At 42.6% G+C, this 71,398-nt stretch overlaps 1 long non-coding RNA gene across 1 annotated transcript; it reads left to right on the top strand.

The window, feature by feature from the left end:
* Positions 1-50,631: 50,631 nt before the first annotated feature.
* LOC134993163 (uncharacterized) lies at positions 50,632-51,302 on the top strand. The gene is made up of 3 exons (XR_010197050.1): positions 50,632-50,720; positions 50,880-51,054; positions 51,153-51,302. It is a non-coding gene; the product is annotated as an uncharacterized LOC134993163 (long non-coding RNA).
* Positions 51,303-71,398: the final 20,096 nt, after the last annotated feature.

The raw sequence follows: 71,398 nt of genomic DNA, 5'->3' as shown, positions 1-71,398 counted from the left end.
CTTTCTAGTGTCCTTCGTTTGGGAGAAAAATGCAATGGTACAAGACAGCTTTTCCTTGCCAATATCTCTCTTTTGCAAAGAGCTGCGCATTGGAAAATTCAGGGCTATGTCGTGTAGATGATGGCCTAACAGAAGGCTTTAAAATTTTCTTTCTAGTGACCTTCGTTTGGGAGAAAAATGCAAAGGTACAAGACAGCTTTTCCTTGCCAATATCTCTCTTTTGCAAAGAGCTGCGCATTGGAAAATTCAGGGCTATGTCGTGTAGATGATGGCCTAACAAGGAGGCTTTAAAATTTTCTTTCTAGTGTCCTTCGTTTGGGAGAAAAATGCAAAGGTACAAGACAGCTTTTCCTTGCCAATATCTCTCTTTTGCAAAGAGCTACGCATTGGAAAATTCAGGGCTATGTCGTGTAGATGATGGCCTAACAGGAGGCTTTAAAATTTTCTTTCTAGTGACCTTCGTTTGGGAGAAAAATGCAAAGGTACAAGACCGCTTTTCCTTGCCAATATCTCTCTTTTGCATAGAGCTGCGCATTGGAAAATTCAGGGCTATGTCGTGTAGATGATGGCCTAACAGGAGGCTTTAAAATTTTAATTCTAGTGTCCTTCGTTTGGGAGAAAAATGCAAAGGTGCAAGACAGCTTTTCCTTGCCAATATCTCTCTTTTGCAAAGAGCTACGCATTGGAAAATTCAGGGCTATGTCGTGTAGATAAAGCACTAACAGGAGGCTTTAAAATTTTCATTCTAGTGTCCTTCGTTTGGGAGAAAAATGCAAAGGTACAAGACAGCTTTTCCTTGCCAATATCTCTTTTTTGCAAAGAGCTGCGCATTGGAAAATTCAGGGCTATGTCGTGTAGATGATGGCCTAACAGGAGGCTTTAAAATTTTCTTTCTAGTGTCCTTCGTTTGGGAGAAAAATGCAAAGGTACAAGACAGCTTTTCCTTGCCAATATCGCTCTTTTGCAAGAGCTACGCATTGGAAAATTCAGGGCTATGTCGTGTAGATGATGGCCTAACAGGAGGCTTTAAAATTTTCTTTCTAGTGTCCTTCGTTTGGGAGAAAAATGCAAAGGTACAAGATAGCTTTTCCTTGCCAATATCTCTCTTTTGCAAAGAGCTGCGCATTGGAAAATTCATGGCTATGCCGTGTAGATGAAGGTCTAACAGGAGGCTTTAAAATTTTCTTTCTAGTGTCCTTCGTTTGGGAGAAAAATGCAATGGTACAAGACAGCTTTTCCTTGCCAATATCTCTCTTTTGCAAAGAGCTGCGCATTGGAAAATTCAGGGCTATGTCGTGTAGATGATGGCCTAACAGGAGGCTTTAAAATTTTAATTCTAGTGTCCTTCGTTTGGGAGAAAAATGCAAAGGTACAAGATAGCTTTTCCTTGCCAATATCTCTCTTTTGCAAAGAGCTGCGCATTGGAAAATTCATGGCTATGCCGTGTAGATGAAGGTCTAACAGGAGGCTTTAAAATTTTCTTTCTAGTGTCCTTCGTTTGGGAGAAAAATGCAATGGTACAAGACAGCTTTTCCTTGCCAATATCTCTCTTTTGCAAAGAGCTGCGCATTGGAAAATTCAGGGCTATGTCGTGTAGATGATGGTCTAACAGGAGGCTTTAAAATTTTCTTTGTAGTGTCCTTCGTTTGGGAGAAAAATGCAATGGTACAATACAGCTTTTCCTTGCCAATATCTCTCTTTTGCAAAGAGCTGCGCATTGGAAAATTCAGGGCTATGTCGTGTAGATGATGGCCTAACAGAAGGCTTTAAAATTTTCTTTCTAGTGACCTTCGTTTGGGAGAAAAATGCAAAGGTACAAGACAGCTTTTCCTTGCCAATATCTCTCTTTTGCAAAGAGCTGCGCATTGGAAAATTCAGGGCTATGTCGTGTAGATGATGGCCTAACAAGGAGGCTTTAAAATTTTCTTTCTAGTGTCCTTCGTTTGGGAGAAAAATGCAAAGGTACAAGACAGCTTTTCCTTGCCAATATCTCTCTTTTGCAAAGAGCTACGCATTGGAAAATTCAGGGCTATGTCGTGTAGATGATGGCCTAACAGGAGGCTTTAAAATTTTCTTTCTAGTGACCTTCGTTTGGGAGAAAAATGCAAAGGTACAAGACCGCTTTTCCTTGCCAATATCTCTCTTTTGCATAGAGCTGCGCATTGGAAAATTCAGGGCTATGTCGTGTAGATGATGGCCTAACAGGAGGCTTTAAAATTTTCTTTCTAGTGTCCTTCGTTTGGGAGAAAAATGCAAAGGTACAAGACAGCTTTTCCTTGCCAATATCGCTCTTTTGCAAAGAGCTACGCATTGGAAAATTCAGGGCTATGTCGTGTAGATGATGGCCTAACAGGAGGCTTTAAAATTTTCTTTCTAGTGTCCTTCGTTTGGGAGAAAAATGCAAAGGTACAAGATAGCTTTTCCTTGCCAATATCTCTCTTTTGCAAAGAGCTGCGCATTGGAAAATTCATGGCTATGCCGTGTAGATGAAGGTCTAACAGGAGGCTTTAAAATTTTCTTTCTAGTGTCCTTCGTTTGGGAGAAAAATGCAATGGTACAAGACAGCTTTTCCTTGCCAATATCTCTCTTTTGCAAAGAGCTGCGCATTGGAAAATTCAGGGCTATGTCGTGTAGATGATGGTCTAACAGGAGGCTTTAAAATTTTCTTTGTAGTGTCCTTCGTTTGGGAGAAAAATGCAATGGTACAATACAGCTTTTCCTTGCCAATATCTCTCTTTTGCAAAGAGCTGCGCATTGGAAAATTCAGGGCTATGTCGTGTAGATGATGGCCTAACAGAAGGCTTTAAAATTTTCTTTCTAGTGACCTTCGTTTGGGAGAAAAATGCAAAGGTACAAGACAGCTTTTCCTTGCCAATATCTCTCTTTTGCAAAGAGCTGCGCATTGGAAAATTCAGGGCTATGTCGTGTAGATGATGGCCTAACAAGGAGGCTTTAAAATTTTCTTTCTAGTGTCCTTCGTTTGGGAGAAAAATGCAAAGGTACAAGACAGCTTTTCCTTGCCAATATCTCTCTTTTGCAAAGAGCTACGCATTGGAAAATTCAGGGCTATGTCGTGTAGATGATGGCCTAACAGGAGGCTTTAAAATTTTCTTTCTAGTGACCTTCGTTTGGGAGAAAAATGCAAAGGTACAAGACCGCTTTTCCTTGCCAATATCTCTCTTTTGCATAGAGCTGCGCATTGCAAAATTCAGGGCTATGTCGTGTAGATGATGGCCTAACAGGAGGCTTTAAAATTTTCTTTCTAGTGTCCTTCGTTTGGGAGAAAAATGCAATGGTACAATACAGCTTTTCCTTGCCAATATCTCTCTTTTGCAAAGAGCTGCGCATGGAAAATTCAGGGCTATGTCGTGTAGATGATGGCCTAACAGAAGGCTTTAAAATTTTCTTTCTAGTGACCTTCGTTTGGGAGAAAAATGCAAAGGTACAAGACAGCTTTTCCTTGCCAATATCTCTCTTTTGCAAAGAGCTGCGCATTGGAAAATTCAGGGCTATGTCGTGTAGATGATGGCCTAACAAGGAGGCTTTAAAATTTTCTTTCTAGTGTCCTTCGTTTGGGAGAAAAATGCAAAGGTACAAGACAGCTTTTCCTTGCCAATATCTCTCTTTTGCAAAGAGCTACGCATTGGAAAATTCAGGGCTATGTCGTGTAGATGATGGCCTAACAGGAGGCTTTAAAATTTTCTTTCTAGTGACCTTCGTTTGGGAGAAAAATGCAAAGGTACAAGACCGCTTTTCCTTGCCAATATCTCTCTTTTGCAAAGAGCTACGCATTGGAAAATTCAGGGCTATGTCGTGTAGATGATGGCCTAACAGGAGGCTTTAAAATTTTCTTTCTAGTGACCTTCGTTTGGGAGAAAAATGCAAAGGTACAAGACCGCTTTTCCTTGCCAATATATCTCTTTTGCAAAGAGCTGCGCATTGGAAAATTCAGGGCTATATCGTGTAGATGATGGCCTAACAGGAGGCTTTAAAATTTTAATTCTAGTGTCCTTCGTTTGGGAGAAAAATGCAAAGGTACAAGACAGCTTTTCCTTGCCAATATCTCTCTTTTGCAAAGAGCTGCGCATTGGAAAATTCATGGCTATGCCGAGTAGATGATGGTCTAACAGGAGGCTTTAAAATTTTAATTCTAGTGTCCTTCGTTTGGGAGAAAAATGCAAAGGTGCAAGACAGCTTTTCCTTGCCAATATCTCTCTTTTGCAAAGAGCTGCGCATTGGAAAATTCATGGCTATGCCGAGTAGATGATGGTCCAACAGGGGGCTTTAAAATTTTCTTTCTAGTGTCCTTCGTTTGGGAGAAAAATGCAATGGTACAAGACAGCTTCTCCTTGCCAATATCTCTCTTTTGCAAAGAGCTGCGCATTGGAAAATTCAGGGCTATGTCGTGTAGATGATGGCCTAACAGGAGGCTTTAAAATTTTCTTTCTAGTGACCTTCGTTTGGGAGAAAAATGCAAAGGTACAAGACAGCTTTTCCTTGCCAATATCTCTCTTTTGCAAAGAGCTACGCATTGGAAAATTCAGGGCTATGTCGTGTAGATGATGGCCTAACAGGAGGCTTTAAAATTTTAATTCTAGTGTCCTTCGTTTGGGAGAAAAATGCAAAGGTGCAAGACAGCTTTTCCTTGCCAATATCTCTCTTTTGCAAAGAGCTACGCATTGGAAAATTCAGGGCTATGTCGTGTAGATAAAGCACTAACAGGAGGCTTTAAAATTTTCTTTCTAGTGTCCTTCGTTTGGGAGAAAAATGCAAAGGTACAAGACAGCTTTTCCTTGCCAATATCTCTCTTTTGCAAAGAGCTGCGCATTGGAAAATTCAGGGCTATATCGTGTAGATGATGGCCTAACAGGAGGCTTTAAAATTTTAATTCTAGTGTCCTTCGTTTGGGAGAAAAATGCAAAGGTACAAGACAGCTTTTCCTTGCCAATATCTCTCTTTTGCAAAGAGCTGCGCATTGGAAAATTCAGGGCTATGTCGTGTAGATGATGGCCTAACAGGAGGCTTTAAAATTTTCTTTCTAGTGTCCTTCGTTTGGGAGAAAAATGCAAAGGTACAAGACAGCTTTTCCTTGCCAATATCTCTCTTTTGCAAAGAGCTACGCATTGGAAAATTCAGGGCTATGTCGTGTAGATGATGGCCTAACAGGAGGCTTTAAAATTTTCTTTCTAGTGTCCTTCGTTTGGGAGAAAAATGCAAAGGTACAAGACAGCTTTTCCTTGCCAATATCTCTCTTTTGCAAAGAGCTGCGCATTGGAAAATTCAGAACTATATCGTGTAGATGATGGCCTAACAGGAGGCTTTAAAATTTTAATTCTAGTGTCCTTCGTTTGGGAGAAAAATGCAAAGGTACAAGACAGCTTTTCCTTGCCAATATCTCTCTTTTGCAAAGAGCTGCGCATTGGAAAATTCATGGCTATGCCGAGTAGATGATGGTCTAACAGGAGGCTTTAAATTTTTCTTTCTAGTGTCCTTCGTTTGGGAGAAAAATGCAATGGTACAAGACAGCTTTTCCTTGCCAATATCTCTCTTTTGCAAAGAGCTGCGCAATGGAAAATTCAGGGCTATGTCGTGTAGATGATGGCCTAACAGGAGGCTTTAAAATTTTAATTCTAGTGTCCTTCGTTTGGGAGAAAAATGCAAAGGTGCAAGACAGCTTTTCCTTGCCAATATCTCTCTTTTGCAAAGAGCTACGCATTGGAAAATTCAGGGCTATGTCGTGTAGATAAAGCACTAACAGGAGGCTTTAAAATTTTCATTCTAGTGTCCTTCGTTTGGGAGAAAAATGCAAAGGTACAAGACAGCTTTTCCTTGCCAATATCTCTCTTTTGCAAAGAGCTGCGCATTGGAAAATTCAGGGCTATATCGTGTAGATGATGGCCTAACATGAGGCTTTAAAATTTTAATTCTAGTGTCCTTCGTTTGGGAGAAAAATGCAAAGGTACAAGACAGCTTTTCCTTGCCAATATCTCTCTTTTGCAAAGAGCTGCGCATTGGAAAATTCATGGCTATGCCGAGTAGATGATGGTCTAACAGGAGGCTTTAAATTTTTCTTTCTAGTGTCCTTCGTTTGGGAGAAAAATGCAATGGTACAAGACAGCTTTTCCTTGCCAATATCTCTCTTTTGCAAAGAGCTGCGCATTGGAAAATTCAGGGCTATGTCGTGTAGATGATGGCCTAACAGGAGGCTTTAAAATTTTCTTTCTAGTGTCCTTCGTTTGGGAGAAAAATGCAAAGGTACAAGACAGCTTTTCCTTGCCAATATCTCTCTTTTGCAAAGAGCTACGCATTGGAAATTTCAGGGCTATGTCGTGTAGATGATGGCCTAACAGGAGGCTTTAAAATTTTCTTTCTAGTGACCTTCGTTTGGGAGAAAAATGCAAAGGTACAAGACAGCTTTTCCTTGCCAATATCTCTCTTTTGCATAGAGCTGCGCATTGGAAAATTCAGGGCTATGTCGTGTAGATGATTGCCTAACAGGAGGCTTTAAAATTTTAATTCTAGTGTCCTTCGTTTGGGAGAAAAATGCAAAGGTGCAAGACAGCTTTTCCTTGCCAATATCTCTCTTTTGCAAAGAGCTACGCATTGGAAAATTCAGGGCTATGTCGTGTAGATAAAGCACTAACATGAGGCTTTAAAATTTTCATTCTAGTGTCCTTCGTTTGGGAGAAAAATGCAAAGGTACAAGACAGCTTTTCCTTGCCAATATCTCTCTTTTGCAAAGAGCTGCGCATTGGAAAATTCAGGGCTATATCGTGTAGATGATGGCCTAACAGGAGGCTTTAAAATTTTAATTCTAGTGTCCTTCGTTTGGGAGAAAAATGCAAAGGTACAAGACAGCTTTTCCTTGCCAATATCTCTCTTTTGCAAAGAGCTGCGCATTGGAAAATTCAGGGCTATGTCGTGTAGATGATGGCCTAACAGGAGGCTTTAAAATTTTCTTTCTAGTGTCCTTCGTTTGGGAGAAAAATGCAAAGGTACAAGACAGCTTTTCCTTGCCAATATCTCTCTTTTGCAAAGAGCTACGCATTGGAAAATTCAGGGCTATGTCGTGTAGATGATGGCCTAACAGGAGGCTTTAAAATTTTCTTTCTAGTGTCCTTCGTTTGGGAGAAAAATGCAAAGGTACAAGACAGCTTTTCCTTGCCAATATCTCTCTTTTGCAAAGAGCTGCGCATTGGAAAATTCAGAACTATATCGTGTAGATGATGGCCTAACAGGAGGCTTTAAAATTTTAATTCTAGTGTCCTTCGTTTGGGAGAAAAATGCAAAGGTACAAGACAGCTTTTCCTTGCCAATATCTCTCTTTTGCAAAGAGCTGCGCATTGGAAAATTCATGGCTATGCCGAGTAGATGATGGTCTAACAGGAGGCTTTAAATTTTTCTTTCTAGTGTCCTTCGTTTGGGAGAAAAATGCAATGGTACAAGACAGCTTTTCCTTGCCAATATCTCTCTTTTGCAAAGAGCTGCGCATTGGAAAATTCAGGGCTATGTCGTGTAGATGATGGCCTAACAGGAGGCTTTAAAATTTTAATTCTAGTGTCCTTCGTTTGGGAGAAAAATGCAAAGGTGCAAGACAGCTTTTCCTTGCCAATATCTCTCTTTTGCAAAGAGCTACGCATTGGAAAATTCAGGGCTATGTCGTGTAGATAAAGCACTAACAGGAGGCTTTAAAATTTTCATTCTAGTGTCCTTCGTTTGGGAGAAAAATGCAAAGGTACAAGACAGCTTTTCCTTGCCAATATCTCTCTTTTGCAAAGAGCTGCGCATTGGAAAATTCAGGGCTATATCGTGTAGATGATGGCCTAACAGGAGGCTTTAAAATTTTAATTCTAGTGTCCTTCGTTTGGGAGAAAAATGCAAAGGTACAAGACAGCTTTTCCTTGCCAATATCTCTCTTTTGCAAAGAGCTGCGCATTGGAAAATTCATGGCTATGCCGAGTAGATGATGGTCTAACAGGAGGCTTTAAATTTTTCTTTCTAGTGTCCTTCGTTTGGGAGAAAAATGCAATGGTACAAGACAGCTTTTCCTTGCCAATATCTCTCTTTTGCAAAGAGCTGCGCATTGGAAAATTCAGGGCTATGTCGTGTAGATGATGGCCTAACAGGAGGCTTTAAAATTTTCTTTCTAGTGTCCTTCGTTTGGGAGAAAAATGCAAAGGTACAAGACAGCTTTTCCTTGCCAATATCTCTCTTTTGCAAAGAGCTACGCATTGGAAATTTCAGGGCTATGTCGTGTAGATGATGGCCTAACAGGAGGCTTTAAAATTTTCTTTCTAGTGACCTTCGTTTGGGAGAAAAATGCAAAGGTACAAGACCGCTTTTCCTTGCCAATATCTCTCTTTTGCATAGAGCTGCGCATTGGAAAATTCAGGGCTATGTCGTGTAGATGATTGCCTAACAGGAGGCTTTAAAATTTTAATTCTAGTGTCCTTCGTTTGGGAGAAAAATGCAAAGGTGCAAGACAGCTTTTCCTTGCCAATATCTCTCTTTTGCAAAGAGCTACGCATTGGAAAATTCAGGGCTATGTCGTGTAGATAAAGCACTAACAGGAGGCTTTAAAATTTTCATTCTAGTGTCCTTCGTTTGGGAGAAAAATGCAAAGGTACAAGACAGCTTTTCCTTGCCAATATCTCTCTTTTGCAAAGAGCTGCGCATTGGAAAATTCAGGGCTATGTCGTGTAGATGATGGCCTAACAGGAGGCTTTAAAATTTTCTTTCTAGTGTCCTTCGTTTGGGAGAAAAATGCAAAGGTACAAGACAGCTTTTCCTTGCCAATATCTCTCTTTTGCAAAGAGCTACGCATTGGAAAATTCAGGGCTATGTCGTGTAGATGATGGCCTAACAGGAGGCTTTAAAATTTTCTTTCTAGTGACCTTCGTTTGGGAGAAAAATGCAAAGGTACAAGACAGCTTTTCCTTGCTAATATCTCTCTTTTGCAAAGAGCTGTGCATTGGAAAATTCAGGGCTATATCGTGTAGATGATGGCCTAACAGGAGGCTTTAAAATTTTAATTCTAGTGTCCTTCGTTTGGGAGAAAAATGCAAAGGTACAAGATAGCTTTTCCTTGCCAATATCTCTCTTTTGCAAAGAGCTGCGCATTGGAAAATTCATGGCTATGCCGTGTAGATGAAGGTCTAACAGGAGGCTTTAAAATTTTCTTTCTAGTGTCCTTCGTTTGGGAGAAAAATGCAATGGTACAAGACAGCTTTTCCTTGCCAATATCTCTCTTTTGCAAAGAGCTGCGCATTGGAAAATTCAGGGCTATGTCGTGTAGATGATGGCCTAACAGAAGGCTTTAAAATTTTCTTTCTAGTGACCTTCGTTTGGGAGAAAAATGCAAAGGTACAAGACAGCTTTTCCTTGCCAATATCTCTCTTTTGCAAAGAGCTTCGCATTGGAAAATTCAGGGCTATGTCGTGTAGATGATGGCCTAACAGGAGGCTTTAAAATTTTCTTTCTAGTGTCCTTCGTTTGGGAGAAGAATGCAAAGGTACAAGACAGCTTTTCCTTGCCAATATCTCTCTTTTGCAAAGAGCTACGCATTGGAAAATTCAGGGCTATGTCGTGTAGATGATGGCCTAACAGGAGGCTTTAAAATTTTCTTTCTAGTGTCCTTCGTTTGGGAGAAAAATGCAAAGGTACAAGACAGCTTTTCCTTGCCAATATCTCTCTTTTGCAAAGAGCTACGCATTGGAAAATTCAGGGCTATGTCGTGTAGATGATGGCCTAACAGGAGGCTTTAAAATTTTCTTTCTAGTGTCCTCGTTTGGGAGAAAAATGCAAAGGTACAAGACAGCTTTTCCTTGCCAATATCTCACTTTTGCAAAGAGCTACGCATTGGAAAATTCAGGGCTATGTCGTGTAGATGATGGCCTAACAGGAGGCTTTAAAATTTTCTTTCTAGTGTCCTTCGTTTGGGAGAAAAATGCAAAGGTACAAGACAGCTTTTCCTTGCCAATATCTCTCTTTTGCAAAGAGCTGCGCATTGGAAAATTCAGGGCTATATCGTGTAGATGATGGCCTAACAGGAGGCTTTAAAATTTTAATTCTAGTGTCCTTCGTTTGGGAGAAAAATGCAAAGGTACAAGACAGCTTTTCCTTGCCAATATCTCTCTTTTGCAAAGAGCTGCGCATTGGAAAATTCATGGCTATGCCGAGTAGATGATGGTCTAACAGGAGGCTTTAAATTTTTCTTTCTAGTGTCCTTCGTTTGGGAGAAAAATGCAATGGTACAAGACAGCTTTTCCTTGCCAATATCTCTCTTTTGCAAAGAGCTGCGCATTGGAAAATTCAGGGCTATGTCGTGTAGATGATGGCCTAACAGGAGGCTTTAAAATTTTCTTTCTAGTGTCCTTCGTTTGGGAGAAAAATGCAAAGGTACAAGACAGCTTTTCCTTGCCAATATCTCTCTTTTGCAAAGAGCTACGCATTGGAAAATTCAGGGCTATGTCGTGTAGATGATGGCCTAACAGGAGGCTTTAAAATTTTCTTTCTAGTGACCTTCGTTTGGGAGAAAAATGCAAAGGTATAAGACCGCTTTTCCTTGCCAATATCTCTCTTTTGCATAGAGCTGCGCATTGGAAAATTCAGGGCTATGTCGTGTAGATGATGGCCTAACAGGAGGCTTTAAAATTTTAATTCTAGTGTCCTTCGTTTGGGAGAAAAATGCAAAGGTGCAAGACAGCTTTTCCTTGCCAATATCTCTCTTTTGCAAAGAGCTACGCTTTGGAAAATTCAGGGCTATGTCGTGTAGATAAAGCACTAACAGGAGGCTTTAAAATTTTCTTTCTAGTGTCCTTCGTTTGGGAGAAAAATGCAAAGGTACAAGACAGCTTTTCCTTGCCAATATCTCACTTTTGCAAAGAGCTTCGCATTGGAAAATTCAGGGCTATGTCGTGTAGATGATGGCCTAACAGGAGGCTTTAAAATTTTCTTTCTAGTGTCCTTCGTTTGGGAGAAAAATGCAAAGGTACAAGACAGCTTTTCCTTGCCAATATCTCTCTTTTGCAAAGAGCTGCGCATTGGAAAATTCAGGGCTATATCGTGTAGATGATGGCCTAACAGGAGGCTTTAAAATTTTAATTCTAGTGTCCTTCGTTTGGGAGAAAAATGCAAAGGTACAAGACAGCTTTTCCTTGCCAATATCTCTCTTTTGCAAAGAGCTGCGCATTGGAAAATTCATGGCTATGCCGAGTAGATGATGGTCTAACAGGAGGCTTTAAATTTTTCTTTCTAGTGTCCTTCGTTTGGGAGAAAAATGCAATGGTACAAGACAGCTTTTCCTTGCCAATATCTCTCTTTTGCAAAGAGCTGCGCATTGGAAAATTCAGGGCTATGTCGTGTAGATGATGGCCTAACAGGAGGCTTTAAAATTTTCTTTCTAGTGTCCTTCGTTTGGGAGAAAAATGCAAAGGTACAAGACAGCTTTTCCTTGCCAATATCTCTCTTTTGCAAAGAGCTACGCATTGGAAAATTCAGGGCTATGTCGTGTAGATGATGGCCTAACAGGAGGCTTTAAAATTTTCTTTCTAGTGACCTTCGTTTGGGAGAAAAATGCAAAGGTACAAGACCGCTTTTCCTTGCCAATATCTCTCTTTTGCATAGAGCTGCGCATTGGAAAATTCAGGGCTATGTCGTGTAGATGATGGCCTAACAGGAGGCTTTAAAATTTTAATTCTAGTGTCCTTCGTTTGGGAGAAAAATGCAAAGGTGCAAGACAGCTTTTCCTTGCCAATATCTCTCTTTTGCAAAGAGCTGCGCATTGGAAAATTCTGGGCTATGTCGTGTAGATGATGGCCTAACAGGAGGCTTTAAAATTTTCTTTCTAGTGTCCTTCGTTTGGGAGAAAAATGCAAAGGTACAAGACAGCTTTTCCTTGCCAATATCTCTCTTTTGCAAAGAGCTGCGCATTGGAAAATTCATGGCTATGCCGTGTAGATGATGGTCTAACAGGAGGCTTTAAAATTTTCTTTCTAGTGTCGTTCGTTTGGGAGAAAAATGCAATGGTACAAGACAGCTTTTCCTTGCCAATATCTCTCTTTTGCAAAGAGCTGCGCATTGGAAAATTCAGGGCTATGTCGTGTAGATGATGGCCTAACAGGAGGCTTTAAAATTTTCTTTCTAGTGTCCTTCGTTTGGGAGAAAAATGCAAAGGTACAAGACAGCTTTTCCTTGCCAATATCTCTCTTTTGCAAAGAGCTGCGCATTGGAAAATTCAGGGCTATATCGTGTAGATGATGGCCTAATAGGAGGCTTTAAAATTTTAATTCTAGTGTCCTTCGTTTGGGAGAAAAATGCAAAGGTACAAGACAGCTTTTCCTTGCCAATATCTCTCTTTTGCAAAGAGCTGCGCATTGGAAAATTCATGGCTATGCCGAGTAGATGATGGTCTAACAGGAGGCTTTAAATTTTTCTTTCTAGTGTCCTTCGTTTGGGAGAAAAATGCAATGGTACAAGACAGCTTTTCCTTGCCAATATCTCTCTTTTGCAAAGAGCTGCGCATTGGAAAATTCAGGGCTATGTCGTGTAGATGATGGCCTAACAGGAGGCTTTAAAATTTTCTTTCTAGTGTCCTTCGTTTGGGAGAAAAATGCAAAGGTACAAGACAGCTTTTCCTTGCCAATATCTCTCTTTTGCAAAGAGCTACGCATTGGAAAATTCAGGGCTATGTCGTGTAGATGATGGCCTAACAGGAGGCTTTAAAATTTTCTTTCTAGTGACCTTCGTTTGGGAGAAAAATGCAAAGGTATAAGACCGCTTTTCCTTGCCAATATCTCTCTTTTGCATAGAGCTGCGCATTGGAAAATTCAGGGCTATGTCGTGTAGATGATGGCCTAACAGGAGGCTTTAAAATTTTAATTCTAGTGTCCTTCGTTTGGGAGAAAAATGCAAAGGTGCAAGACAGCTTTTCCTTGCCAATATCTCTCTTTTGCAAAGAGCTACGCTTTGGAAAATTCAGGGCTATGTCGTGTAGATAAAGCACTAACAGGAGGCTTTAAAATTTTCATTCTAGTGTCCTTCGTTTGGGAGAAAAATGCAAAGGTACAAGACAGCTTTTCCTTGCCAATATCTCTCTTTTGCAAAGAGCTGCGCATTGGAAAATTCATGGCTATGCCGAGTAGATGATGGTCTAACAGGAGGCTTTAAATTTTTCTTTCTAGTGTCCTTCGTTTGGGAGAAAAATGCAATGGTACAAGACAGCTTTTCCTTGCCAATATCTCTCTTTTGCAAAGAGCTGCGCATTGGAAAATTCAGGGCTATGTCGTGTAGATGATGGCCTAACAGGAGGCTTTAAAATTTTCTTTCTAGTGTCCTTCGTTTGGGAGAAAAATGCAAAGGTACAAGACAGCTTTTCCTTGCCAATATCTCTCTTTTGCAAAGAGCTACGCATTGGAAAATTCAGGGCTATGTCGTGTAGATGATGGCCTAACAGGAGGCTTTAAAATTTTCTTTCTAGTGACCTTCGTTTGGGAGAAAAATGCAAAGGTATAAGACCGCTTTTCCTTGCCAATATCTCTCTTTTGCATAGAGCTGCGCATTGGAAAATTCAGGGCTATGTCGTGTAGATGATGGCCTAACAGGAGGCTTTAAAATTTTCTTTCTAGTGTCCTTCGTTTGGGAGAAAAATGCAAAGGTACAAGACAGCTTTTCCTTGCCAATATCTCTCTTTTGCAAAGAGCTGCGCATTGGAAAATTCAGGGCTATATCGTGTAGATGATGGCCTAACAGGAGGCTTTAAAATTTTAATTCTAGTGTCCTTCGTTTGGGAGAAAAATGCAAAGGTACAAGACAGCTTTTCCTTGCCAATATCTCTCTTTTGCAAAGAGCTGCGCATTGGAAAATTCATGGCTATGCCGAGTAGATGATGGTCTAACAGGAGGCTTTAAATTTTTCTTTCTAGTGTCCTTCGTTTGGGAGAAAAATGCAATGGTACAAGACAGCTTTTCCTTGCCAATATCTCTCTTTTGCAAAGAGCTGCGCATTGGAAAATTCAGGGCTATGTCGTGTAGATGATGGCCTAACAGGAGGCTTTAAAATTTTAATTCTAGTGTCCTTCGTTTGGGAGAAAAATGCAAAGGTGCAAGACAGCTTTTCCTTGCCAATATCTCTCTTTTGCAAAGAGCTACGCTTTGGAAAATTCAGGGCTATGTCGTGTAGATAAAGCACTAACAGGAGGCTTTAAAATTTTCATTCTAGTGTCCTTCGTTTGGGAGAAAAATGCAAAGGTACAAGACAGCTTTTCCTTGCCAATATCTCTCTTTTGCAAAGAGCTGCGCATTGGAAAATTCATGGCTATGCCGAGTAGATGATGGTCTAACAGGAGGCTTTAAATTATTCTTTCTAGTGTCCTTCGTTTGGGAGAAAAATGCAATGGTACAAGACAGCTTTTCCTTGCCAATATCTCTCTTTTGCAAAGAGCTGCGCATTGGAAAATTCAGGGCTATGTCGTGTAGATGATGGCCTAACAGGAGGCTTTAAATTTTTCTTTCTAGTGTCCTTCGTTTGGGAGAAAAATGCAAAGGTACAAGACAGCTTTTCCTTGCCAATATCTCTCTTTTGCAAAGAGCTACGCATTGGAAAATTCAGGGCTATGTCGTGTAGATGATGGCCTAACAGGAGGCTTTAAAATTTTCTTTCTAGTGACCTTCGTTTGGGAGAAAAATGCAAAGGTACAAGACCGCTTTTCCTTGCCAATATCTCTCTTTTGCATAGAGCTGCGCATTGGAAAATTCAGGGCTATGTCGTGTAGATGATGGCCTAACAGGAGGCTTTAAAATTTTAATTCTAGTGTCCTTCGTTTGGGAGAAAAATGCAAAGGTGCAAGACAGCTTTTCCTTGCCAATATCTCTCTTTTGCAAAGAGCTACGCATTGGAAAATTCAGGGCTATGTCGTGTAGATAAAGCACTAACAGGAGGCTTTAAAATTTTCATTCTAGTGTCCTTCGTTTGGGAGAAAAATGCAAAGGTACAAGACAGCTTTTCCTTGCCAATATCTCTCTTTTGCAAAGAGCTGCGCATTGGAAAATTCATGGCTATGCCGTGTAGATGATGGTCTAACAGGAGGCTTTAAAATTTTCTTTCTAGTGTCCTTCGTTTGGGAGAAAAATGCAATGGTACAAGACAGCTTTTCCTTGCCAATATCTCTCTTTTGCAAAGAGCTGCGCATTGGAAAATTCAGGGCTATGTCGTGTAGATGATGGCCTAACAGGAGGCTTTAAAAATTTCTTTCTAGTGTCCTTCGTTTGGGAGAAAAATGCAAAGGTACAAGACAGCTTTTCCTTGCCAATATCTCTCTTTTGCAAAGAGCTGCGCATTGGAAAATTCAGGGCTATATCGTGTAGATGATGGCCTAACAGGAGGCTTTAAAATTTTAATTCTAGTGTCCTTCGTTTGGGAGAAAAATGCAAAGGTACAAGACAGCTTTTCCTTGCCAATATCTCTCTTTTGCAAAGAGCTACGCTTTGGAAAATTCAGGGCTATGTCGTGTAGATGATGGCCTAACAGGAGGCTTTAAAATTTTCTTTCTAGTGTCCTTCGTTTGGGAGAAAAATGCAAAGGTACAAGACAGCTTTTCCTTGCCAATATCTCTCTTTTGCAAAGAGCTACGCATTGGAAAATTCAGGGCTATGTCGTGTAGATGATGGCCTAACAGGAGGCTTTAAAATTTTCTTTCTAGTGACCTTCGTTTGGGAGAAAAATGCAAAGGTACAAGACCGCTTTTCCTTGCCAATATCTCTCTTTTGCATAGAGCTGCGCATTGGAAAATTCAGGGCTATGTCGTGTAGATGATGGCCTAACAGGAGGCTTTAAAATTTTAATTCTAGTGTCCTTCGTTTGGGAGAAAAATGCAAAGGTGCAAGACAGCTTTTCCTTGCCAATATCTCTCTTTTGCAAAGAGCTACGCATTGGAAAATTCAGGGCTATGTCGTGTAGATAAAGCACTAACAGGAGGCTTTAAAATTTTCATTCTAGTGTCCTTCGTTTGGGAGAAAAATGCAAAGGTACAAGACAGCTTTTCCTTGCCAATATCTCTCTTTTGCAAAGAGCTGCGCATTGGAAAATTCATGGCTATGCCGAGTAGATGATGGTCTAACAGGAGGCTTTAAATTTTTCTTTCTAGTGTCCTTCGTTTGGGAGAAAAATGCAATGGTACAAGACAGCTTTTCCTTGCCAATATCTCTCTTTTGCAAAGAGCTGCGCATTGGAAAATTCAGGGCTATGTCGTGTAGATGATGGCCTAACAGGAGGCTTTAAAATTTTCTTTCTAGTGTCCTTCGTTTGGGAGAAAAATGCAAAGGTACAAGACAGCTTTTCCTTGCCAATATCTCTCTTTTGCAAAGAGCTACGCATTGGAAAATTCAGGGCTATGTCGTGTAGATGATGGCCTAACAGGAGGCTTTAAAATTTTAATTCTAGTGTCCTTCGTTTGGGAGAAAAATGCAAAGGTGCAAGACAGCTTTTCCTTGCCAATATCTCTCTTTTGCAAAGAGCTACGCATTGGAAAATTCAGGGCTATGTCGTGTAGATAAAGCACTAACAGGAGGCTTTAAAATTTTCATTCTAGTGTCCTTCGTTTGGGAGAAAAATGCAAAGGTACAAGACAGCTTTTCCTTGCCAATATCTCTCTTTTGCAAAGAGCTGCGCATTGGAAAATTCAGGGCTATATCGTGTAGATGATGGCCTAACAGGAGGCTTTAAAATTTTAATTCTAGTGTCCTTCGTTTGGGAGAAAAATGCAAAGGTACAAGACAGCTTTTCCTTGCCAATATCTCTCTTTTGCAAAGAGCTGCGCATTGGAAAATTCATGGCTATGCCGAGTAGATGATGGTCTAACAGGAGGCTTTAAATTTTTCTTTCTAGTGTCCTTCGTTTGGGAGAAAAATGCAATGGTACAAGACAGCTTTTCCTTGCCAATATCTCTCTTTTGCAAAGAGCTGCACATTGGAAAATTCAGGGCTATGTCGTGTAGATGATGGCCTAACAGGAGGCTTTAAAATTTTCTTTCTAGTGTCCTTCGTTTGGGAGAAAAATGCAAAGGTACAAGACAGCTTTTCCTTGCCAATATCTCTCTTTTGCAAAGAGCTACGCATTGGAAAATTCAGGGCTATGTCGTGTAGATGATGGCCTAACAGGAGGCTTTAAAATTTTCTTTCTAGTGACCTTCGTTTGGGAGAAAAATGCAAAGGTACAAGACCGCTTTTCCTTGCCAATATCTCTCTTTTGCATAGAGCTGCGCATTGGAAAATTCAGGGCTATGTCTTGTAGATGATGGCCTAACAGGAGGCTTTAAAATTTTAATTCTAGTGTCCTTCGTTTGGGAGAAAAATGCAAAGGTGCAAGACAGCTTTTCCTTGCCAATATCTCTCTTTTGCAAAGAGCTACGCATTGGAAAATTCAGGGCTATGTCGTGTAGATAAAGCACTAACAGGAGGCTTTAAAATTTTCATTCTAGTGTCCTTCGTTTGGGAGAAAAATGCAAAGGTACAAGACAGCTTTTCCTTGCCAATATCTCTCTTTTGCAAAGAGCTGCGCATTGGAAAATTCAGGGCTATGTCGTGTAGATGATGGCCTAACAGGAGGCTTTAAAATTTTCTTTCTAGTGTCCTTCGTTTGGGAGAAAAATGCAAAGGTACAAGACAGCTTTTCCTTGCCAATATCTCTCTTTTGCAAAGAGCTACGCATTGGAAAATTCAGGGCTATGTCGTGTAGATGATGGCCTAACAGGAGGCTTTAAAATTTTCTTTCTAGTGACCTTCGTTTGGGAGAAAAATGCAAAGGTACAAGACAGCTTTTCCTTGCCAATATCTCTCTTTTGCAAAGAGCTGCGCATTGGAAAATTCAGGGCTATGTCGTGTAGATGATGGCCTAACAGGAGGCTTTAAAATTTTAATTCTAGTGTCCTTCGTTTGGGAGAAAAATGCAAAGGTACAAGATAGCTTTTCCTTGCCAATATCTCTCTTTTGCAAAGAGCTGCGCATTGGAAAATTCATGGCTATGCCGAGTAGATGATGGTCTAACAGGAGGCTTTAAATTTTTCTTTCTAGTGTCCTTCGTTTGGGAGAAAAATGCAATGGTACAAGACAGCTTTTCCTTGCCAATATCTCTCTTTTGCAAAGAGCTGCACATTGGAAAATTCAGGGCTATGTCGTGTAGATGATGGCCTAACAGGAGGCTTTAAAATTTTCTTTCTAGTGTCCTTCGTTTGGGAGAAAAATGCAAAGGTACAAGACAGCTTTTCCTTGCCAATATCTCTCTTTTGCAAAGAGCTACGCATTGGAAAATTCAGGGCTATGTCGTGTAGATGATGGCCTAACAGGAGGCTTTAAAATTTTCTTTCTAGTGACCTTCGTTTGGGAGAAAAATGCAAAGGTACAAGACCGCTTTTCCTTGCCAATATCTCTCTTTTGCATAGAGCTGCGCATTGGAAAATTCAGGGCTATGTCTTGTAGATGATGGCCTAACAGGAGGCTTTAAAATTTTAATTCTAGTGTCCTTCGTTTGGGAGAAAAATGCAAAGGTGCAAGACAGCTTTTCCTTGCCAATATCTCTCTTTTGCAAAGAGCTACGCATTGGAAAATTCAGGGCTATGTCGTGTAGATAAAGCACTAACAGGAGGCTTTAAAATTTTCATTCTAGTGTCCTTCGTTTGGGAGAAAAATGCAAAGGTACAAGACAGCTTTTCCTTGCCAATATCTCTCTTTTGCAAAGAGCTGCGCATTGGAAAATTCAGGGCTATGTCGTGTAGATGATGGCCTAACAGGAGGCTTTAAAATTTTCTTTCTAGTGTCCTTCGTTTGGGAGAAAAATGCAAAGGTACAAGACAGCTTTTCCTTGCCAATATCTCTCTTTTGCAAAGAGCTACGCATTGGAAAATTCAGGGCTATGTCGTGTAGATGATGGCCTAACAGGAGGCTTTAAAATTTTCTTTCTAGTGACCTTCGTTTGGGAGAAAAATGCAAAGGTACAAGACAGCTTTTCCTTGCCAATATCTCTCTTTTGCAAAGAGCTGCGCATTGGAAAATTCAGGGCTATGTCGTGTAGATGATGGCCTAACAGGAGGCTTTAAAATTTTAATTCTAGTGTCCTTCGTTTGGGAGAAAAATGCAAAGGTACAAGATAGCTTTTCCTTGCCAATATCTCTCTTTTGCAAAGAGCTGCGCATTGGAAAATTCATGGCTATGCCGAGTAGATGATGGTCTAACAGGAGGCTTTAAATTTTTCTTTCTAGTGTCCTTCGTTTGGGAGAAAAATGCAATGGTACAAGACAGCTTTTCCTTGCCAATATCTCTCTTTTGCAAAGAGCTGCACATTGGAAAATTCAGGGCTATGTTGTGTAGATGATGGCCTAACAGGAGGCTTTAAAATTTTCTTTCTAGTGTCCTTCGTTTGGGAGAAAAATGCAAAGGTACAAGACAGCTTTTCCTTGCCAATATCTCTCTTTTGCAAAGAGCTACGCATTGGAAAATTCAGGGCTATGTCGTGTAGATGATGGCCTAACAGGAGGCTTTAAAATTTTCTTTCTAGTGACCTTCGTTTGGGAGAAAAATGCAAAGGTACAAGACCGCTTTTCCTTGCCAATATCTCTCTTTTGCATAGAGCTGCGCATTGGAAAATTCAGGGCTATGTCTTGTAGATGATGGCCTAACAGGAGGCTTTAAAATTTTAATTCTAGTGTCCTTCGTTTGGGAGAAAAATGCAAAGGTGCAAGACAGCTTTTCCTTGCCAATATCTCTCTTTTGCAAAGAGCTACGCATTGGAAAATTCAGGGCTATGTCGTGTAGATAAAGCACTAACAGGAGGCTTTAAAATTTTCATTCTAGTGTCCTTCGTTTGGGAGAAAAATGCAAAGGTACAAGACAGCTTTTCCTTGCCAATATCTCTCTTTTGCAAAGAGCTGCGCATTGGAAAATTCAGGGCTATGTCGTGTAGATGATGGCCTAACAGGAGGCTTTAAAATTTTCTTTCTAGTGTCCTTCGTTTGGGAGAAAAATGCAAAGGTACAAGACAGCTTTTCCTTGCCAATATCTCTCTTTTGCAAAGAGCTACGCATTGGAAAATTCAGGGCTATGTCGTGTAGATGATGGCCTAACAGGAGGCTTTAAAATTTTCTTTCTAGTGACCTTCGTTTGGGAGAAAAATGCAAAGGTACAAGACAGCTTTTCCTTGCCAATATCTCTCTTTTGCAAAGAGCTGCGCATTGGAAAATTCAGGGCTATGTCGTGTAGATGATGGCCTAACAGGAGGCTTTAAAATTTTAATTCTAGTGTCCTTCGTTTGGGAGAAAAATGCAAAGGTACAAGATAGCTTTTCCTTGCCAATATCTCTCTTTTGCAAAGAGCTGCGCATTGGAAAATTCATGGCTATGCCGTGTAGATGAAGGTCTAACAGGAGGCTTTAAAATTTTCTTTCTAGTGTCCTTCTTTTGGGAGAAAAATGCAATGGTACAAGACAGCTTTTCCTTGCCAATATCTCTCTTTTGCAAAGAGCTGCGCAATGGAAAATTCAGGGCTATGTCGTGTAGATGATGGCCTAACAGAAGGCTTTAAAATTTTCTTTCTAGTGACCTTCGTTTGGGAGAAAAATGCAAAGGTACAAGACAGCTTTTCCTTGCCAATATCTCTCTTTTGCAAAGAGCTGCGCATTGGAAAATTCAGGGCTATGTCGTGTAGATGATGGCCTAACAGGAGGCTTTAAAAATAAGATTTTACTTACCGATAAATCTATTTCTCGTAGTCCGTAGTGGATGCTGGGGACTCCGTCAGGACCATGGGGATTAGCGGGCTCCGCAGGAGACAGGGCACATCTAAAAAGCCTTTTAGGTCACATGGTGTGTACTGGCTCCTCCCCCTATGACCCTCCTCCAAGCTTCAGTTAGGTACTGTGCCCGGACGAGCGTACACAATAAGGAAGGATCTTGAATCCCTGGTAAGACTCATACCAGCCACACCAATCACACCGTACAACTTGTGATCTGAACCCAGTTAACAGTATGATAACAAAACGAAGTAGCCTCTAACAAGATGGCTCACAACAATAGTAATAACCCGATTTTTTGTAACAATAACTATGTACAAACATTGCAGACAATCCGCACTTGGGATGGGCGCCCAGCATCCACTACGGACTACGAGAAATAGATTTATCGGTAAGTAAAATCTTATTTTCTCTAACGTCCTAGTGGATGCTGGGGACTCCGTCAGGACCATGGGGATTATACCAAAGCTCCCAAACGGGCGGGAGAGTGCGGATGACTCTGCAGCACCGAATGAGAGAACTCCAGGTCCTCCTTAGCCAGAGTATCAAATTTGTAAAATTTTACAAACGTGTTCTCCCCTGACCACGTAGCTGCTCGGCAAAGTTGTAATGCCGAGACCCCTCGGGCAGCCGCCCAGGATGAGCCTACTTTCATTGTGGAGTGGGCCTTTACAGATTTAGGCTGTGGCAGGCCTGCCACAGAATGTGCAAGTTGGATTGTGCTACATATCCAACGTGCAATCGTCTGTTTAGACGCAGGAGCACCCATCTTGTTGGGTGCATACAATATAAACAACGAGTCAGATTTTCTGACTCCAGCTGTCCTTGAAATATATATTTTTAATGCTCTGACAACGTCCAGTAACTTGGAATCCTCCAAGTCGTTAGTCGCCGCAGGCACCACAATAGGCTGGTTCAAGTGAAAAGCTGAAACCACCTTAGGGAGAAATTGAGGACGTGTCCGCAATTCTGCCCTGTCCGAATGGAAAATCAGATATGGGCTTTTGTACGACAAAGCCGCCAATTCTGACACTCTCCTGGCTGAAGCCAGGGCCAATAGCATGGTTACCTTCCATGTAAGGTATTTTAAATCTACTGATTTTAAAGGCTCAAACCAATGAGATTTGAGAAAATTTAGAACCACGTTCAAATCCCACGGTGCCACTGGAGGCACTATTGGGGGTTGTATATGTAGTACACCTTTTACAAAAGTCTGTACTTCAGGCACTGACGCCAGTTCTTTCTGGAAGAAAATTGATAAGGCCGAAATTTGAACTTTAATGGTCCCCAATTTGAGGCCCATAGACAATCCTGCTTGCAGGAAATGTAAGAATCGACCCAATTGAAATTCTTCCGTTGGAGCCTTCTTAGCTTCACACCACGCAACATATTTTCTCCAAATACGGTGATAATGTTGTGCGGTCACATCTTTCCTGGCTTTAATTAAAGTAGGAATAACTTCCTCAGGAATGCCCTTTTCTTTTAGAATCCGGCGTTCAACCGCCATGCCGTCAAACGCAGTCGCGGTAAGTCTTGGAACATACAAGGTCCCTGTTGAAGCAGGTCCCTTCTTAGAGGTAGAGGCCACGGATCCTCCGTGAGCATCTCTTGAAGTTCCGGATACCAAGTTCTTCTTGGCCAGTCCGGAGCTACCAGTATTGTTCTTACTCCTCTTTTCCGTATAATTCTCAGTACCTTTGGTATGAGAGGCAGAGGAGGGAACACATATACTGACTGGTACACCCATGGTGTTACCAGAGCGTCCACAGCTATTGCCTGTGGGTCTCTTGACCTGGCGCAATACCTGTCCAACTTTTTGTTGAGGCGAGACGCCATCATGTCCACCTTTGGTTTTTCCCAACGGTTCACCATCATGTTGAAGACTTCTGGATGAAGTCCCCACTCTCCCGGGTGAAGGTCGTGTCTGCTGAGGAAGTCTGCTTCCCAGTTGTCCACTCCCGGGATGAACACTGCTGACAGTGCTACGACATGATTCTCCGCCCAGCGCAGAATCCGTGCAGTTTCTGTCATTGCACTTCTGCTTCTTGTGCCGCCTTGTCGGTTGACGTGAGCGACTGCCGTGATGTTGTCGGACTGGATCAGCACCGGCTGATCCTGAAGCAGAGGTCTTGCTTGGCTTAGGGCATTGTATATCGCTCTTAGCTCCAGTATATTTATGTGAAGAGACTTTTCCAGGGTTGACCACACGCCCTGGAAGTTTCTTCCCTTTGTGACTGCTCCCCAACCTCGTAGGCTGGCATCCGTAGTCACCAGGACCCAGTCCTGTATGCCGAATCTGCGGCCCACTAACAGATGGGCCGTCTGCAACCACCACAGGAGAGACAATCTTGTTCTCGGTGACAATGTTATCCTCTGATGCATATGCAGATGCGATCCGGACCATTTGTCCAGTAGATCCCACTGGAATGTCCGAGCATGGAATCTGCCGAAAGGAATCGCTTCGTACGAAGCCACCATCTTTCCCAGGACTCTCGTGCATTGATATACTGACACAGTTCCTGGTTTTAGGAGGTTCCCGACAAGTTCGGATAACTCCCTTGCTTTCTCTTCCGGGAGAAACACCTTTTTCTGAACCGTGTCCAGAATCATGCCCAAAAACAACAGATGTGTTGTCGGAGTCAATTGAGATTTTGGAAGATTTAGAATCCACCCGTGTTGTTGAAGCACTACTTGTGATAGTGCAACACTGGCTTCCAGCTGTTCTCTGGACTTTGCCCTTATCAGGAGATCGTCCAAGTAAGGGATAATTAATACGCCTTTTCTTCGTAGAAGAACCATCATTTCGGTCATTACCTTGGTAAAGACCCGAGGAGCCGTGGACAAACCGAACGGCAGCGTTTGAAACTGATAATGACAGTCTTGTACCACGAACCTGAGATACCCTTGGTGTGAAGGGTAAATTGGGACATGTAGATAAGCATCTTTTATGTCCAAGGAAACCATGAAGTCCCCTTCTTCCAGATTCGCTATCACTGCTCTGAGTGACTCCATCTTGAACTTGAATTTCTGTATGTACAGGTTCAAGGATTTCAGATTTAGAATAGGTCTTACCGAACCGTCCGGTTTCGGTACCACAAATAGTGTGGAATAATACCCCTTTCCCTGTTGTAGGAGGGGTACCTTGACTATCACCTGCTGAGAATACAGCTTGTGAATGGCTTCCAAAACCAACGTCCTTTCTGAGGGAGACGTTGGTAAAGCAGATTTTAGGAACCGGCGAGGAGGAGACCTTTCGAACTCCAGCATGTACCCCTGAGATATTATCTGCAGGACCCACGGGTCTACTTGTGAGTAATCCCATTGATTGCTGAAATTTTTGAGCCGACCCCCCACCGTTCCTAAGTCTACTTGTACAGCCCCAGCGTCATGCTGATGGCTTTGTAGAAGCCTGGGCGGGCTTCTGTTCCTGGGTAGGGGCTGCATGCTGCCTTTTCTTACCCTTTCCTCTGCCTCGCGGCAGATAAGACTGTCCTTTTGGTCGCTTTTTATATGAGCGAAAGGACTGCGGCTGAAAAGACGGTGTCTTTTTCTGTTGGGAAGGAGTCTGAGGTAAAAAGGTGGATTTGCCGGCAGTTGCCGTGGCCACCAAGTCCGAAAGACCGACCCCAAACAATTCCTCTCCCTTGTATGGCAATACTTCCATATGCCTCTTGGAATCCGCATCACCTGACCACTGTCGCGTCCATAAACTTCTTCTGGCAGATATGGACATCGCGCTTACTCTTGATGCTAGAGTACAAACATCCCTCTGAGCATCTCGCATATAAAGAAATGCATCCTTTAATTGCTCTAGAGTCAATAAAATACTGTCCCTATCCAGGGTATCAATATTTTCAGTCAGAGAATCCAACCACACTACCCCAGCGCTGCACATCCAGGCTGAGGCTATTGCCGGTCGCAGTATAACACCAGTATGCGTGTACATACTTTTCAGTGTAGTTTCCAGCCTCCTATCTGCTAGATCCTTGAGGGCGGCCGTATCAGGAGACGGTAACGCCACTTGCTTTGATAAACGTGTGAGCGCCTTATCCACCCTAGGGGGTGTTTCCCAGCGGGCCCTAACCTCTGGTGGGAAAGGGTATAATGCCAATAACTTCTTTGAAATTGGCAATTTTCTATCGGGGGTAACCCACGCTTCCTCACACACATCATTCAATTCCTCTGATTCTGGGAAAAATACAGGCAGTTTTTTAACCCCCCACATAATACCCCTTTTTGAGGTACCAGTAGTATCAGAGAGCTGCAAAGCCTCCTTCATTGCCGTAATCATATAACGTGTGGCCCTATTGGAAAATACGTTTACTTCCTCACCGTCGACACTAGATTCATCTGTGTCGGTACCCGTGTCGACTGACTGAGGTAAGGGACGTTTTACAGCCCCTGACGGTGTCTGAGATGCCTGAACCGGTACTAACTGGTTTGCCGGGCGTCTCATTTCGTCAACTGACTTTTGTAATGTGCTGACATTATCACGTAATTCCATAACCAAAGCCATCCATTCCGGTGTCGACTCCCTAGGGGGTGACATTACCATCATCGGCAATTGCTCTGCCTCCACACCAACATCGTCCTCAAACATGTCGACACACACGTACCGACACACACAGCAGCCACACAGTGAATGCTCTATTGAAGACAGGACCCTCCTAGCCCTTTGGGGAGACAGAGGGAGAGTTTGCCAGCACACACCAAAAGCGCTATTATCTATATAACAACCCTAAAAGGTGTTGCTCTTATATATATGCGCTTTCAATATATAATTATATCGCCAAATTTATGCCCCCCTCTCTCTTTGTTACCCTGTTTCTGTAGTGCAGTGCAGGGGAGAGTCGTGGGAGCCTTCCTCACCAGCGGAGCCGTGCAGGAAAATGGCGCCGAGTGCTGAGGAGAATAAGCTCCGCCCCTTTTCCGGCGGGCTTTTCTCCCGGTTTTTTTAATAAACTGGCCTGGGTAAAATACATACATATAGCCTTAATGGCTATATGTAATGTATTTATTTGCCTCTAAGGTATTTAATATTGCTGCCCAGGGCGCCCCCAGCAGCGCCCTGCACCCTCCGTGACCGAGATCCGTGAGCCGTGTATGCAACAATGGCGCACAGCTGCAGTGCTGTGCGCTACCTCTATGAAGACCCTGAAGTCTTCTGCCGCCTGTTTCCGGACCTCCGTCTCTGCCGTCTTCAGCGTCTGTAAGGGGGAATCAGCGGCGCGGCTCCGGGACGAACCCCAGGCTGACCTGTGTTCCGACTCCCTCTGGAGCTCAGTGTCCAGTAGCCTAAGACTTCAATCCTCCTGCACGCAGGTGAGTTGCCAGTCTCTCCCCTAAGTCCCACGTTGCAGTGCTCCTGTCGCCAGCAGGAGACACTGATTAGAAACCTAAAAAAAAACTTTTTCTAACTAGCTCTTTAAGAGAGCCACCTAGATTGCACCCTCTCGGACGGGCACAAAAACCTAACTGAAGCTTGGAGGAGGGTCATAGGGGGAGGAGCCAGTACACACCATGTGACCTAAAAGGCTTTTTAGATGTGCCCTGTCTCCTGCGGAGCCCGCTAATCCCCATGGTCCTGACGGAGTCCCCAGCATCCACTAGGACGTTAGAGAAATTTTCTTTCTAGTGTCCTTCGTTTGGGAGAAAAATGCAAAGGTACAAGACAGCTTTTCCTTGCCAATATCTCTCTTTTGCAAAGAGCTACGCATTGGAAAATTCAGGGCTATGTCGTGTAGATGATGGCCTAACAGGAGGCTTTAAAATTTTCTTTCTAGTGACCTTCGTTTGGGAGAAAAATGCAAAGGTACAAGACCGCTTTTCCTTGCCAATATCTCTCTTTTGCATAGAGCTGCGCATTGGAAAATTCAGGGCTATGTCGTGTAGATGATGGCCTAACAGGAGGCTTTAAAATTTTAATTCTAGTGTCCTTCGTTTGGGAGAAAAATGCAAAGGTGCAAGACAGCTTTTCCTTGCCAATATCTCTCTTTTGCAAAGAGCTACGCATTGGAAAATTCAGGACTATGTCGTGTAGATAAAGCACTAACAGGAGGCTTTAAAATTTTCATTCTAGTGTCCTTCGTTTGGGAGAAAAATGCAAAGGTACAAGACAGCTTTTCCTTGCCAATATCTCTCTTTTGCAAAGAGCTGCGCATTGGAAAATGCAGGGCTATGTCGTGTAGATGATGGCCTAACAGGAGGCTTTACAATTTTCTTTCTAGTGTCCTTCGTTTGGGAGAAAAATGCAAAGGTACAAGACAGCTTTTCCTTGCCAATATCTCTCTTTTGCAAAGAGCTGCGCATTGGAAAATGCAGGGCTATGTCGTGTAGATGATGGCCTAACAGGAGGCTTTACAATTTTCTTTCTAGTGTCCTTCGTTTGGGAGAAAAATGCAAAGGTACAAGACAGCTTTTCCTTGCCAATATCTCTCTTTTGCAAAGAGCTGCGCATTGGAAAATTCAGGGCTATATCGTGTAGATGATGGCCTAACAGGAGGCTTTAAAATTTTAATTCTAGTGTCCTTCGTTTGGGAGAAAAATGCAAAGGTACAAGACAGCTTTTCCTTGCCAATATCTCTCTTTTGCAAAGAGCTGCGCATTGGAAAATTCATGGCTATGCCGTGTAGATGATGGTCTAACAGGAGGCTTTAAAATTTTCTTTCTAGTGTCCTTCGTTTGGGAGAAAAATGCAATGGTACAAGACAGCTTTTCCTTGCCAATATCTCTCTTTTGCAAAGAGCTGCGCATTGGAAAATTCAGGGCTATGTCGTGTAGATGATGGCCTAACAGGAGGCTTTAAAATTTTCTTTCTAGTGTCCTTCGTTTGGGAGAAAAATGCAAAGGTACAAGACAGCTTTTCCTTGCCAATATCTCTCTTTTGCAAAGAGCTACGCATTGGAAAATTCAGGGCTATGTCGTGTAGATGATGGCCTAACAGGAGGCTTTAAAATTTTCTTTGTAGTGACCTTCGTTTGGGAGAAATATGCAAAGGTACAAGACCGCTTTTCCTTTCCAATATCTCTCTTTTGCATAGAGCTGCGCATTGGAAAATTCAGGGCTATGTCGTGTAGATGATGGCCTAACAGGAGGCTTTAAAATTTTAATTCTAGTGTCCTTCGTTTGGGAGAAAAATGCAAAGGTGCAAGACAGCTTTTCCTTGCCAATATCTCTCTTTTGCAAAGAGCTACGCATTGGAAAATTCAGGGCTATGTCGTGTAGATAAAGCACTAACAGGAGGCTTTAAAATTTTCATTCTAGTGTCCTTCGTTTGGGAGAAAAATGCAAAGGTACAAGACAGCTTTTCCTTGCCAATATCTCTCTTTTGCAAAGAGCTGCGCATTGGAAAATTCAGGGCTATGTCGTGTAGATGATGGCCTAACAGGAGGCTTTAAAATTTTCTTTCTAGTGTCCTTCGTTTGGGAGAAAAATGCAAAGGTACAAGACAGCTTTTCCTTGCCAATATCTCTCTTTTGCAAAGAGCTGCGCATTGGAAAATTAAGGGCTATGTCGTGTAGATGATGGCCTAACAGGAGGCTTTAAAATTTTCATTCTAGTGTCCTTCGTTTGGGAGAAAAATGCAAAGGTACAAGACAGCTTTTCCTTGCCAATATCTCTCTTTTGCAAAGAGCTGCGCATTGGAAAATTCAGGGCTATGTCGTGTAGATGATGGCCTAACAGGAGGCTTTAAAATTTTCTTTCTAGTGTCCTTCGTTTGGGAGAAAAATGCAATGGTACAAGACAGCTTTTCCTTGCCAATATCTCTCTTTTGCAAAGAGCTACGCATTGGAAAATTCAGGGCTATGTCGTGTAGATGATGGCCTAACAGGAGGCTTTAAAATTTTCTTTCTAGTGTCCTTCGTTTGGGAGAAAAATGCAAAGGTACAAGATAGCTTTTCCTTGCCAATATCTCTCTTTTGCAAAGAGCTGCGCATTGGAAAATTCATGGCTATGCCTTGTAGATGAAGGTCTAACAGGAGGCTTAAAAATTTTCTTTCTAGTGACCTTCGTTTGAGAGAAAAATGCAAAGGTACAAGACAGCTTTTCCTTGCCAATATCTCTCTTTTGCAAAGAGATGCGCATTGGAAAATTCAGGGCTATGTCGTGTAGATGATGGCCTAACAAGGAGGCTTTAAAATTTTCTTTCTAGTGTCCTTCGTTTGGGAGAAAAATGCAAAGGTACAAGACAGCTTTTCCTTGCCAATATCTCTCTTTTGCAAAGAGCTACGCATTGGAAAATTCAGGGCTATGTCGTGTAGATGATGGCCTAACAGGAGGCTTTAAAATTTTCTTTCTAGTGACCTTCGTTTGGGAGAAAAATGCAAAGGTACAAGACCGCTTTTCCTTGCCAATATCTCTCTTTTGCATAGAGCTGCGCATTGGAAAATTCAGGGCTATGTCGTGTAGATGATGGCCTAACAGGAGGCTTTAAAATTTTAAATCTAGTGTCCTTCGTTTGGGAGAAAAATGCAAAGGTGCAAGACAGCTTTTCCTTGCCAATATCTCTCTTTTGCAAAGAGCTACGCATTGGAAAATTCAGGGCTATGTCGTGTAGATAAAGCACTAACAGGAGGCTTTAAAATTTTCATTCTAGTGTCCTTCGTTTGGGAGAAAAATGCAAAGGTACAAGACAGCTTTTCCTTGCCAATATCTCTCTTTTGCAAAGAGCTGCGCATTGGAAAATTCAGGGCTATGTCGTGTAGATGATGGCCTAACAGGAGGCTTTAAAATTTTCTTTCTAGTGTCCTTCGTTTGGGAGAAAAATGCAATGGTACAAGACAGCTTTTCCTTGCCAATATCTCTCTTTTGCAAAGAGCTACGCATTGGAAAATTCAGGGCTATGTCGTGTAGATGATGGCCTAACAGGAGGCTTTAAAATTTTCTTTCTAGTGTCCTTCGTTTGGGAGAAAAATGCAAAGGTACAAGATAGCTTTTCCTTGCCAATATCTCTCTTTTGCAAAGAGCTGCGCATTGGAAAATTCATGGCTATGCCTTGTAGATGAAGGTCTAACAGGAGGCTTAAAAATTTTCTTTCTAGTGTCCTTCGTTTGGGAGAAAAATGCAATGGTACAAGACAGCTTTTCTTTGCCAATATCTCTCTTTTGCAAAGAGCCGCGCATTGGAAAATTCAGGGCTATGTCGTGTAGATGATGGCATAACAGGAGGCTTTAAAATTTTCTTTCTAGTGTCCTTCGTTTGGGAGAAAAATGCAATGGTACAATACAGCTTTTCCTTGCCAATATCTCTCTTTTGCAAAGAGCTGCGCATTGGAAAATTCAGGGCTATGTCGTGTAGATGATGGCCTAACAGAAGGCTTTAAAATTTTCTTTCTAGTGACCTTCGTTTGGGAGAAAAATGCAAAGGTACAAGACAGCTTTTCCTTGCCAATATCTCTCTTTTGCAAAGAGCTGCGCATTGGAAAATTCAGGGCTATGTCGTGTAGATGATGGCCTAACAAGGAGGCTTTAAAATTTTCTTTCTAGTGTCCTTCGTTTGGGAGAAAAATGCAAAGGTACAAGACAGCTTTTCCTTGCCAATATCTCTCTTTTGCAAAGAGCTACGCATTGGAAAATTCAGGGCTATGTCGTGTAGATGATGGCCTAACAGGAGGCTTTAAAATTTTCTTTCTAGTGACCTTCGTTTGGGAGAAAAATGCAAAGGTACAAGACCGCTTTTCCTTGCCAATATCTCTCTTTTGCATAGAGCTGCGCATTGGAAAATTCAGGGCTATGTCGTGTAGATGATGGCCTAACAGGAGGCTTTAAAATTTTAATTCTAGTGTCCTTCGTTTGGGAGAAAAATGCAAAGGTGCAAGACAGCTTTTCCTTGCCAATATCTCTCTTTTGCAAAGAGCTACGCATTGGAAAATTCAGGGCTATGTCGTGTAGATAAAGCACTAACAGGAGGCTTTAAAATTTTCATTCTAGTGTCCTTCGTTTGGGAGAAAAATGCAAAGGTACAAGACAGCTTTTCCTTGCCAATATCTCTCTTTTGCAAAGAGCTGCGCATTGGAAAATTTAGGGCTATGTCGTGTAGATGATGGCCTAACAGGAGGCTTTAAAATTTTCTTTCTAGTGTCCTTCGTTTGGGAGAAAAATGCAAAGGTACAAGACAGCTTTTCCTTGCCAATATCTCTCTTTTGCAAAGAGCTACGCATTGGAAAATTCAGGGCTATGTCGTGTAGATGATGGCCTAACAGGAGGCTTTAAAATTTTCTTTCTAGTGACCTTCGTTTGGGAGAAAAATGCAAAGGTACAAGACAGCTTTTCCTTGCCAATATCTCTCTTTTGCAAAGAGCTGCGCATTGGAAAATTCAGGGCTATGTCGTGTAGATGATGGCCTAACAGGAGGCTTTAAAATTTTCTTTCTAGTGTCCTTCGTTTGGGAGAAAAATGCAATGGTACAATACAGCTTTTCCTTGCCAATATCTCTCTTTTGCAAAGAGCTGCGCATTGGAAAATTCAGGGCTATGTCGTGTAGATGATGGCCTAACAGGAGGCTTTAAAATTTTCTTTCTAGTGTCCTTCGTTTGGGAGAAAAATGCAAAGGTACAAGACAGCTTTTCCTTGCCAATATCTCTCGTTTGCAAAGAGCTGCGCATTGGACAATTCAGGGCTATGTCGTGTAGATGATGGCCTAACAGGAGGCTTTAAAATTTTCTTTCTAGTGTCCTTCGTTTGGGAGAAAAATGCAAAGGTACAAGACAGCTTTTCCTTGCCAATATCTCTCGTTTGCAAAGAGCTGCGCATTGGACAATTCAGGGCTATATCGTGTAGATGATGGCCTAACAGGTGGCTTTAAAATTTTAATTCTAGTGTCCTTCGTTTGGGAGAAAAATGCAATGGTACAAGACAGCTTTTTCCTTGCCAATATCTCTCTTTTGCAAAGAGCTGCGCATTGGAAAATTCAGGGCTATGTCGTGTAGATGATGGTCTAACAGGAGGCTTTAAAATTTTCTTTCTAGTGTCCTTCGTTTGGGAGAAAAATGCAAAGGTACAAGACAGCTTTTCCTTGCCAATATCTCTCTTTTGCAAAGAGCTGCGCATTGGAAAATTCAGGGCTATATCGTGTAGATGATGGCCTAACAGGAGGCTTTAAAATTTTAATTCTAGTGTCCTTCGTTTGGGAGAAAAATGCAAAGGTACAATACAGCTTTTCCTTGCCAATATCTCTCTTTTGCAAAGAGCTGCGCATTGGAAAATTCAGGGCTATGTCGTGTAGATGATGGTCTAACAGGAGGCTTTAACATTTTCTTTCTAGTGTCCTTCGTTTGGGAGAAAAATGCAATGGTACAAGACAGCTTTTCTTTGCCAATATCTCTCTTTTGCAAAGAGCTGCGCATTGGAAAATTCAGGGCTATGTCGTGTAGATGATGGCCTAACAGGAGGCTTTAAAATTTTCTTTCTAGTGTCCTTCGTTTGGGAGAAAAATGCAAAGGTACAAGACAGCTTTTCCTTGCCAATATCTCTCGTTTGCAAAGAGCTGCGCATTGGAAAATTTAGGGCTATATCGTGTAGATGATGGCCTAACAGGATGCTTTAAAATGTTAATTCTAGTGTCCTTCGTTTGGGAGAAAAATGCAATGGTACAAGACAACTTTTTCCTTGCCAATATCTCTCTTTTGCAAAGAGCTGCGCATTGGAAAATTCAGGGCTATGTCGTGTAGATGATGGTCTAACAGGAGGCTTTAAAATTTTCTTTCTAGTGTCCTTCGTTTGGGAGAAAAATGCAAAGGTACAAGACAGCTTTTCCTTGCCAATATCTCTCTTTTGCAAAGAGCTGCGCATTGGAAAATTCAGGGCTATATCGTGTAGATGATGGCCTAACAGGAGGCTTTAAAATTTTAATTCTAGTGTCCTTCGTTTGGGAGAAAAATGCAAAGGTACAAGACAGCTTTTCCTTGCCAATATCTCTCTTTTGCAAAGAGCTGCGCATTGGAAAATTCATGGCTATGCCGTGTAGATGATGGTCTAACAGGAGGCTTTAAAATTTTCTTTCTAGTGTCCTTCGTTTGGGAGAAAAATGCAATGGTACAAGACAGCTTTTCTTTGCCAATATCTCTCTTTTGCAAAGAGCTGCGCATTGGAAAATTCAGGGCTATGTCGTGTAGATGGTGGCCTAACAGGAGGCTTTAAAATTTTCTTTCTAGTGTCCTTCGTTTGGGAGAAAAATGCAAAGGTACAAGACAGCTTTTCCTTGCCAATATCTCTCGTTTGCAAAGAGCTGCGCATTGGAAAATTCAGGGCTATATCGTGTAGATGATGGCCTAACAGGAGGCTTTAAAATTTTAATTCTAGTGTCCTTTGTTTGGGAGAAAAATGCAATGGTACAAGACAGCTTTTTCCTTGCCAATATCTCTCTTTTGCAAAGAGCTGCGCATTGGAAAATTCATGGCTATGCCTTGTAGATGAAGGTCTAACAGGAGGCTTTAAAATTTTCTTTCTAGTGTCCTTCGTTTGGGAAAAAAATGCAATGGTACAAGACAGCTTTTCCTTGCCAATATCTCTCTTTTGCAAAGAGCTGCGCATTGGAAAATTCAGGGCTATGTCGTGTAGATGATGGCATAACAGGAGGCTTTAAAATTTTCTTTCTAGTGTCCTTCGTTTGGGAGAAAAATGCAATGGTACAATACAGCTTTTCCTTGCCAATATCTCTCTTTTGCAAAGAGCTGCGCATTGGAAAATTCAGGGCTATGTCGTGTAGATGATGGCCTAACAGAAGGCTTTAAAATTTTCTTTCTAGTGACCTTCGTTTGGGAGAAAAATGCAAAGGTACAAGACAGCTTTTCCTTGCCAATATCTCTCTTTTGCAAAGAGCTGCGCATTGGAAAATTCAGGGCTATGTCGTGTAGTTGATGGCCTAACAAGGAGGCTTTAAAATTTTCTTTCTAGTGTCCTTCGTTTGGGAGAAAAATGCAAAGGTACAAGACAGCTTTTCCTTGCCAATATCTCTCTTTTGCAAAGAGCTACGCATTGGAAAATTCAGGGCTATGTCGTGTAGATGATGGCCTAACAGGAGGCTTTAAAATTTTAATTCTAGTGTCCTTCGTTTGGGAGAAAAATGCAAAGGTGCAAGACAGCTTTTCCTTGCCAATATCTCTCTTTTGCAAAGAGCTACGCATTGGAAAATTCAGGGCTATGCCGTGTAGATAAAGCACTAACAGGAGGCTTTAAAATTTTCATTCTAGTGTCCTTCGTTTGGGAGAAAAATGCAAAGGTACAAGACAGCTTTTCCTTGCCAATATCTCTCTTTTGCAAAGAGCTGCGCATTGGAAAATTCAGGGCTACGTCGTGTAGATGATGGCCTAACAGGAGGCTTTAAAATGTTCTTTCTAGTGTCCTTCGTTTGGGAGAAAAATTTCAAAGGTACAAGACAGCTTTTCCTTGCCAATATCTCTCTTTTGCAAAGAGCTACGCATTGGAAAATTCAGGGCTATGTCTTGTAGATGATGGCCTAACAGGAGGCTTTAAAATTTTCTTTCTAGTGACCTTCGTTTGGGAGAAAAATGCAAAGGTACAAGACAGCTTTTCCTTGCCAATATCTCTCTTTTGCAAAGAGCTGCGCATTGGAAAATTCAGGGCTATGTCGTGTAGATGATGGCCTAACAGGAGGCTTTAAAATTTTAATTCTAGTGTCCTTCGTTTGGGAGAAAAATGCAAAGGTACAAGATAGCTTTTCCTTGCCAATATCTCTCTTTTGCAAAGAGCTGCGCATTGGAAAATTCAGGGCTATGTCGTGTAGATGATGGCCTAACAGGAGGCTTTAAAATTTTCTTTCTAGTGTCCTTCGTTTGGGAGAAAAATGCAATGGTACAATACAGCTTTTCCTTGCCAATATCTCTCTTTTGCAAAGAGCTGCGCATTGGAAAATTCAGGGCTATGTCGTGTAGATGATGGCCTAACAGGAGGCTTTAAAATTTTCTTTCTAGTGTCCTTCGTTTGGGAGAAAAATGCAAAGGTACAAGACAGCTTTTCCTTGCCAATATCTCTCGTTTGCAAAGAGCTGCGCATTGGACAATTCAGGGCTATGTCGTGTAGATGATGGCCTAACAGGAGGCTTTAAAATTTTCTTTCTAGTGTCCTTCGTTTGGGAGAAAAATGCAAAGGTACAAGACAGCTTTTCCTTGCCAATATCTCTCGTTTGCAAAGAGCTGCGCATTGGACAATTCAGGGCTATATCGTGTAGATGATGGCCTAACAGGTGGCTTTAAAATTTTAATTCTAGTGTCCTTCGTTTGGGAGAAAAATGCAATGGTACAAGACAGCTTTTTCCTTGCCAATATCTCTCTTTTGCAAAGAGCTGCGCATTGGAAAATTCAGGGCTATGTCGTGTAGATGATGGTCTAACAGGAGGCTTTAAAATTTTCTTTCTAGTGTCCTTCGTTTGGGAGAAAAATGCAAAGGTACAAGACAGCTTTTCCTTGCCAATATCTCTCTTTTGCAAAGAGCTGCGCATTGGAAAATTCAGGGCTATATCGTGTAGATGATGGCCTAACAGGAGGCTTTAAAATTTTAATTCTAGTGTCCTCCGTTTGGGAGAAAAATGCAAAGGTACAATACAGCTTTTCCTTGCCAATATCTCTCTTTTGCAAAGAGCTGCGCATTGGAAAATTCAGGGCTATGTCGTGTAGATGATGGTCTAACAGGAGGCTTTAAAATTTTCTTTCTAGTGTCCTTCGTTTGGGAGAAAAATGCAATGGTACAAGACAGCTTTTCTTTGCCAATATCTCTCTTTTGCAAAGAGCTGCGCATTGGAAAATTCAGGGCTATGTCGTGTAGATGATGGCCTAACAGGAGGCTTTAAAATTTTCTTTCTAGTGTCCTTCGTTTGGGAGAAAAATGCAAAGGTACAAGACAGCTTTTCCTTGCCAATATCTCTCGTTTGCAAAGAGCTGCGCATTGGAAAATTTAGGGCTATATCGTGTAGATGATGGCCTAACAGGATGCTTTAAAATGTTAATTCTAGTGTCCTTCGTTTGGGAGAAAAATGCAATGGTACAAGACAACTTTTTCCTTGCCAATATCTCTCTTTTGCAAAGAGCTGCGCATTGGAAAATTCAGGGCTATGTCGTGTAGATGATGGTCTAACAGGAGGCTTTAAAATTTTCTTTCTAGTGTCCTTCGTTTGGGAGAAAAATGCAAAGGTACAAGACAGCTTTTCCTTGCCAATATCTCTCTTTTGCAAAGAGCTGCGCATTGGAAAATTCAGGGCTATATCGTGTAGATGATGGCCTAACAGGAGGCTTTAAAATTTTAATTCTAGTGTCCTTCGTTTGGGAGAAAAATGCAAAGGTACAAGACAGCTTTTCCTTGCCAATATCTCTCTTTTGCAAAGAGCTGCGCATTGGAAAATTCATGGCTATGCCGTGTAGATGATGGTCTAACAGGAGGCTTTAAAATTTTCTTTCTAGTGTCCTTCGTTTGGGAGAAAAATGCAAAGGTACAAGACAGCTTTTCCTTGCCAATATCTCTCGTTTGCAAAGAGCTGCGCATTGGAAAATTCAGGGCTATATCGTGTAGATGATGGCCTAACAGGAGGCTTTAAAATTTTAATTCTAGTGTCCTTTGTTTGGGAGAAAAATGCAATGGTACAAGACAGCTTTTTCCTTGCCAATATCTCTCTTTTGCAAAGAGCTGCGCATTGGAAAATTCATGGCTATGCCTTGTAGATGAAGGTCTAACAGGAGGCTTTAAAATTTTCTTTCTAGTGTCCTTCGTTTGGGAAAAAAATGCAATGGTACAAGACAGCTTTTCCTTGCCAATATCTCTCTTTTGCAAAGAGCTGCGCATTGGAAAATTCAGGGCTATGTCGTGTAGATGATGGCATAACAGGAGGCTTTAAAATTTTCTTTCTAGTGTCCTTCGTTTGGGAGAAAAATGCAATGGTACAATACAGCTTTTCCTTGCCAATATCTCTCTTTTGCAAAGAGCTGCGCATTGGAAAATTCAGGGCTATGTCGTGTAGATGATGGCCTAACAGAAGGCTTTAAAATTTTCTTTCTAGTGACCTTCGTTTGGGAGAAAAATGCAAAGGTACAAGACAGCTTTTCCTTGCCAATATCTCTCTTTTGCAAAGAGCTGCGCATTGGAAAATTCAGGGCTATGTCGTGTAGTTGATGGCCTAACAAGGAGGCTTTAAAATTTTCTTTCTAGTGTCCTTCGTTTGGGAGAAAAATGCAAAGGTACAAGACAGCTTTTCCTTGCCAATATCTCTCTTTTGCAAAGAGCTACGCATTGGAAAATTCAGGGCTATGTCGTGTAGATGATGGCCTAACAGGAGGCTTTAAAATTTTAATTCTAGTGTCCTTCGTTTGGGAGAAAAATGCAAAGGTGCAAGACAGCTTTTCCTTGCCAATATCTCTCTTTTGCAAAGAGCTACGCATTGGAAAATTCAGGGCTATGCCGTGTAGATAAAGCACTAACAGGAGGCTTTAAAATTTTCATTCTAGTGTCCTTCGTTTGGGAGAAAAATGCAAAGGTACAAGACAGCTTTTCCTTGCCAATATCTCTCTTTTGCAAAGAGCTGCGCATTGGAAAATTCAGGGCTACGTCGTGTAGATGATGGCCTAACAGGAGGCTTTAAAATGTTCTTTCTAGTGTCCTTCGTTTGGGAGAAAAATTTCAAAGGTACAAGACAGCTTTTCCTTGCCAATATCTCTCTTTTGCAAAGAGCTACGCATTGGAAAATTCAGGGCTATGTCGTGTAGATGATGGCCTAACAGGAGGCTTTAAAATTTTCTTTCTAGTGACCTTCGTTTGGGAGAAAAATGCAAAGGTACAAGACAGCTTTTCCTTGCCAATATCTCTCTTTTGCAAAGAGCTGCGCATTGGAAAATTCAGGGCTATGTCGTGTAGATGATGGCCTAACAGGAGGCTTTAAAATTTTAATTCTAGTGTCCTTCGTTTGGGAGAAAAATGCAAAGGTACAAGATAGCTTTTCCTTGCCAATGTCTCTCTTTTGCAAAGAGCGGCGCATTGGAAAATTCATGGCTATGCCGTGTAGATGATGGTCTAACAGGAGGCTTTAAAATTTTCTTTCTAGTGTCCTTCGTTTGGGAGAAAAATGCAAAGGTACAAGACAGCTTTTCCTTGCCAATATCTCTCTTTTGCAAAGAGCTGCGCATTGGAAAATTAAGGGCTATGTCGTGTAGATGATGGCCTAACAGGAGGCTTTAAAATTTTCTTTCTAGTGTCCTTCGTTTGGGAGAAAAATGCAAAGGTACAAGACAGCTTTTCCTTGCCAATATCTCTCTTTTGCAAAGAGCTGCGCATTGGAAAATTAAGGGCTATGTCGTGTAGATGATGGCCTAACAGGAGGCTTTAAAATTTTCATTCTAGTGTCCTTCGTTTGGGAGAAAAATGCAAAGGTACAAGACAGCTTTTCCTTGCCAATATCTCTCTTTTGCAAAGAGCTGCGCATTGGAAAATTCAGGGCTATGTCGTGTAGATGATGGCCTAACAGGAGGCTTTAAAATTTTCTTTCTAGTGTCCTTCGTTTGGGAGAAAAATGCAATGGTACAAGACAGCTTTTCCTTGCCAATATCTCTCTTTTGCAAAGAGCTACGCATTGGAAAATTCAGGGCTATGTCGTGTAGATGATGGCCTAACAGGAGGCTTTAAAATTTTCTTTCTAGTGTCCTTCGTTTGGGAGAAAAATGCAAAGGTACAAGATAGCTTTTCCTTGCCAATATCTCTCTTTTGCAAAGAGCTGCGCATTGGAAAATTCATGGCTATGCCTTGTAGATGAAGGTCTAACAGGAGGCTTAAAAATTTTCTTTCTAGTGACCTTCGTTTGAGAGAAAAATGCAAAGGTACAAGACAGCTTTTCCTTGCCAATATCTCTCTTTTGCAAAGAGATGCGCATTGGAAAATTCAGGGCTATGTCGTGTAGATGATGGCCTAACAAGGAGGCTTTAAAATTTTCTTTCTAGTGTCCTTCGTTTGGGAGAAAAATGCAAAGGTACAAGACAGCTTTTCCTTGCCAATATCTCTCTTTTGCAAAGAGCTACGCATTGGAAAATTCAGGGCTATGTCGTGTAGATGATGGCCTAACAGGAGGCTTTAAAATTTTCTTTCTAGTGACCTTCGTTTGGGAGAAAAATGCAAAGGTACAAGACCGCTTTTCCTTGCCAATATCTCTCTTTTGCATAGAGCTGCGCATTGGAAAATTCAGGGCTATGTCGTGTAGATGATGGCCTAACAGGAGGCTTTAAAATTTTAATTCTAGTGTCCTTCGTTTGGGAGAAAAATGCAAAGGTGCAAGACAGCTTTTCCTTGCCAATATCACTCTTTTGCAAAGAGCTACGCATTGGAAAATTCAGGGCTATGTCGTGTAGATAAAGCACTAACAGGAGGCTTTAAAATTTTCATTCTAGTGTCCTTCGTTTGGGAGAAAAATGCAAAGGTACAAGACAGCTTTTCCTTGCCAATATCTCTCTTTTGCAAAGAGCTGCGCATTGGAAAATTTAGGGCTATGTCGTGTAGATGATGGCCTAACAGGAGGCTTTAAAATTTTCTTTCTAGTGTCCTTCGTTTGGGAGAAAAATGCAAAGGTACAAGACAGCTTTTCCTTGCCAATATCTCTCTTTTGCAAAGAGCTACGCATTGGAAAATTCAGGGCTATGTCGTGTAGATGATGGCCTAACAGGAGGCTTTAAAATTTTCTTTCTAGTGACCTTCGTTTGGGAGAAAAATGCAAAGGTACAAGACAGCTTTTCCTTGCCAATATCTCTCTTTTGCAAAGAGCTGCGCATTGGAAAATTCAGGGCTATGTCGTGTAGATGATGGCCTAACAGGAGGCTTTAAAATTTTCTTTCTAGTGTCCTTCGTTTGGGAGAAAAATGCAATGGTACAATACAGCTTTTCCTTGCCAATATCTCTCTTTTGCAAAGAGCTGCGCATTGGAAAATTCAGGGCTATGTCGTGTAGATGATGGCCTAACAGGAGGCTTTAAAATTTTCTTTCTAGTGTCCTTCGTTTGGGAGAAAAATGCAAAGGTACAAGACAGCTTTTCCTTGCCAATATCTCTCGTTTGCAAAGAGCTGCGCATTGGACAATTCAGGGCTATGTCGTGTAGATGATGGCCTAACAGGAGGCTTTAAAATTTTCTTTCTAGTGTCCTTCGTTTGGGAGAAAAATGCAAAGGTACAAGACAGCTTTTCCTTGCCAATATCTCTCGTTTGCAAAGAGCTGCGCATTGGACAATTCAGGGCTATATCGTGTAGATGATGGCCTAACAGGTGGCTTTAAAATTTTAATTCTAGTGTCCTTCGTTTGGGAGAAAAATGCAATGGTACAAGACAGCTTTTTCCTTGCCAATATCTCTCTTTTGCAAAGAGCTGCGCATTGGAAAATTCAGGGCTATGTCGTGTAGATGATGGTCTAACAGGAGGCTTTAAAATTTTCTTTCTAGTGTCCTTCGTTTGGGAGAAAAATGCAAAGGTACAAGACAGCTTTTCCTTGCCAATATCTCTCTTTTGCAAAGAGCTGCGCATTGGAAAATTCAGGGCTATATCGTGTAGATGATGGCCTAACAGGAGGCTTTAAAATTTTAATTCTAGTGTCCTTCGTTTGGGAGAAAAATGCAAAGGTACAATACAGCTTTTCCTTGCCAATATCTCTCTTTTGCAAAGAGCTGCGCATTGGAAAATTCAGGGCTATGTCGTGTAGATGATGGTCTAACAGGAGGCTTTAAAATTTTCTTTCTAGTGTCCTTCGTTTGGGAGAAAAATGCAATGGTACAAGACAGCTTTTCTTTGCCAATATCTCTCTTTTGCAAAGAGCTGCGCATTGGAAAATTCAGGGCTATGTCGTGTAGATGATGGCCTAACAGGAGGCTTTAAAATTTTCTTTCTAGTGTCCTTCGTTTGGGAGAAAAATGCAAAGGTACAAGACAGCTTTTCCTTGCCAATATCTCTCGTTTGCAAAGAGCTGCGCATTGGAAAATTTAGGGCTATATCGTGTAGATGATGGCCTAACAGGAGGCTTTAAAATTTTAATTCTAGTGTCCTTCGTTTGGGAGAAAAATGCAATGGTACAAGACAACTTTTTCCTTGCCAATATCTCTCTTTTGCAAAGAGCTGCGCATTGGAAAATTCAGGGCTATGTCGTGTAGATGATGGCCTAACAAGGAGGCTTTAAAATTTTCTTTCTAGTGTCCTTCGTTTGGGAGAAAAATGCAAAGGTACAAGACAGCTTTTCCTTGCCAATATCTCTCTTTTGCAAAGAGCTACGCATTGGAAAATTCAGGGCTATGTCGTGTAGATGATGGCCTAACAGGAGGCTTTAAAATTTTCTTTCTAGTGACCTTCGTTTGGGAGAAAAATGCAAAGGTACAAGACCGCTTTTCCTTGCCAATATCTCTCTTTTGCATAGAGCTGCGCATTGGAAAATTCAGGGCTATGTCGTGTAGATGATGGCCTAACAGGAGGCTTTAAAATTTTAATTCTAGTGTCCTTCGTTTGGGAGAAAAATGCAAAGGTGCAAGACAGCTTTTCCTTGCCAATATCTCTCTTTTGCAAAGAGCTACGCATTGGAAAATTCAGGGCTATGTCGTGTAGATAAAGCACTAACAGGAGGCTTTAAAATTTTCATTCTAGTGTCCTTCGTTTGGGAGAAAAATGCAAAGGTACAAGACAGCTTTTCCTTGCCAATATCTCTCTTTTGCAAAGAGCTGCGCATTGGAAAATTTAGGGCTATGTCGTGTAGATGATGGCCTAACAGGAGGCTTTAAAATTTTCTTTCTAGTGTCCTTCGTTTGGGAGAAAAATGCAAAGGTACAAGACAGCTTTTCCTTGCCAATATCTCTCTTTTGCAAAGAGCTACGCATTGGAAAATTCAGGGCTATGTCGTGTAGATGATGGCCTAACAGGAGGCTTTAAAATTTTCTTTCTAGTGACCTTCGTTTGGGAGAAAAATGCAAAGGTACAAGACAGCTTTTCCTTGCCAATATCTCTCTTTTGCAAAGAGCTGCGCATTGGAAAATTCAGGGCTATGTCGTGTAGATGATGGCCTAACAGGAGGCTTTAAAATTTTCTTTCTAGTGTCCTTCGTTTGGGAGAAAAATGCAATGGTACAATACAGCTTTTCCTTGCCAATATCTCTCTTTTGCAAAGAGCTGCGCATTGGAAAATTCAGGGCTATGTCGTGTAGATGATGGCCTAACAGGAGGCTTTAAAATTTTCTTTCTAGTGTCCTTCGTTTGGGAGAAAAATGCAAAGGTACAAGACAGCTTTTCCTTGCCAATATCTCTCGTTTGCAAAGAGCTGCGCATTGGACAATTCAGGGCTATGTCGTGTAGATGATGGCCTAACAGGAGGCTTTAAAATTTTCTTTCTAGTGTCCTTCGTTTGGGAGAAAAATGCAAAGGTACAAGACAGCTTTTCCTTGCCAATATCTCTCGTTTGCAAAGAGCTGCGCATTGGACAATTCAGGGCTATATCGTGTAGATGATGGCCTAACAGGTGGCTTTAAAATTTTAATTCTAGTGTCCTTCGTTTGGGAGAAAAATGCAATGGTACAAGACAGCTTTTTCCTTGCCAATATCTCTCTTTTGCAAAGAGCTGCGCATTGGAAAATTCAGGGCTATGTCGTGTAGATGATGGTCTAACAGGAGGCTTTAAAATTTTCTTTCTAGTGTCCTTCGTTTGGGAGAAAAATGCAAAGGTACAAGACAGCTTTTCCTTGCCAATATCTCTCTTTTGCAAAGAGCTGCGCATTGGAAAATTCAGGGCTATATCGTGTAGATGATGGCCTAACAGGAGGCTTTAAAATTTTAATTCTAGTGTCCTTCGTTTGGGAGAAAAATGCAAAGGTACAATACAGCTTTTCCTTGCCAATATCTCTCTTTTGCAAAGAGCTGCGCATTGGAAAATTCAGGGCTATGTCGTGTAGATGATGGTCTAACAGGAGGCTTTAAAATTTTCTTTCTAGTGTCCTTCGTTTGGGAGAAAAATGCAATGGTACAAGACAGCTTTTCTTTGCCAATATCTCTCTTTTGCAAAGAGCTGCGCATTGGAAAATTCAGGGCTATGTCGTGTAGATGATGGCCTAACAGGAGGCTTTAAAATTTTCTTTCTAGTGTCCTTCGTTTGGGAGAAAAATGCAAAGGTACAAGACAGCTTTTCCTTGCCAATATCTCTCGTTTGCAAAGAGCTGCGCATTGGAAAATTTAGGGCTATATCGTGTAGATGATGGCCTAACAGGAGGCTTTAAAATTTTAATTCTAGTGTCCTTCGTTTGGGAGAAAAATGCAATGGTACAAGACAACTTTTTCCTTGCCAATATCTCTCTTTTGCAAAGAGCTGCGCATTGGAAAATTCAGGGCTATGTCGTGTAGATGATGGTCTAACAGGAGGCTTTAAAATTTTCTTTCTAGTGTCCTTCGTTTGGGAGAAAAATGCAAAGGTACAAGACAGCTTTTCCTTGCCAATATCTCTCTTTTGCAAAGAGCTGCGCATTGGAAAATTCAGGGCTATGTCGTGTAGATGATGGCCTAACAGGAGGCTTTAAAATTTTAATTCTAGTGTCCTTCGTTTGGGAGAAAAATGCAAAGGTGCAAGACAGCTTTTCCTTGCCAATATCTCTCTTTTGCAAAGAGCTACGCATTGGAAAATTCAGGGCTATGCCGTGTAGATAAAGCACTAACAGGAGGCTTTAAAATTTTCATTCTAGTGTCCTTCGTTTGGGAGAAAAATGCAAAGGTACAAGACAGCTTTTCCTTGCCAATATCTCTCTTTTGCAAAGAGCTGCGCATTGGAAAATTCAGGGCTATGTCGTGTAGATGATGGCCTAACAGGAGGCTTTAAAATGTTCTTTCTAGTGTCCTTCGTTTGGGAGAAAAATTTCAAAGGTACAAGACAGCTTTTCCTTGCCAATATCTCTCTTTTGCAAAGAGCTACGCATTGGAAAATTCAGGGCTATGTCGTGTAGATGATGGCCTAACAGGAGGCTTTAAAATTTTCTTTCTAGTGACCTTCGTTTGGGAGAAAAATGCAAAGGTACAAGACAGCTTTTCCTTGCCAATATCTCTCTTTTGCAAAGAGCTGCGCATTGGAAAATTCAGGGCTATGTCGTGTAGATGATGGCCTAACAGGAGGCTTTAAAATTTTAATTCTAGTGTCCTTCGTTTGGGAGAAAAATGCAAAGGTACAAGATAGCTTTTCCTTGCCAATGTCTCTCTTTTGCAAAGAGCGGCGCATTGGAAAATTCATGGCTATGCCGTGTAGATGATGGTCTAACAGGAGGCTTTAAAATTTTCTTTCTAGTGTCCTTCGTTTGGTAGAAAAATGCAATGGTACAATACAGCTTTTCCTTGCCAATATCTCTCTTTTGCAAAGAGCTGCGCATTGGAAAATTCAGGGCTACAGATGTGTCCACTATTACCTTTCTGAAAAGAGTGCAATGGCAGTAAATTTGGCATGACATGAATTCCTTTTGTTGTTGGGCCATCATGTTGTGCAATGACAATTCATGACAATTCATAGTTTCACCACTGGGTGTCCAGTGCATCACGTAACGTAGCTTTCCACCAACATTGCTGTTAAATAGACACTGTAATCAGGTCGTTCTGATTTATGGCCAGCTTTAGAGTATAATTGCTAATTGTGTAGGTGTGAAAATCTCAGTATGAGAGGCCTTTGAAGTAGACTCCTTGGTGGGTACAGATTTTAACCTGGCTGGGGGATGTTACTATACAGTATGTTGCTCAGAGCACAGAGGTGAATTAAGTTTAAAGTGAAATTAAATAATAAGTTAAGAAAAACCTTAGTGCTATAGAGTAAAAGAACATATAAGATTTTGCAATGATAAAATATTTCCAAATAAAGGGCCTCATTACGAGTTGATCGCACGAAGCTGCTTTTTGCAGCCCGTATCTCCACCTATGAGGGTTGTTTCTTCCCCATAGCAAGGCTGCAATCGCTTGTGCAGGCCTGCTATGGTAAAAAATGTTGTGCAGTTTCTAAGTAGGTCTGGACTTAAGCTAGCCATACATCAGACCAACTTTTCTCCAACACTCCAAACTTCCAACCATCCAACTTGTCTGTTCAACTAAAACAGTGCCCCACACATCTCACCAACTTTTTACCAGTGCTCCACACATCTAACCAACTTTTCATCAGACCAACCAACCTTCCAACTTCTGTCCAACTTGAGATGTCACCGAAGTAGGCGGACAGTGCCTTCCTACAGTTCTTCAGTTTTGTTTTGTTTTTTAATTTCAAAACATGCAGAAGTGTCTTTTTTTCAGTGAAACTGGGCTTTTCTTTCACCACCATACATTTATTAGATTTACTTATTTTTATACTGAACTATGGATACCAGCATGGTTGGGCTGCCAAGGCAAATAAATATATATATATATATATATATATATATACCAGATGTAGATATTCGGCACTCCCAATGTAGTAAAATGTACAGCTTGCCTGGTGCCCTCCTGAGCTTCAAAAAGCAAACATATCACAAACGATAGGCGGCACTCTAGGACTTTTCAAAAATCAAGAACATACGTGACCCTGTTCTGCCAGCTTAACGTTTCGGTTTCGGTCATTTTCAATCCGCCACACTTTGCTGGCGGAATCTAATAAAAAAATTTAAAAACATGTTTTTTTTGGTGTTTTTTTTTTGGGTAATAGCATATCTATTTATATTAGAAGGGATTAGGTACTTGGTTTGTCTTTTTTGGAGGCACAAGTATTATTTATATATTTTTAAAAAGATTATTATTATTTTTTTTTTGTTCAAATGGAATGGGAAAAACCCGAAAAAAAATTACGTGGGGTCCCCCCTCCAAAGCATAACCAGCCTCGGGCTCTTCGAGCCGGTCCTGGTTCTAAAAATCCAGGGGAAAAATGGACAGGGGATCCCCCGTATTTTTAAAACCAGCACCGTGCTCTGCGCCTGGTGCTGGTGCAAAAAATACGGGGGACAAAAAGTGTAGGGGTCCCCCGTATTTTTTACACCAGCATCGGGCTCCACTAGCTGGTCAGATAATGCCACAGCCGGGGGTCACTTTTATACAGTGCCCTGCGGCCGTGGCATTAAATATCCAACTAGTCACCCCTGGCCGGGGTACCCTGGGGGAGTGGGGACCCCTTCAATCAAGGGGTCCCCCCCCAGCCACCCAAGGGCCAGGGGTGAAGCCCAAGGCTGTCCCCCCCGTCCAAAGGCTGCGGATGGGGGGCTGACAGCCTTGAGAAAATTGAAAGAATATTGTTTTTTCCAGCAGTACTACAAGTCCCAGCAAGCCTCCCCGCAAGCTGGTACTTGGAGAACCACAAGTACCAGCATGCGGGAGAAAAACGGGCCCGCTGGTACCTGTAGTTCTAATGGAAAAAAAATACCCAAATAAAAACAGGAGACACACACCGTGACAGTAAAACTTTATTTCACACATGTCGACACACACATACTTACCAATGTTGACACAAAGCAGTCGGTCCTCTTCTCCAAGTAGAATCCACGGGTACCTGAAAATAAAAGATAATTATACTCACCTGATCCAGGGTCCAGATTATAATCCACGTACTTGGCAAAACAACAAACCGAACACCAGGACCAAACGGACTGAAAGGGGTCCCATGTTTACACATGGGACCCCTTTCCACGAATGCAGAGACACCCTCGTGACAGCTGTCACAGAAGTGTCTCTTCAGCCAATCAGGAAGCGCGACTCCGTGGCACTCACCTGATTAGCTCTGTGCGCGTCTGAAGTGACAGAAGGCTGGCGCGGGGGGGGGAATTAGCGGTGCGGGAGCCGGTGCGGGCGGAGGTAGGCTGGCGGACGGGTTGGGGGGGGTGAATTAGCGGTGCGGGAGCCGGTGCGGGCGGAGGGAGGCTGGCGGGCGCGCGGGGGGGGGGGGGTGAATTACCGGTGCGGGAGCCGGTGCGGGCTGGAGCTGGCCCTGGTGGTGGCGAGGGGGAAGGGGTGCCGCGATCTTGGGGGGGCAGTGACTGCAGGAGGGGAGCAGAGGTGCTGCGATCGTGGGTGATATGCGGGGGGTGCCGCGATCGTGGGTGATATGCGGGGGGTGCCGCGATCGCGGGTGATATGCGGGGGGTGCCGCGATCGTGGGTGGGGTGCGGGGGTACCGCGATCATGGGTGGGGTGCGGGGGGTGCAGCGATCGCGGTTGGGGTGCGGGGGTGCCGCGATCGCGGGTGGGGTGCGGGGGCTGCCGACACTCCTGCACTGAGGATACCGCCGGCACAACTGCACTGGGGATACTGCCAGCACTCCGCCGGCATCCGTGATTCTGCTGACCGGAAGTTGGACCCGGTCACATGCTCATTGCCAGGGGTTACATGCTCGTTGCCAGGGGTTACATATGCTTGTTGCTATAGGGGTTACATGCTCAGTGCCAGGGGGTTACATGCTCAGTGCCAGGGGGTTACATGCTCATTCCGGGTAGCGCTGGGTAATGGTCTAGTAATACCTCTAGTATATGTTTCCTAGAAGGCAGCTGCCATTTTTAAAGGGCCATCTTCCATGCTGTCTGCATGGAATCTGCAGCTTCCAGTAGTAGGTAGAGCCTAAGCATCTATTGTGCCGGTGCTGCGCCCCCCCCAGGACTCAGACATCCAGGCTGATCAGGCCCTTGGTCTCATGTTTCTTCACCCGCTTGTATGGCAGACAGAGCACTGAGTGACTTATTATCGAGCACAGCTACAGCACTGGACTGATTTATGCAGACAGACGCAGACCCCACTTGTATGGCAGACAGAGCACTCAGTGACTTATTATGGCAGCATAGCCCCAGCACTGGACTGATTTGTGGCAGACAGACACAGCACCCATGTGTATGGCACACAGAGCACCCAGTGACTTATTATGGAGCACAGCCACAGCACTGGACTGATTTATGGCAGACAGATGCAGCCCCCACTTGTATGGCAGACAGAGCACCCAGTGACTTATTATGGCAGCATAGCCCAAGCACTGGACTGATTTGTTACAGCACAGGACAACAGCACCGACAGCAGAACCAGCACCCACCCAACGCCACCCTTCCCGCCACCCTCCCACAGACAGACAACAGACATGTCCGTCCTGCTCCCTCTGCAATGCTGGAGTGATAATTGCAGCAAGAAGTGTGGAATAGCATATAGTCCAGATCTCGCGAGAATCCGACAGCGGGATGATGACGTTTTGACTTGTTCCGGGATCTGAGTCTGGAAGGAAAACCCGAGCCGGACTCTGATCCCGGCTCGGATCGGGAAGTTCGGATGGGCTCGGATCTTGTAGATCTGAGCCCGCTCATCCCTACCTACTATAAGTATGAACAGCATTTGATGATGAAAGAGGGAGAGAACGCAGTTATTTTTTTCTCAATTCAGTGTGTAATCCAGAGATTATTATGGGTTCATGAACAAAGCCTAAATTATCTCAGTTACTGTATTGCTATAACCTATTGCTTCTCTTTAATCCAATGGATATATTATACTTTTCTTTTCTGCTGCTGAATAATGGGGCCTACACACGGGGTATTAGATTGCTCAGATCGCTCAGCACACAGCGCTGCACCAACAATGTGTGCTGAGCGATCTGTCACTGCACGAGTTCTCAATAGAGAAAACACGGGAGATGACTAGATCTTTCACACATGCTTGAACTAACTAGATGGGCGATAGTGAAGCGCGGGGATGCGCATCACTATTGCTATAGTCCACGCACAGAGCAATTTGTGCTGAATTTCTAAGCGATTCACTCAAATCACTTAGAAAAGCAGCCTAAATCGCTACGTGTGTAGGTCCCAGTAGTCAATTTTTCCAGGCACGTCGTATGGGTACAAAGCGGATCGTTGCTGTGCACTGGTTCTAGCGAAGAATCCATTCGCACAGCCGATCGCAAAGAGATTGATAGGAAGAGCGCGATTGTGGGTGTCAACTGACCATTTTCTGGGAGTGTCTGGAAAAACGCAGGCGTGTTGAGGCATTTGCAGGGTGGGTGTCTGATGTCAATTCCGGGCTTGAATAGGCTGAAGGGATCGCTGCGGCTGAGTTAGGTCAGAGCAACTCAGAAACTGCACAAGCTGTTTTTGTACAGGGCGGATGCACACGCGTTCGCACACTTGCAAAGCTAAAGTACACTCCCCTATAGGTGGCGTCTATCTGTTCGCAGCGCTGCAAAAAATAGCTAGCAAGTGAATAGATCTGAATTAGAGAAAAAAACAATCGAGAGAGCGCTATACACATCTGTTGTGGATATTTAAAAAATATTTTTATTTCTATCAATATTCCTTTTCACAATTATACTTAGTGCCGGCCGGCATCACATAAAAAATAAAAAAATTGAGGAAGCGGCCGATGCTATTGAGTAGGCTGGGAAACGCGTCTGTCACCATCTCCATACACAGACTGCAGCGGATCATTATCCATCAGCTGGCTGGCTGAATCACATCCCCAAAGCAGGGAAATGGCTGTGTAACCATCTACCCATTGACTCCGGTTAAGGCCAGGAGTGAAAGTACCGGCCGGGAGGACAAGCGGTCACATTGCGGTTAAAGCGAATAAGATGTCCACTCCAACTAAAAGGCTACCGGTAGGAGCATTAGCCAGGAGGATGACCGCAAATACTGTGACTTCAACAGAGGCATCTATATGGTATGCTTTTCAACATTATTCACAAAAGCAGCTCAAACAACCAAAAGGGAGCTGCTTTCAGCTCAAAATCGCTGGAGGAGAGAGCACCGATACACAGAGCTAGATTAAAGGGGGGGGGAGTACGTACCCCGGGCCCCCCTTTCCAAAGGGCCCCCTGCCACACCACAGATCGGATCTCTCTTCCGATCCAATCTGCGGTGCTGGGCTCCCGGCTCACGTCCTCGCTGCATAGGCGGCCGCACAGGTAGGACAGCTGAGCTGAGCGACAGCTCAGCTGTCCAATAATATATGAATGAAGCAGCCAGTCCCTGCAGCCTGCGTGCCCATCCAATGACTGGCTACTTCATTCATACATTATTGGACAGCTGAGCCGTCGCTCAGCTCAGCTGTCCTGTCTGTGTGGCCACTGCTGCAGTGGGGACGGTAGTGCAGGGCAGGTCAGGAGGTCCGCCGTGTGCTGCTTGGGGAGCACATTAAGCTGCTGCATATATATATATATATATATATATATATTCAGCTGCCTTCTTTTTATTAGAGGCTCCACAGTATTAAGAGCCACAGGCCCCCCATGGTCTTAATCCGGCTCTGCCGATACACATACAGTACGATACACCCTTGTCATTTGTTTTTATTTAAACTCTTTGACAATACTGTATTCTTGCTGAATTGGCATAGATATACTATAGATAGTACTTTACATTTTGATTATAATCTCTAATTTTTCATCGACTGTACTTTAGGAGAGTCAAGAAAATAGTAGATGAGCTGACTGCTGCTAATGATGAGCTTACTGCCATAGAACTCCGTCGTATTCTGCAAGCTGAGTATGGCCTTGACATCTCCTGTAGTAGCATAAAAAGAATGCGGAGGCAACTTGGTTGGACTTATGCCGGTGCTAGGTATTGTACAGTAAATTGAAATTTCAATTACAATTATAATACAATTTCTATACAGTTTGTATACAGTGCGGTAAACTAATTACATCTCTGAAATCAGCATCTGATTTTTCTTTAACATTATCTTAGTTTGGACGCTCAATTATCCTATTCCCACTGTAAACTGTATCCCATTTTACATTCCTTTCACAGGATGACTCACATGATTAGAGATGTTAACAAGGAAAAGAGAGTTCAACAGGCTCGTCAATGGATTGCTATTGGAGAAAATTTTGACAATGTCATATTTACAGATGAAACTTCTGTAGCACTTGAGAGGTTTGCAAGGAGGTCCTTCCGCAAACGTGGCCATTTATCATTTAAGCCATCTCCAAAGCACCCATTAAAAGTACATGTGTGGGGTGGTATCTCCCGCAGAGGCCCAGGACCAATTTTAATTTTTGAAGGTACATATAAAGTACAGTAGTAATGTACATTACTATGTTGTTTTTCAATATTTTCTATTTAGAACTACTGTCCAGTGACTACTGTAAGTCTATGGACTACGAGAAAAGGATTTACTGGTAGGTATATAAAATCCTGTTTTTTTTATTGTTCTACGTCAGGTATCATGGATAAAACATTCTTCCAGTCCATGATCATTAATGATACTTTAGTGCCGTATGTAAGAAAGTATTGGTCATCTGGACATCGAATGTTCCAGGACAATGATCCAAAACATAGTGCTTCGGCCAAATTCATAGAGGAAAAAGGCATCATTTGGTAACGCACACCACCAGAGTAAGTACAGTTTTGCCCTGTAGACTGATGCTTCCTATAAAGCATGAAATGCCAAATATTCCATATTTAAATTCTCTCCCTTTATTGACTTTTCACAGATCACCGGACATGAATCCTATCGAGCTAGTGTGGTCTCAAATGAAAAGTTATATTCGTTCTCAATGTAAGCCAAGGACAAAAGAGCAACTGATTGATGGCATCAATACATTTTGGAAAAACGTACTTACATTGGAGACCTGTAATAATTATGTAGACCATTTATTTTCTGTGCTGCCAGTGATTATAGAAAGAAATGGACAAGCCAGCTGCATGTAATTGGAATGGATCATATTGTCGACAAAAAGAAGGTCAACAGTCATTAGGTCGACCAATATTGGTCGACAGGCCATATGTCGACACATCAAAAAAGACAGTACGCAAACGAATAATGCATAGAATTTGCATAAAGGGCCCTTTACCTATCGTACTCATCCTTTCTGCAAATGCTTGAAATATCAAAATTAGACTACCTGCTTAAATTAATTAATTTGTTATATTTTATCTGTAACATGTACTTCACCCTAGTATTACATTTGTTATGCAATCTTGAAAATTGTTTAAAAAAAAAAAAGTAGTCACCTCTGCAACACTGTATTTTGTAATTGTGTATGGATTGTACAAAGCATCCAAGTGATTGCATTCAGTTTTGTCTAACTTACAGTATATTTATACTATTTAGTTGGAATTATTTTATCATTGCAAAGTCTTATAATATGTTCCATTACCTTGTAGCACTATTAGGTTTTAATTAACTTATTCTTTAATGTCACTTTAGACTTCATTCACCTCTGTGCTCTGAGTAACAAATAACCCCAATTTTTGCATTAATAAACTGAGGCTCTGAATTGCTAAAAGTTCACTGTGAATTTCAAATTCCAGGACAGCAGCCCTTCCCCCACCCAGAATACACGTTACTGTGCTGTAACTCTATTCCCCAAGGAATCTACTTCAAAGGCCTCTCACACTGAGATTTTCACACCTACACAATTAAGAACTGGACTCTAAAGCTGGCAATACTGTACATCAGAATGACCTGAATACGATCACACACACATAGCGATTTGGGCTGCTTTTCTAATTGATTTGCTGAGTCACTTAGAAATACAGCACAAATCTCTATGTGTGTATGGACTATAGCGATAGTGATGTGCGTCCCTGCATGCTTGAAAGATCTAGTCATCACCCATGTTTTCTCTATTGCAAACACGGGCAGTGACAGATCGCTCAGCACACATCGCTGGTGCAGCTCTGTGTGCTGAGTGATCTTGCTGAGCCCGTGTGATCACTGATATCGCTGGGCAGAAAACAGTCAACATACAGTGGCGTAACTACTGCCCCCGCAGCCCTCACGGTGGCTTGGGGGCGAGGGGCTGCGGGGGCGCCACTGATTTAGTGCAGACTGACATGCGGACGAGCGTCCGCATGTCAGTCTGCGGTCTCGTTTCCTCCCTGCTGTTAGGAGGGACACAGAGGGCACAGTGCGCGCCTCTCCTGTGTCCCTCCTGGGTCTCCGGCGGCCGCGGGTCTCATAAAGGAAGTGCCGTTCGTGAGCACTTCCTTTATTACAATGACCCGCGGCCGCCGGAGACACAGGAGAGGCGCGCACTGTGCCCTCCGTGTCCCTCCTAACAGCAGGGGAGCGGCGGCGGCGGAGGAGGAAGGGGATGGGGAACGACGCACTGAGGGGGCATATCTGGCACTGAGGGGGCATATCTGGCAATGGGGGAATATCTGGCACTGGGGACATTTATGGCACTGGGGGGAATATCTGGCACTGGGGACATTTATGGCACTGGGGGGAATATCTGGCACTGGGGGCATATTTGGCAGGGAGGGGGGGAGAGAATATCTGGCACTGGGGACATTTATGGCACTGGGGGGAATATCTGGCACTGGGGCATATGTGGCACGGGGGGGGATATCTGGCACTGGGGCATATGTGGCACTGGGGGGGGCAATATGTGGCACTGGGGGGGAATATCTGGCACGGGGCATATGTGGCACTGGGGGGGAATATCTGGCACTGGGGCATATGTGGCATGGGGGGGATATCTGGCACTGGGGCATATGTGGCACTGGGGGGGGCAATATGTGGCACTGGGGGGGGAATATCTGGCACGGGGCATATGTGGCACTGGGGGGGAATATCTGGCACTGGGGCATATTTTGGCACTGGGAGCAAATGTGGCACTGTGGGGGAATATCTGGCACTGGGGATAATGTGGCACTGGGGAGGTATATGTGTACCTGGCACATGGGGGGGGCTATATTTGGCACTGGGGGCATGTGAGTACCTGGCACCGTGGGGGAATATCTGGCACTGGAGACATATGTGGCACTGGGAGCACAGCCCTAGCAACAAGGACTACCTCCTAGCAACGAGCATGACACCCAGTGCATGAAACCCCTGGCAACAAGCATGACACCCAGTGCATGAAACCCCTGGCAACGAGCATGACACCCAGTGCATGAAACCCCTGGCAACGAGCATGACACCCTGAGCATGAAAACCCCTGGCACCGTGCATGGAACCAAGAGCATGAAACCCCTGGCAACGAGCATGACACCCAGTGCATGAAACCCCTGACAACGAGCAGGTAATTGAAAAGTAATTAGAAGCCTTACTGTAGGACTTAATGTGTAATGGGCATTACGGTGTGTGGCATAATGTATCACGGACATTGCGGTGTGTGTCATAATGTGTCACAGGCATTACGGTGTATGGTATATTATATCGCGGGCATTGTGATATGTGGTATAATGTCTCAGGGTCATTGCAGTGTGTGGCATAATGTATCACGGACATTGCGGTGTGTGTCATAATGTGTCAGGCATTACGGTGTGTGGTATACTATATCACGGGCATTGTGGTATGTGGTATAATGTCTCAGGGTCATTGCAGTGTGGCATAATATATAACGGACATTGCGGTGTGTGGCATAGGGTATAACGGGCATTGCGATGTGTCACAGGCATTACGGTGTATGGTATACTATATCACGGGCATTGTGGTATAATGTCTCAAGGTCATTGCAGTGTGTGGCATAATGTGTCACAGGCATTGTATGTGCTATAATGTATCGGGCATTGCAGTGTGTGGTATAATGTATCACGGACATTGCAGTGTGTGTCATAATGTGTCACAGACATTGTATGTGCTATAATGTATCAGGGGCAGTGCAGTGTGTAGCATAATGTATAACGGGCATTGCGATTCCTGTCATAATGTGTCACAGGCATTACGGTGTGTGGCATAATGTGTCGGGGGCATTATGGTGTGTACATACTGTGTCATGTGCATTATTGTGTGTGGCATACTGTCTAAGGGCAATTGCAGTATGTGGCATAATGTATACTGGGCATTACTATAAGGAGGAAAAATTACAAATAATGTAAGGGGCATGAATCAGGATTATTTTTCTTTCCTGTGGTGGCCAACGTCTGGGCGTGCAGGTTGCAAAACTGGGGTATAAGGTAGTCTTTTCCTGCAATGCCACGCCCATTCCAACGAAACTACGCCCATCCCAACGAATCCACGCCCCCTTTTTTGCTGGCGCGCGCATATTTACCCCTTTATTCCTCCCAATTATGGGGGATGGGGGGGGGGGGGGGCGCCGAAGAAGTTTTTGGCTTGGGGGAGATAAATTTCTAGTTACGCCACTGTCAACATAGGTAAGTATGTGTGTGTCGACATGTGTGAAATAAAGTTTTACTGTCACGGTGTGTGTCTCCTGTTTTTATTTGGGTATTTTTTTTCCATTAGAACTACAGGTACCAGCGGGCACGTTTTTCTCCCGCATGCTGGTACTTGTGGTTCTCCAAGTACCAGCTTGCGGGGGAGGCTTGCTGGGACTTGTAGTACTACTGGAAAAAACAATATTCTTTCAATTTTCTCAAGGCTATCAGCCCCCCATCCGCAGCCTTTGGATGGGGGGACAGCCTCGGGCTTCACCCCTGGCCCTTGGGTGGCTGGGGGGTGGACCCCTTGATTGAAGGGGTCCCCACTCCCCCAGGGTACCCTGGCCAGGGGTGACTAGTTGGATATTTAATGCCATGGCCGCAGGGCACTGTATAAAAGTGACCCCTGGCTGTGGCATTATCTGTCCAGCTAGCTAGTGGAGCCCGATGCTAGTGTAAAAAATACGGGGGACCCCTACTCTTTTTGTCCCCCGTATTTTTTGCACCAGCACCAGGCACAGAGCCCGGTGCTGGTTTTAAAAATACAGGGGATGCCCTGTCCATTTTCCCCCCGGATTTTTAGAACCAGGACTGGCTCGAAGAGCCCGAGGCTGGTTATGCTTTGGAGGGGGGACCCCACGCAATTTTTGGGTTTTTTTTTCCCATCCCATTAAAAAAAAAATATATATATATAATAATAATCTTTTTAAAAATATATAAATAATACTTGTGCCTCCAAAAAAGAGGGCAGTGGGGTGCTGGCAGTGCGGGAGTGCCAGAAGTGTCCACTGTACCATCAACCAAGTGCAAGGAGGACATCTCCCGCACTACTGACACTCCTGCACTGGGGATACTGCCAGCCCCCCTGCACTGATTACACCACCTACACCTCTGCACCGAGGACACTACTGGCACTCCCACATGTATTGGAGATATATTAATACTTCACAATTAGCTGCCACTGCTGATATTCCCGTGTGCCTGATGGATAAATTGCCCTGCACATACAGATGTCCATGTAGCTGCCCACGGTGCTGTTGGTGGCTAGAGGTGGGAGGAGAAGCCACCGGCATCCTTGACTCTGCTGACCGGAAGTCTGACCCGGTCACATGCTCGTGGCCAGGGGTTACATGCTCGTTGCCAGGGGTTACATATGCTTTTTGCCATAGGGGTTATATGCTTAGAGCCAGGGGGTTACATGCTCATTCTGGGTAGCGCTGGGTAATGGTCTAGTAATACCCCTGGCATCTGTCTCCTATAAGGGCCGTCTTCCAATGCGATCTGCATGGAATCTGCAGCTTCCAGTAGTAGGTAGAGCCTAAGCATCTATTGTGCCAGTGCTGCGCCCCCCCAGGACTCAGCTATCCAGGCTGCAGCCTTATGGCTGATCAGGCCCTGGGTCTCATGTTTCTTCACCCACTTGTATGGCAGGCAGAGCACCCAGTGACTTATTATGGAGCACAGCCCAAGCACTGGACTGATTTGTGGCAGACAGGCACAGCACCCACTTGTATGGCAGACAGAGCACCCAGTGATTTATTATGGAGCACAGCCCAAGCACAGGACTGATTTGTGGCAGACAGGCACAGCACCCACTTGTATGGCAGACAGAGCACCCAGTGATTTATTATGGAGCACAGCCCAAGCACAGGACTGATTTGTGGCAGACAGGCACAGCACCCACTTGTATGGCAGACAGAGCACCCAGTGATTTATTATGGAGCACAGCCCAAGCACAGGACTGATTTGTGGCAGACAGGCACAGCACCCACTTGTATGGCAGACAGAGCACCCAGTGACTTATTATGGAGCACAGCCCAAGCACAGGACTGATTTGTGGCAGACAGGCACAGCACCCACTTGTATGGCAGACAGAGCACCCAGTGACTTATTATGGCAACACAGCCTCAGCGCTGGACCGATTTGTGGCAGACAGGTGCAGCACCCACGTGTATGGCACACAGAGCACCCAGTGACTTATTATGGCAACACAGCCTCAGCGCTGGACCGATTTGTGGCAGACAGACGCAGCACCCACTTGTATGGCAGACACTGTCGATCTTCAGACCGGATCCCAGTGAAATATATGTGGTATTGAAATACCAAAAATTCTCTCTACTCACACCTTAACCACCAAACAATTGCAAAAAATGACAAGTATCAATAGTGCCTTTTAGTTAGTATCATAATTTCTATATTGAATCTCTGTGTGGAGTTTGTATGAACTCTTCATCAGCACATTATCAATCACAAGGAAAAAGATTTTTTTAAACATATAGGCAACATTGAGCCAGGTACATGTTGGAAGTTAGTATGAGAGATGTATTTGAAAAATATTAATACTTCACAATTAGCTGCTGCAGCTGATATTCCCGTGTGCATGATGGATAAATTGCCCTGCACATACGGCTCATGGGGGTCATTCTGACCCGATCGCTGCTGCTGACCAGCCGCTGCGGGCCGTGTAGTAATGAGTAGCTCCCGGCCAGCACGCTAAAGCTGCGCTGGCCGGGAGCTACTCCTGAAGTACAAAAGCATCTCCGCTGTGCAATACTTTTGCACTTCTGCAGGGGGGGGGGCGTAACTGACCTGCGGGGCGGACTGGCCCTGTGCTGGGCATCCCCCGCATGTCTCTGTTCCTGATCGTAGCCCTGCAAAATTTTGCAGGGCTACGATCAACTCGGAATGACACCCCATAGCTGCAATTTTGTTAGCAGATGGGCAAAACCATGGGGGTCATGCAGGCCTGATTGCACGCTAGGTTGTTTTGCTGAGCTGCGATCAGGACATAACTGCGCATGTGTGTGCCCCGCAATACGCAGGCGCGTCGCACAGGTACAAAGTGGATCGTTGCTGAGCAATGGATTTAATGAATAATCCATTCGCACAGACAATCGCAAGGAGATTGACTGGAAGAAAACATTTGTGGATGTCAACTGACCATTTTCTGGGAGTGTTTGGAAAAACGCAGGTGTGTCAATGCGTTTGCAGGGTGGGTGTCTGATGTAAATTTGGGGCAAACACTTTAGCCTGTTCGTGTCCGGAATTGACGTCAGACACCTGCCCTGCAAACGCTTGGACACGCCTGCGTTTTTCCAAACACTCCCAGAAAGCGTTCAGTTGCCACCCACAAATGCCCTCTTCCTGTCAATCTCCTTGCGATCTGCTGTGCGAATCGATTCTTCGTTAAATCCATTGCTCAGCAATGATCCGCTTTGTACCCGTACGATGCACATGCGCATTGAGGTGCATACGCATGTGCAGTTTCGACCTGATCGCACCGCTGTAAAACAACCTAGCGTGCGATCATTTCGGAATGACCCCCATGGTTTTGCCCATTTGCAAATAAAATGCTGCTAGAATCAGGTCTGAACTACTCCCTCTAGAATCTCTTTATCAGACTTTCTGCTTGCTCAGTTTCTGAAAATGCCACCTGCTGTCTGAAAAGTGGTACTGCACTATATTTCAGAGGAGATACACATGGCTTGCCGTCTATATCTTAAGAGGAAATCTTATCTCGTGCCATGAACGGCAGGCCATGATACTTTTTTCAGAAAGGTAATAGTGGACACATCTGTATGTCGTGTAGATGATGGCCTAACAGAAGGCTTTAAAATTTTCTTTCTAGTGACCTTCGTTTGAGAGAAAAATGCAAAGGTACAAGACAGCTTTTACTTGCCAATATCTCTCTTTTGCAAAGAGATGCGCATTGGAAAATTCAGGGCTATGTCGTGTAGATGATGGCCTAACTAGGAGGCTTTAAAATTTTCTTTCTAGTGTCCTTCGTTTGGGAGAAAAATGCAAAGGTACAAGACAGCTTTTCCTTGCCAATATCTCTCTTTTGCAAAGAGCTACGCATTGGAAAATTCAGGGCTATGTCGTGTAGATGATGGCCTAACAGGAGGCTTTAAAATTTTCTTTCTAGTGACCTTCGTTTGGGAGAAAAATGCAAAGGTACAAGACCGCTTTTCCTTGCCAATATCTCTCTTTTGCATAGAGCTGCGCATTGAAAAATTCAGGGCTATGTCGTGTAGATGATGGCCTAACAGGAGGCTTTAAAATTTTAATTCTAGTGTCCTTCGTTTTGGAGAAAAATGCAAAGGTGCAAGACAGCTTTTCCTTGCCAATATCTCTCTTTTGCAAAGAGCTACGCATTGGAAAATTCAGGGCTATGTCGTGTAGATAAAGCACTAACAGGAGGCTTTAAAATTTTCATTCTAGTGTCCTTCGTTTGGGAGAAAAATGCAAAGGTACAAGACAGCTTTTCCTTGCCAATATCTCTCTTTTGCAAAGAGCTGCGCATTGGAAAATTCAGGGCTATGTCGTGTAGATGATGGCCTAACAGGAGGCTTTAAAATTTTCTTTCTAGTGTCCTTCGTTTGGGAGAAAAATGCAAAGGTACAAGACAGCTTTTCCTTGCCAATATCTCTCTTTTGCAAAGAGCTACGCATTGGAAAATTCAGGGCTATGTCGTGTAGATGATGGCCTAACAGGAGGCTTTAAAATTTTCTTTCTAGTGTCCTTCGTTTGGGAGAAAAATGCAAAGGTACAAGATAGCTTTTCCTTGCCAATATCTCTCTTTTGCAAAGAGCTGCGCATTGGAAAATTCATGGCTATGCCTTGTAGATGAAGGTCTAACAGGAGGCTTTAAAATTTTCTTTCTAGTGTCCTTCGTTTGGGAGAAAAATGCAATGGTACAAGACAGCTTTTCCTTGCCAATATCTCTCTTTTGCAAAGAGCTGCGCATTGGAAAATTCAGGGCTATGTCGTGTAGATGATGGCCTAACAGAAGGCTTTAAAATTTTCTTTCTAGTGACCTTCGTTTGGGAGAAAAATGCAAAGGTACAAGACAGCTTTTCCTTGCCAATATCTCTCTTTTGCAAAGAGCTGCGCATTGGAAAATTCAGGGCTATGTCGTGTAGTTGAGGGCCTAACAAGGAGGCTTTAAAATTTTATTTCTAGTGTCCTTCGTTTGGGAGAAAAATGCAAAGGTACAAGACAGCTTTTCCTTGCCAATATCTCTCTTTTGCAAAGAGCTACGCATTGGAAAATTCAGGGCTATGTCGTGTAGATGATGGCCTAACAGGAGGCTTTAAAATTTTCTTTCTAGTGACCTTCGTTTGGGAGAAAAATGCAAAGGTACAAGACCGCTTTTCCTTGCCAATATCTCTCTTTTGCATAGAGCTGCGCATTGGAAAATTCAGGGCTATGTCGTGTAGATGATGGCCTAACAGGAGGCTTTAAAATTTTAATTCTAGTGTTCTTCGTTTGGGAGAAAAATGCAAAGGTGCAAGACAGCTTTTCCTTGCCAATATCTCTCTTTTGCAAAGAGCTACGCATTGGAAAATTCATGGCTATGCCTTGTAGATGAAGGTCTAACAGGAGGCTTTTAAATTTTCTTTCTAGTGTCCTTCGTTTGGGAGAAAAATGCAATGGTACAAGACAGCTTTTCCTTGCCAATATCTCTCTTATGCAAAGAGCTGCGCATTGGAAAATTCAGGGCTATGTCGTGTAGATGATGGCATAACAGGAGGCTTTAAAATTTTCTTTCTAGTGTCCTTCGTTTGGGAGAAAAATGCAATGGTACAATACAGCTTTTCGTTGCCAATATCTCTCTTTTGCAAAGAGCTGCGCATTGGAAAATTCAGGGCTATGTCGTGTAGATGATGGCCTAACAGAAGGCTTTAAAATTTTCTTTCTAGTGACCTTCGTTTGGGAGAAAAATGCAAAGGTACAAGACAGCTTTTCCTTGCCAATATCTCTCTTTTGCAAAGAGCTGCGCATTGGAAAATTCAGGGCTATGTCGTGTAGTTGATGGCCTAACAAGGAGGCTTTAAAATTTTCTTTCTAGTGTCCTTCGTTTGGGAGAAAAATGCAAAGGTACAAGACAGCTTTTCCTTGCCAATATCTCTCTTTTGCAAAGAGCTACGCATTGGAAAATTCAGGGCTATGTCGTGTAGATGATGGCCTAACAGGAGGCTTTAAAATTTTCTTTCTAGTGACCTTCGTTTGGGAGAAAAATGCAAAGGTACAAGACCGCTTTTCCTTGCCAATATCTCTCTTTTGCATAGAGCTGCGCATTGGAAAATTCAGGGCTATGTCGTGTAGATGATGGCCTAACAGGAGGCTTTAAAATTTTAATTCTAGTGTCCTTCGTTTGGGAGAAAAATGCAAAGGTGCAAGACAGCTTTTCCTTGCCAATATCTCTCTTTTGCAAAGAGCTACGCATTGGAAAATTCAGGGCTATGTCGTGTAGATAAAGCACTAACAGGAGGCTTTAAAATTTTCATTCTAGTGTCCTTCGTTTGGGAGAAAAATGCAAAGGTACAAGACAGCTTTTCCTTGCCAATATCTCTCTTTTGCAAAGAGCTGCGCATTGGAAAATTCAGGGCTATGTCGTGTAGATGATGGCCTAACAGGAGGCTTTAAAATTTTCTTTCTAGTGTCCTTCGTTTGGGAGAAAAATGCAAAGGTACAAGACAGCTTTTCCTTGCCAATATCTCTCTTTTGCAAAGAGCTACGCATTGGAAAATTCAGGGCTATGTCGTGTAGATGATGGCCTAACAGGAGGCTTTAAAATTTTCTTTCTAGTGACCTTCGTTTGGGAGAAAAATGCAAAGGTACAAGACAGCTTTTCCTTGCCAATATCTCTCTTTTGCAAAGAGCTGCGCATTGGAAAATTCAGGGCTATGTCGTGTAGATGATGGCCTAACAGGAGGCTTTAAAATTTTAATTCTAGTGTCCTTCGTTTGGGAGAAAAATGCAAAGGTACAAGATAGCTTTTCCTTGCCAATATCTCTCTTTTGCAAAGAGCTGCGCATTGGAAAATTCATGGCTATGCCGTGTAGATGATGGTCTAACAGGAGGCTTTAAAATTTTCTTTCTAGTGTCCTTCGTTTGGGAGAAAAATGCAATGGTACAAGACAGCTTTTCCTTGCCAATATCTCTCTTTTGCAAAGAGCTGCGCATTGGAAAATTCAGGGCTATGTCGTGTAGATGATGGTCTAACAGGAGGCTTTAAAATTTTCTTTCTAGTGTCCTTCGTTTGGGAGAAAAATGCAATGGTACAATACAGCTTTTCCTTGCCAATATCTCTCTTTTGCGAAGAGCTGCGCATTGGAAATTCAGGGCTATGTCGTGTAGATGATGGCCTAACAGGAGGCTTTAAAATTTTAATTCTAGTGTCCTTCGTTTGGGAGAAAAATGCAAAGGTACAAGACAGCTTTTCCTTGCCAATATATCTCTTTTGCAAAGAGCTGCGCATTGGAAAATTCAGGGCTATGTCGTGTAGATGATGGTCTAACAGGAGGCTTTAAAATTTTCTTTCTAGTGTCCTTCGTTTGGGAGAAAAATGCAATGGTACAATACAGCTTTTCCTTGCCAATATCTCTCTTTTGCAAAGAGCTGCGCATTGGAAAATTCAGGGCTACGTCGTGTAGATGATGGTCTAACAGGAGGCTTTAACATTTTCTTTCTAGTGTCCTTCGTTTGGGAGAAAAATGCAATGGTACAAGACAGCTTTTCTTTGCCAATATCTCTCTTTTGCAAAGAGCTGCGCATTGGAAAATTCAGAGCTATGTCGTGTAGATGATGGCCTAACAGGAGGCTTTAAAATTTTCTTTCTAGTGTCCTTCGTTTGGGAGAAAAATGCAAAGGTACAAGACAGCTTTTCCTTGCCAATATCTCTCGTTTGCAAAGAGCTGCGCATTGGACAATTCAGGGCTATATCGTGTAGATGATGGCCTAACAGGAGGCTTTAAAATTTTAATTCTAGTGTCCTTCGTTTGGGAGAAAAATGCAAAGGTACAATACAGCTTTTCCTTGCCAATATCTCTCTTTTGCAAAGAGCTGCGCATTGGAAAATTCAGGGCTATATCGTGTAGATGATGGCCTAACAGGAGGCTTTAAAATTTTAATTCTAGTGTCCTTCGTTTGGGAGAAAAATGCAAAGGTACAATACAGCTTTTCCTTGCCAATATCTCTCTTTTGCAAAGAGCTGCGCATTGGAAAATTCAGGGCTATGTCGTGTAGATGATGGTCTAACAGGAGGCTTTAAAATTTTCTTTCTAGTGTCCTTCGTTTGGGAGAAAAATGCAATGGTACAAGACAGCTTTTCTTTGCCAATATCTCTCTTTTGCAAAGAGCTGCGCATTGGAAAATTCAGGGCTATGTCGTGTAGATGATGGCCTAACAGGAGGCTTTAAAATTTTCTTTCTAGTGTCCTTCGTTTGGGAGAAAAATGCAAAGGTACAAGACAGCTTTTCCTTCCCAATATCTCTCGTTTGCAAAGAGCTGCGCATTGGACAATTCAGGGCTATATCGTGTAGATGATGGCCTAACAGGAGGCTTTAAAATTTTAATTCTAGTGTCCTTCGTTTGGGAGAAAAATGCAAAGGTACAATACAGCTTTTCCTTGCCAATATCTCTCTTTTGCAAAGAGCTGCGCATTGGAAAATTCAGGGCTATATCGTGTAGATGATGGCCTAACAGGAGGCTTTAAAATTTTAATTCTAGTGTCCTTCGTTTGGGAGAAAAATGCAAAGGTACAATACAGCTTTTCCTTGCCAATATCTCTCTTTTGCAAAGAGCTGCGCATTGGAAAATTCAGGGCTATGTCGTGTAGATGATGGTCTAACAGGAGGCTTTAAAATTTTCTTTCTAGTGTCCTTCGTTTGGGAGAAAAATGCAATGGTACAAGACAGCTTTTCTTTGCCAATATCTCTCGTTTGCAAAGAGCTGCGCATTGGAAAATTCAGGGCTATATCGTGTAGATGATGGCCTAACAGGAGGCTTTAAAATTTTAATTCTAGTGTCCTTCGTTTGGGAGAAAAATGCAATGGTACAAGACAGCTTTTTCCTTGCCAATATCTCTCTTTTGCAAAGAGCTGCGCATTGGAAAATTCAGGGCTATGTCGTGTAGATGATGGTCTAACAGGAGGCTTTAAAATTTTCTTTCTAGTGTCCTTCGTTTGGGAGAAAAATGCAAAGGTACAAGACAGCTTTTCCTTGCCAATATCTCTCTTTTGCAAAGAGCTGCGCATTGGAAAATTCAGGGCTATATCGTGTAGATGATGGCCTAACAGGAGGCTTTAAAATTTTAATTCTAGTGTCCTTCGTTTGGGAGAAAAAATGCAAAGGTACAAGCTAGCTTTTCCTTGCCAATATCTCTCTTTTGCAAAGAGCTGCGCATTGGAAAATTCATGGCTATGCCGTGTAGATGATGGTCTAACAGGAGGCTTTAAAATTTTCTTTCTAGTGTCCTTCGTTTGGGAGAAAAATGCAATGGTACAAGACAGCTTTTCCTTGCCAATATCTCTCTTTTGCAAAGAGCTGCGCTTTGGAAAATTCAGGGCTATGTCGTGTAGATGATGGCCTAACAGGAGGCTTTAAAATTTTCTTTCTAGTGTCCTTCGTTTGGGAGAAAAATGCAAAGGTACAAGACAGCTTTTCCTTGCCAATATCTCTCTTTTGCAAAGAGCTGCGCATTGGAAAATTCAGGGCTATGTCGTGTAGATGATGGCCTAACAGGAGGCTTTAAAATTTTAATTCTAGTGTCCTTCGTTTGGGAGAAAAATGCAATGGTACAAGACAGCATTTCCTTGCCAATATCTCTCTTTTGCAAAGAGCTGCGCATTGGAAAATTCAGGGCTATGTCGTGTAGATGATGGCCTAACAGGAGGCTTTAAAATTTTCTTTCTAGTGACCTTCGTTTGGGAGAAAAATGCAAAGGTACAAGACAGCTTTTCCTTGCCAATATCTCTCTTTTGCATAGAGCAGCGCATTGGAAAATTCAGGGCTATGTCGTGTAGATGATGGCCTAACAGGAGGCTTTAAAATTTTAATTCTAGTGTCCTTCGTTTGGGAGAAAAATGCAATGGTACAAGACAGCTTTTCCTTGCCAATATCTCTCTTTTGCAAAGAGCTGCGCTTTGGAAAATTCAGGGCTATGTCGTGTAGATGATGGCCTAACAGGAGGCTTTAAAATTTTCTTTCTAGTGTCCTTCGTTTGGGAGAAAAATGCAAAGGTACAAGACAGCTTTTCCTTGCCAATATCTCTCGTTTGCATAGAGCTGCGCATTGGAAAATTCAGGGCTATGTCGTGTAGATGATGGCCTAACAGGAGGCTTTAAAATTTTAATTCTAGTGTCCTTCGTTTGGGATAAAAAATGCAAAGGTGCAAGACAGCTTTTCCTTGCCAATATCTCTCTTTTGCAAAGAGCTACTCATTGGAAAATTCAGGGCTATGCCGTGTAGATAAAGCACTAACAGGAGGCTTTAAAATTTTCTTTCTAGTGTCCTTCGTTTAGGAGAAAAATGCAAAGGTACAAGACAGCTTTTCCTTGCCAATATCTCTCTTTAGCAAAGAGCTACGCATTGGAAAATTCAGGGCTATGTCGTGTAGATGATGGCCTAACAGGAGGCTTTAAAATTTTCTTTCTAGTGACCTTCGTTTGGGAGAAAAATGCAATGGTACAAGACAGCTTTTCCTTGCCAATATCTCTCTTTTGCAAAGAGCTGCGCTTTGGAAAATTCAGGGCTATGTCGTGTAGATGATGGCCTAACAGGAGGCTTTAAAATTTTCTTTCTAGTGACCTTCGTTTGGGAGAAAAATGCAAAGGTACAAGACAGCTTTTCCTTGCCAATATCTCTCTTTTGCATAGAGCTGCGCATTGGAAAATTCAGGGCTATGTCGTGTAGATGATGGCCTAACAGGAGGCTTTAAAATTTTAATTATAGTGTCCTTCGTTTGGGAGAAAAATGCAATGGTACAAGACAGCTTTTCCTTGCCAATATCTCTCGTTTGCAAAGAGCTGCGCATTGGAAAATTCAGGGCTATGTCGTGTAGATGATGGCCTAACAGGAGGCTTTAAAATTTTCTTTCTAGTGACCTTCGTTTGGGAGAAAAATGCAAAGGTACAAGACAGCTTTTCCTTGCCAATATCTCTCTTTTGCAAAGAGCTGCGCATTGGAAAATTCAGGGCTGTGTCGTGTAGTTGATGGCCTAACAAGGAGGCTTTAAAATTTTCTTTCTAGTGTCCTTCGTTTGGGAGAAAAATGCAAAGGTACAAGACAGCTTTTCCTTGCCAATATCTCTCTTTTGCAAAGAGCTACGCATTGGAAAATTCAGGGCTATGTCGTGTAGATGATGGCCTAACAGGAGGCTTTAAAATTTTCTTTCTAGTGACCTTCGTTTGGGAGAAAAATGCAAAGGTACAAGACCGCTTTTCCTTGCCAATATCTCTCTTTTGCATAGAGCTGCGCATTGGAAAATTCAGGGCTATGTCGTGTAGATGATGGCCTAACAGGAGGCTTTAAAATTTTAATTCTAGTGTCCTTCGTTTGGGAGAAAAATGCAAAGGTGCAAGACAGCTTTTCCTTGCCAATATCTCTCTTTTGCAAAGAGCTACGCATTGGAAAATTCAGGGCTATGTCGTGTAGATAAAGCACTAACAAGAGGCTTTAAAATTTTCATTCTAGTGTCCTTCGTTTGGGAGAAAAATGCAAAGGTACAAGACAGCTTTTCCTTGCCAATATCTCTCTTTTGCAAAGAGCTGCGCATTGGAAAATTCAGGGCTATGTCGTGTAGATGATGGCCTAACAGGAGGCTTTAAAATTTTCTTTCTAGTGTCCTTCGTTTGGGAGAAAAATGCAAAGGTACAAGACAGCTTTTCCTTGCCAATATCTCTCTTTTGCAAAGAGCTACGCATTGGAAAATTCAGGGCTATGTCGTGTAGATGATGGCCTAACAGGAGGCTTTAAAATTTTCTTTCTAGTGACCTTCGTTTGGGAGAAAAATGCAAAGGTACAAGACAGCTTTTCCTTGCCAATATCTCTCTTTTGCAAAGAGCTGCGCATTGGAAAATTCAGGGCTATGTCGTGTAGATGATGGCCTAACAGGAGGCTTTAAAATTTTAATTCTAGTGTCCTTCGTTTGGGAGAAAAATGCAAAGGTACAAGATAGCTTTTCCTTGCCAATATCTCTCTTTTGCAAAGAGCTGCGCATTGGAAAATTCATGGCTATGCCGTGTAGATGATGGTCTAACAGGAGGCTTTAAAATTTTCTTTCTAGTGTCCTTCGTTTGGGAGAAAAATGCAAAGGTACAATACAGCTTTTCCTTGCCAATATCTCTCTTTTGCAAAGAGCTGCGCATTGGAAAATTCAGGGCTATATCGTGTAGATGATGGCCTAACAGGAGGCTTTAAAATTTTAATTCTAGTGTCCTTCGTTTGGGAGAAAAATGCAAAGGTACAATACAGCTTTTCCTTGCCAATATCTCTCTTTTGCAAAGAGCTGCGCATTGGAAAATTCAGGGCTATGTCGTGTAGATGATGGTCTAACAGGAGGCTTTAAAATTTTCTTTCTAGTGTCCTTCGTTTGGGAGAAAAATGCAATGGTACAAGACAGCTTTTCTTTGCCAATATCTCTCTTTTGCAAAGAGCTGCGCATTGGAAAATTCAGGGCTATGTCGTGTAGATGATGGCCTAACAGGAGGCTTTAAAATTTTCTTTCTAGTGACCTTCGTTTGGGAGAAAAATGCAAAGGTACAAGACAGCTTTTCCTTGCCAATATCTCTCTTTTGCAAAGAGCTGCGCATTGGAAAATTCAGGGCTATGTCGTGTAGATGATGGCCTAACAGGAGGCTTTAAAATTTTAATTCTAGTGTCCTTCGTTTGGGAGAAAAATGCAAAGGTACAAGATAGCTTTTCCTTGCCAATATCTCTCTTTTGCAAAGAGCTGCGCATTGGAAAATTCATGGCTATGCCGTGTAGATGATGGTCTAACAGGAGGCTTTAAAATTTTCTTTCTAGTGTCCTTCGTTTGGGAGAAAAATGCAAAGGTACAATACAGCTTTTCCTTGCCAATATCTCTCTTTTGCAAAGAGCTGCGCATTGGAAAATTCAGGGCTATATCGTGTAGATGATGGCCTAACAGGAGGCTTTAAAATTTTAATTCTAGTGTCCTTCGTTTGGGAGAAAAATGCAAAGGTACAATACAGCTTTTCCTTGCCAATATCTCTCTTTTGCAAAGAGCTGCGCATTGGAAAATTCAGGGCTATGTCGTGTAGATGATGGTCTAACAGGAGGCTTTAAAATTTTCTTTCTAGTGTCCTTCGTTTGGGAGAAAAATGCAATGGTACAAGACAGCTTTTCTTTGCCAATATCTCTCTTTTGCAAAGAGCTGCGCATTGGAAAATTCAGGGCTATGTCGTGTAGATGATGGCCTAACAGGAGGCTTTAAAATTTTCTTTCTAGTGTCCTTCGTTTGGGAGAAAAATGCAAAGGTACAAGACAGCTTTTCCTTCCCAATATCTCTCGTTTGCAAAGAGCTGCGCATTGGACAATTCAGGGCTATATCGTGTAGATGATGGCCTAACAGGAGGCTTTAAAATTTTAATTCTAGTGTCCTTCGTTTGGGAGAAAAATGCAAAGGTACAATACAGCTTTTCCTTGCCAATATCTCTCTTTTGCAAAGAGCTGCGCATTGGAAAATTCAGGGCTATATCGTGTAGATGATGGCCTAACAGGAGGCTTTAAAATTTTAATTCTAGTGTCCTTCGTTTGGGAGAAAAATGCAAAGGTACAATACAGCTTTTCCTTGCCAATATCTCTCTTTTGCAAAGAGCTGCGCATTGGAAAATTCAGGGCTATGTCGTGTAGATGATGGTCTAACAGGAGGCTTTAAAATTTTCTTTCTAGTGTCCTTCGTTTGGGAGAAAAATGCAATGGTACAAGACAGCTTTTCTTTGCCAATATCTCTCTTTTGCAAAGAGCTGCGCATTGGAAAATTCAGGGCTATGTCGTGTAGATGATGGCCTAACAGGAGGCTTTAAAATTTTCTTTCTAGTGTCCTTCGTTTGGGAGAAAAATGCAAAGGTACAAGACAGCTTTTCCTTCCCAATATCTCTCGTTTGCAAAGAGCTGCGCATTGGAAAATTCAGGGCTATATCGTGTAGATGATGGCCTAACAGGAGGCTTTAAAATTTTAATTCTAGTGTCCTTCGTTTGGGAGAAAAATGCAATGGTACAAGACAGCTTTTTCCTTGCCAATATCTCTCTTTTGCAAAGAGCTGCGCATTGGAAAATTCAGGGCTATGTCGTGTAGATGATGGTCTAACAGGAGGCTTTAAAATTTTCTTTCTAGTGTCCTTCGTTTGGGAGAAAAATGCAAAGGTACAAGACAGCTTTTCCTTGCCAATATCTCTCCTTTGCAAAGAGCTGCGCATTGGAAAATTCAGGGCTATATCGTGTAGATGATGGCCTAACAGGAGGCTTTAAAATTTTAATTCTAGTGTCCTTCGTTTGGGAGAAAAATGCAAAGGTACAAGCTAGCTTTTCCTTGCCAATATCTCTCTTTTGCAAAGAGCTGCGCATTGGAAAATTCATGGCTATGCCGTGTAGATGATGGTCTAACAGGAGGCTTTAAAATTTTCTTTCTAGTGTCCTTCGTTTGGGAGAAAAATGCAATGGTACAAGACAGCTTTTCCTTGCCAATATCTCTCTTTTGCAAAGAGCTGCGCTTTGGAAAATTCAGGGCTATGTCGTGTAGATGATGGCCTAACAGGAGGCTTTAAAATTTTATTTCTAGTGTCCTTCGTTTGGGAGAAAAATGCAAAGGTACAAGACAGCTTTTCCTTGCCAATATCTCTCTTTTGCATAGAGCTGCGCATTGGAAAATTCAGGGCTATGTCGTGTAGATGATGGCCTAACAGGAGGCTTTAAAATTTTAATTCTAGTGTCCTTCGTTTGGGAGAAAAATGCAATGGTACAAGACAGCATTTCCTTGCCAATATCTCTCTTTTGCAAAGAGCTGCGCATTGGAAAATTCAGGGCTATGTCGTGTAGATGATGGCCTAACAGGAGGCTTTAAAATTTTCTTTCTAGTGACCTTCGTTTGGGAGAAAAATGCAAAGGTACAAGACCGCTTTTCCTTGCCAATATCTCTCTTTTGCATAGAGCTGCGCATTGGAAAATTCAGGGCTATGTCGTGTAGATGATGGCCTAACAGGAGGCTTTAAAATTTTAATTCTAGTGTCCTTCGTTTGGGAGAAAAATGCAAAGGTGCAAGACAGCTTTTCCTTGCCAATATCTCTCTTTTGCAAAGAGCTACGCATTGGAAAATTCAGGGCTATGTCGTGTAGATAAAGCACTAACAAGAGGCTTTAAAATTTTCATTCTAGTGTCCTTCGTTTGGGAGAAAAATGCAAAGGTACAAGACAGCTTTTCCTTGCCAATATCTCTCTTTTGCAAAGAGCTGCGCATTGGAAAATTCAGGGCTATGTCGTGTAGATGATGGCCTAACAGGAGGCTTTAAAATTTTCTTTCTAGTGTCCTTCGTTTGGGAGAAAAATGCAAAGGTACAAGACAGCTTTTCCTTGCCAATATCTCTCTTTTGCAAAGAGCTACGCATTGGAAAATTCAGGGCTATGTCGTGTAGATGATGGCCTAACAGGAGGCTTTAAAATTTTCTTTCTAGTGACCTTCGTTTGGGAGAAAAATGCAAAGGTACAAGACAGCTTTTCCTTGCCAATATCTCTCTTTTGCAAAGAGCTGCGCATTGGAAAATTCAGGGCTATGTCGTGTAGATGATGGCCTAACAGGAGGCTTTAAAATTTTAATTCTAGTGTCCTTCGTTTGGGAGAAAAATGCAAAGGTACAAGATAGCTTTTCCTTGCCAATATCTCTCTTTTGCAAAGAGCTGCGCATTGGAAAATTCATGGCTATGCCGTGTAGATGATGGTCTAACAGGAGGCTTTAAAATTTTCTTTCTAGTGTCCTTCGTTTGGGAGAAAAATGCAAAGGTACAATACAGCTTTTCCTTGCCAATATCTCTCTTTTGCAAAGAGCTGCGCATTGGAAAATTCAGGGCTATATCGTGTAGATGATGGCCTAACAGGAGGCTTTAAAATTTTAATTCTAGTGTCCTTCGTTTGGGAGAAAAATGCAAAGGTACAATACAGCTTTTCCTTGCCAATATCTCTCTTTTGCAAAGAGCTGCGCATTGGAAAATTCAGGGCTATGTCGTGTAGATGATGGTCTAACAGGAGGCTTTAAAATTTTCTTTCTAGTGTCCTTCGTTTGGGAGAAAAATGCAATGGTACAAGACAGCTTTTCTTTGCCAATATCTCTCTTTTGCAAAGAGCTGCGCATTGGAAAATTCAGGGCTATGTCGTGTAGATGATGGCCTAACAGGAGGCTTTAAAATTTTCTTTCTAGTGACCTTCGTTTGGGAGAAAAATGCAAAGGTACAAGACAGCTTTTCCTTGCCAATATCTCTCTTTTGCAAAGAGCTGCGCATTGGAAAATTCAGGGCTATGTCGTGTAGATGATGGCCTAACAGGAGGCTTTAAAATTTTAATTCTAGTGTCCTTCGTTTGGGAGAAAAATGCAAAGGTACAAGATAGCTTTTCCTTGCCAATATCTCTCTTTTGCAAAGAGCTGCGCATTGGAAAATTCATGGCTATGCCGTGTAGATGATGGTCTAACAGGAGGCTTTAAAATTTTCTTTCTAGTGTCCTTCGTTTGGGAGAAAAATGCAAAGGTACAATACAGCTTTTCCTTGCCAATATCTCTCTTTTGCAAAGAGCTGCGCATTGGAAAATTCAGGGCTATATCGTGTAGATGATGG

This window comes from Pseudophryne corroboree, unplaced genomic scaffold, assembly GCF_028390025.1.
Source record: "Pseudophryne corroboree isolate aPseCor3 unplaced genomic scaffold, aPseCor3.hap2 scaffold_1250, whole genome shotgun sequence".
In the NCBI taxonomy this organism is placed as follows: Eukaryota; Metazoa; Chordata; class Amphibia; order Anura; family Myobatrachidae; genus Pseudophryne; species Pseudophryne corroboree.
Note: the sequence above shows the minus strand (reverse complement) of the source record. Positions and strands in the feature narration are given on the sequence as shown.